This window comes from Rutidosis leptorrhynchoides, chromosome 7 (genome assembly GCF_046630445.1).
Source record: "Rutidosis leptorrhynchoides isolate AG116_Rl617_1_P2 chromosome 7, CSIRO_AGI_Rlap_v1, whole genome shotgun sequence".
Classification (NCBI taxonomy): Eukaryota; Viridiplantae; Streptophyta; class Magnoliopsida; order Asterales; family Asteraceae; genus Rutidosis; species Rutidosis leptorrhynchoides.
Genome location: NC_092339.1, coordinates 288,134,640 through 288,206,728, shown reverse-complemented (window position 1 = coordinate 288,206,728; position 72,089 = coordinate 288,134,640). Strand labels below are relative to the sequence as shown.

Here is a 72,089-nt window from a genome sequence, read left to right as displayed (position 1 = left end):
GACAGCTGAATTTGAGATTAAGGGGTCGATTTTCCAAATGATAAATAGTAAATGTCAGTTTAGCGTTAAGCCCAATGAGGATGCGAATGAGCATATCAGAATTTTCAAGGGAATATGTGGTTTGTTTAAAATAAAAGACGTTCTTGATGAGGTGGTTTATTTGAGGCTTTTCCTGTAGAAGCTAACGAGAGAGGAAAGTGCATGGTTAGATGGGTTACCCGAGGGAATGATCGACACTTGGAATACGTTACAGTAGAGATTTTTGGGTAAATATTTTCCAGCTTCAAAATCTACTAGGCTTCAACAGGATATTACTCAGTTTCGCTAGAAACCAAATGAGACGTTGTATGATTCGTGGTCTCGGTTTAGTAGAATGTTGCGTGCATGTACACAACATGGGTTGGATACTTTTCACAAAGTTTAAATCTTTTACAAGGAGTGTGATGTTCCTACTCGTGTTAAGATTGACCAAGCCTCTGGGGGTTCGCTTATGGATAAAACAAAGCAAGAAGCCTATGAGATTATTGAGAAACTAGCAAAATATTCCCACGAGTGACACCAAGAGAATGATTTTACTCGTCCTACTTCTACAGTCGTAAGCGCCGGTGCTTATGAGGATATTGGGTCGATTAGTTCAAAATTGGATGGAATCTCACAGAATATGGAGAAGATTAATAAGGAGATACATGCTATTAAGATAGGATGTGAGTGTTTTGGTGGTCCGCCCTTGGGTAAGGATTGTGATGCTGGTTTGACTATGGCTCAAAAGGAGCAAGTGGCTTATATTACTCAACAAAATAACATCCAATTTCAAGGAAGAGCTCAATTTAATAAAAACTTCAACAATCCATATAACCGCAAGGTAGAGGTCAGAATGCTAATTTCTGGGGCTCTAGTGGTGGTTTTCAATAATTCGCCCCGGAATATTCTGAAAAGCCTGATGTGGTAGAAAAAAAGTCAAGTTTGGAATCTATGATGGAAACATTAGTGGCATCTCAAACGCAGCTTGTTACAAGTGTTAGTCAGACCAATTAGAAAAATGGGCTAATGTTTTGGAACCAACACGCTGCTATACAGAATTTAGAGAGGCAAATAGGTAGTCTTGCGGGTAAGATGAATGACAAGAAACAGGGTGAGTTACCGAGTGACGCGAAGATCAACTCGAGAGGTGAAATTTTGCATGTAACTGTGTCTTCTTCGGAAGAGAAGTCGGGGGATGAGAAGAGTATATTGAGAGTAAAAGAGGGTGAAGATGTATCACCAGTTGTTAAGAATGAGAAGACGGTGGTTAACCCGTATAGACCATTGCTTCCCTTCCTGAGAAAGGGGGTAGAATACGAGGTGGTGGAGAGACCTTCTAATCTTAATAATGTTTGTTTTGCTAGTTCTTTGACAGGTAATTCCAAGATGCAAAAAGAAATGAGAAAAGAGTCTAGGAAAGAAAAGAGAAGAGAGGAACATGAAGCAAACTTCAAGGCAAAGCAAGAACTTAAGGCTGCACGGGCAGTTCCAATGAAAGTTGAACTTCTGGTATTTCCACCCAGGTTGGGTGATCCGGGTGAATTTATAATTCTTGTTTACTTATAGACTCTGTTATGTATAATGGGTTGGCAGATTCGGGGGTAAGTTTAAATGTTATGCCTTTAGCTTTGTATAAAAGATCAGGTTTGCCTGACTTAGCACCCACTAGCATTAACATCAGTTTATATGAACAAGCCAAGAAACGCCCGGTAGGTATGGCGGAAAATGTGCATGTTCGGATTGGTGACATGAATTTCTTGGCAGATTTTGTGGTTATGGATGTGGAGGAGGACACTGATGTCCCTCTCATTTTCGGGAGACATTTTCTCTTTACCGCCCGTATGTTAGTTGATGAGGAAGGGTGTAAGATTATGTTGAGAGAACGTAACAAATCGGTCACCTTTATGAGAAAGAAACGTAACAGCTTACCCACTAAGGTTATGGGGTATTTAAGAATGGTTGTGACTGTTAAAAATAATTGTGAACCTTTAGATACCCCGGTAGAAAAAGACAAGGGTAAAACACCTAAGTGTGGGGTGGTGGAACCTCAACCAATTGATAACCCACACCACATTGCCCCTTTACTTGAAAAGTTGGTAGATGAACTTGTTATTGACCATAGTATGAGAAAATTGTACAAACGAGTTCATGAGGCTAGAATTAATGGGGACTATAAATTATGTAATCGGCTTGTATCGAAATTATCTCCTATCGAAAAGGCAAAACTTGTTGAATTTATGCAGGTTACTAAAGAAACCGATGAATGGATCATGTCAAAGTCAGATGTGGATGGTATTACAGTAGGTTCCCGAAATTTTTCGGATGATGGAACCTACAAATCCAGAGCTGGCTAATTACGGGATTTTAATTTGTTATAGAGTTCGTAAATGATGTTTTGAAAATCTGGAAAATCCTAAAAATTTGACAAACTCCTGTAAAACACAAAAATATTTTCTTTTCTCTTTGTATTGGGTTGTCTCATGTGTAGGTACATTTGGATATTTGGTTTGTTGCACGGTAGTGTTGGTAAAGATTCTGCCACTTTGTTCCGTATTTTAATTTAAGAGCACTACAAAGACATTTGCACATGATCATGTAAAGTTTTGTGTATTTCATTTCATTTTATTTTCGAGAATTATAACTCGCCTTCTACTGATGCCTTCTCAAATTCACACTCATTTTTTGTTTTAACGTAATGAGGGAATTACTTAACTCAAGTGTGGGGTGGGTGTATGAATTATCGTAGTTATTTTAAAGTATTTTGACCTTTAAAAGAGTGAAACATCATGTTTTAGGCCATTTTTGGGAAATTTGAAAATTTTTATGGTTTAATTCGTGATTTAAAAGAAGCCAAAATCTTAAGCTATGAACATTGGCAAGTTGTTACCTATGAATTGACGAGTACAAAATGTCATTTCAAGTATTCTTTCCACCCTACTCCGACACTAGGTTTAGTTAGCTCGAAAATTATACTTGTTCCGTGTCATTTTCCAATACCATGGAAACTGTGGGTGACACTTACCTTAATCCCCAAGACAATTGGCCTCCCCTCGCTTTTGAACCGAAAAGTATGTTTACGGGTTGTCAATTATCCGTATGGTTGTTTCAAAATAGGGAACAATTTTGAATACAAAAGCCTAACAGAACACGTTCATTACTATTGGATGTGAAATCCTACGAATTCTTCGGAGTTCAATAGTAGGTCACTTGCACTAAGCTGGGTGTCAATCATATGAAATGTGATTGGATCACATGGTCAAAACCAGGCCATGCGCTAGATTAAAAATTATTAATAGGGAGATCCTCATTGTTTCTCCTAACAAGGACAATGTTGCCCCCGACCACTTGTTATAACCCATAGGATGTATCCATTACATCCTCAAGGAAGTCAAGTCTTCCGAACGACACACTTGCTGATTTATTTGAGAATATGTAGTCCAGGCCAGTTGTTGGGTGACAAAAAATCTTGAAAAGTCATTGCTAAAATCGACTGGAAATCTACCAGGCCTCAACATCAAATAGGGAAACTGGTAGTCAGACTTATTGATGTGTGCGAGGTGTAGTACGAAATAGATTATATTTTAATACGAAATACTATTAAATATGATACAATTTTACACAAGTTATTTATTTATTTATTGAATGGATATACCTAAACCTTGCTACAACACTTATAGGCAGTGTACCTAATCGTAGAGTAGTGTAGTTTTTAGTAAGTCCGGTTCGTTCCACAGGGAGCTGGCTAAGTTTAACGCTATATTTATTTTAAACTATATTTGTATATAAATATATAAATATATAAATATATAAATATATATATATATATATATATATATATATATATATATATATATAAGTAGTATTATTATTATTATAAAAAGGGGGTTTTACCGTTTAGTAACCGGTTTGTCGATTTTAAGTTCTAATGCAAAATATTAAAAATAAAAATAACTTAATTTAAAGCGTAAAGTAAATGACGATAAATAAAAGTGCGATAAAATAAAAGTACAATAATTTAAATTACGATAAATAAAATGATGATAAATAAAAGTGCGATGAGATATAAAATAAAGGAATTATGCTTATTTAAACTTCCGTAATCATGATGTTTGACGTGTTGATTTTAATTTATTACCATGGGTTAATTGTCCTTTGTCCTGGATTATTTGACATGTCCATCTGGTTTTGTCCATAATAGTCCATCGGTCATAATTATAAAGTGCGAGAGTCTTTACCAAATTAACCTTATACCCGAAGTCAAATATTCCAACTAATTGGGGATTCAAACTGTAACAAGGTCTTAATACTTTGTTTAATGAATACACCAGGTTATCGACTGCGTGTAATCCAAGGTTTTAATACTTTGTTAACAATTACACCAATTACCCTTGAATGTAATCCACCCCTGTTTTAATGAGTCCATTGACTATTAATTCATCCCCGTGTCCGGTCAAATGAATAATTATTAGTATTTATAAATATCCCGCCCACCGTACCCAGTTAAGCATATGTGGTTATATATAAACACGTCAAATTATAAATCTCCATATTAAATCAACGAGATATCATTTAATTAATATAAAGCCCATTAATAGCCCATAGTCCAAATTCCACAAGTGTCGGTCTTTTGTCCAAACCCCAATTATGGTCCAAAGCCCAATAACTCAGTCTTAATATTTAGTCCAACATCACGATTACTTCGGCTTAAATAAGCATAATAATAACTTAGCTACGAGGCATTAATTTAAAAAGGTTGAACATAACTTACAATGAGTATTAATCGCGTAGTGTTACACGGACAAAGTTTTGACTTACAAACCTTAAAACATTCGCTACTATAACCTTATTATTATTAACTTAATATTAAAATTATAATTATAAAATATAAATATAAATATAAAAATGAGAGAGAGTGATATTGATGATTGATGAAGGTGTGTATAAAACGTCCAAAATACGCTGCTATTTATAGATGTGGCCAGGTCTTGAGTGCCATGCGATCGCATGGGAATAAGGCACCCAGGCCATGCGATTGCATGGCCTGCTTTTCCTGCTCACATGTCGATTAAAACGTGGGCTGCTGAGTTTATTATAATATATAATATAATATATATAATTTTATATAATTATATATATATTATATTATATTCTTGTGCATAGGTGACTTGTAATTTTAGGCCCGTTGCGTCGCGCGTTGATAGTTGGCTCAGGTCCCGGTTCTGGATTTTCGAACGTCCTTTCGTACGATTTAATATCTTGTACTTTGCGTTTCACGGCTTGTACTCTTGTAATTTTTAGACGTTTCTCATCAATAATTTGAACCACTTAGATTGTACTTTGTACATTTGAGCTTTTTGGTCATTTACGTCTTCAAATCATCGATTCTGTCTTTTGCCTTCACCTTTTATTATTTAAACGAATATCATTTGTAAATAGAACAATTGCAACTAAAAGCTTGTCTTTCTGGAAGGATAATGCTATGAAATATATTTTCGTTTTTAGCATTATCAAGTATTCCCACACTTGAGCGTTGCTTGTCCTCAAGCAATATAGAACTTGAATATAACTTTACTAGAATCACTTCTTTATTTTTCACACTTTGTACATCAGTGATTTTGATACGGCGGTATGAACAATGATAGTAACATTGTGGTTTACAGTCCCACGTGACTATAAAAATTTAGATCCTTTAGAAGATTGGATCTTTATGAAGACATTTGATCTTTTGAAAATTCATTCTAGCTTTTACCCTGGATAAGTTTTCCGAAATAACCCTTCACCGGTGTTTGCAAAATATTTTTGTGGGTTTTCTGGGTTTCAGATTTGGAAATTTTAGCTCAAAACTTGCGGTTTTGTGTCACCCACTTGCTAACCTTGTATTAGGAAAGCAACACGTCCAGTTTACTTGTTCCGTATATTACCTTTCGATAAACTACCGTCCGGTTGTAAAGGAAAGCGTTGAACAAGCAACTGTTAAGGCACTGTCTAATGACATGCTTTTGATTATGGTCTACATCGTGTCGGATGCAATTACTATCCTTTGTAGGAGCAATAGCAAAGATCACCCTATAGTTTTTCGGTATGGCACAAGGTCCTGTCTTCGACCATGCTATACAACCACTGTTCTTACGGTTGACACCCGATTGAGTTCAGGTGACCTAATGAATTCCAGGTGAATTCCTAGGATTTTACGTTCAACGATAATGAACGCATTGAAAATAGGTTTTTAGAAAACAAATCGGTTTTAATTTTGATCAAAATATTTTCTCGTTCATGCTCGAGTTTAGATATCATCGAATTTCATGAGTTTGTAATTCTCAATCTTTAAGGTCAATCTCAAGGATTGAGTAATATCAGTCTTAAAAGCTGATTTTTAATTTTTAAGGAGATTATCCTTTCTGGGGGTCTGATTCATTAGTCTTATCAAGCTAATTTGCACGGTGCCCTCCCTATTTTACGAGACAGATCCTCTCATGGATAGGATAAGTCTGACCACATGACGACCCTATTTGATGCTGAGGTCCGTGGATTTTCAGCTGATTTTAGAGATGACTTTTCTAGATTTTTCGTCAACCTACAGCTGGTCTGGACGACAACTTCCTAACCTAAATCAAGAAGTGCGTGTCTTTTTTGGAAGACTTTACTTCCTTTTAATGATGGAATATTCATCGTGTAGATCCATCTTTCTTTCAAATATATTATAGTAAATCAGGTAAAACTGATTAGTTTAGTCCAAAACAAAAGTACCTGCAATAATCTTGTACAAAAATTTGTGATATATGTTTTAAAGAACTTGGTAAATTTTTCCCACACTTGGCTTTTATTTCTTTCTTTCTTTGCCTTTTTATTCTCCTCTATTCCATTTTAAATGAATTCAAGCATTTTGGGTTGTTTCTCAATTTATGTCCTTTTTGAGGCAACAATAATTTCGGTATTAATACCTAGTTTTATTGTTCATAAATATGTATAAACATGATTTTGAATTCATTTAGTTAAAAAAGATTTTAAAAATTTTACTAGAAGTGGGTAGTCAGTATATAAGACTAGGGCTGTTCTTTATTATCAGATAGCACTAGATTCTAATATAACTACTGCTTTACTAGTAAAATTTAACGGTGGCTATTAAACCAAGTGTATAAGTCAAAAATTTTAAAACCGAAAGAATTTAATCCCTTCCCACACTTAAGATCTTGCAATGCCCTCATTTGCAAGAAATCAGTAACAATTTAAATTATTGAGGGTGATTAGCGTAGAAATATGATTAAAATTTTACCAAAGTTTCCAACATATTGTTGTTTGTTTGAATGATAGATGGTGCACATCATTTGTTCATTCCTGCAGTTGTTATATCACATTTATTTTGCATTTTGTCGTCAAAATTAGTAGCTTTTGCTGAACTTAATGCCAGTCTTTGAAAGTGCGATGTTTTACCCTGTTGTGTACAATTGACAATATACATACAACACAAATATACACATGCATGGTAATTTGAAATGGGACTTAGTATCCCACTTTCAAATTATAAATATGAAATATTAGTAATACAATAATAAAAATGTTAAAATTTACATAAAAATATCAAAATATTATATGTTTAAACATAAATAGATAAAAATGATAAAAAGATAAGAAATCACCAATGGAACTGTATCAATCTGGATATGGATTCCAGTTCATGTCATCGCTCGGGTTCCATGGCTGGTGATAGGTGTCCTGATAGGCTTGGTTGGGGTTGTACATGTTAAAGGGTGGTCGTATATCAGGCTGATGTGGTGGATAGTATGCAGGTCGAGTCGGAATGTAGTTATGTGGTACCTGATATAATAGCTGGCTCATGATCTGGTGCTAATGAACGACCCATCTATCATGCTGGCGTTGCCTGGATTGTTCGTACACATCTGCGGCTCTCCACTGCTCATACTGACGATGCCTAGCCTGGTTATTCATTTCCACCTCATCTATATGCTGATAAACATCAGTATAACTATCCCTAATGACATCCCTAATGTCATCTGCTTCCTCCATCTCCTCATCCGAACCCCTCTCTACCTGTGGATGGTTTCCATGATATGGTAGTGGCCTATTGTGTCTCTGAGTTATTACCTTTGCACCTTGATAAACCGATAGACCTATAGTCTCGGCTTGTCCCTCAATCTCGACCATCGGACCCTCTCAATATTTATCTACACCTAAATACTCTTCAATGAGAGTAACAAAAATGCCTCCTATTATTCCCCCCTCCTGTATACCTTCCACCATTTTGGATAGGTAATAACCAACACAATAGGGGATGTTATCAACGCTTCTGGTGTTTCGAATGCACTTGAGGTAGAATAAATCGTTTAGGGTCATTTTCTCCTTGTTTCTACCTCTTTGTGTAATCGAGTTCGCTAAAAACCTATGAATTACGCAAAGCTCTACTTTGTTAATATCTAAATAGGAGTGTCTTCCACCCCGCCTAAACTCATTAAAGTTTGACATACGCCTCCATATGGCATTAGCATCAAAATCTATATCTACCCTATCACCTTCATGAATCAAAGTTGTACAATCAGGTGATAATAATTCAGCTGGGGTGTAAATCTGTAGAGCCCTAGCCATGTCCAGCATGGAAATCCTGCACATCCTACCTCCAAGTAAAAATCTAAGAAAACTCCTATCTTCTACGTTATCTACATCCTTATTTAATGCTATAGTACTCATTAATTCTACACACAATTCCTTATATACAGTCCTACGAATGGTAAACAAACGTTCTCAGTCAGGAAAAGAAGAGTTCCCATACCTTTGGATTAGTAACAGCGTAACTGAGTTAGCTAGATTGACTTCTTCCAAACGTCTCCAATCTATCACCCTTGGTACCTCCACATTTTTGGTGTAAAGCTTAAATTTGTTACTTTGGTACGTCGGGTAATCTATCCAGTTTCGCTCAAATCTCAGATTGGGATGTAATTCATGTTCGTGAACTCTTGAATTTATTATTAATTGATGAGGCGGAAATTGTACGTAGGTAGAAAAAAATTGTAGATTCAGTTCATAATATGGTAGGTGTTAATTATGATGTTGCTGCTCTTGTTGTGGCTCAGGCTGCAGCTCAGGTTGTGGCTCTGGATCAGCTTGTCTAGACGATGATGCACCGTCAGTATCTGTATTTCTCTGCAAAACACATTAAACACAAAATTTGTGCATCCAAATATGCATTAGTGTTAGCAAAATAACAAATTAAAACAATTACAATAACATGTTTAATTCATATTAAACTTATACACATTTTTATATTTTTATCAATTCTACAATTTTTCAAATAAGCATATATGAAAATGTATACAATGTTCATAAGCATTCATCTCAAATAACATATTAAAATAACCATTACTAGCAATTAAACAATTTCAAATGGCAATTATATCAAAATAATCAAGTTCATGAATTTTAAACTTAAAAAGTCCGCTTTGATGTTCAAAAATCATGTTTAGGATTAAAGTTTGGATCATTTAACAACCTAAACATGTTACACTACTTAATTTAGTAATAATTCATAACAAAAATCGGTCATAACCTGTTTATAACAAAAAGCCTCAAATTGCTCAAGAACACATACCCTAGATTTCTAAAAATTTTGAAGTTTAAGGCTTCAAATCATGACAAATAGCATCAATCTAGGTTATACAAGAATAATATACTAACAATTTAACTTTAATTAAGCTAGAAATTATCAAAATTAAATTAGGTAAAAATTGTTCATTATCACAATAAATTCAAAATTAAAGAGTTTTAGGGGTAAAATTTTTACCTTTTTACTCCCTAATCGGAACAAACGCATGATTATGGTGGATTGTAGTAACAAATTTCGTGAATTTTGATTGAAAATTGGTGATTTTTGGGAGAATTTGGGGTGTTTGCTCGTGTTTGTGTGTGTTAAATGTGGGAAGCAGAAGCAGCTCGTGGGGATTTTTTAATCTGTCCAGGTTTCCCAGCCCATGCGATCGCATGGTGTCTGATCTTTTTTTTTTCTTTTTTTTTATAAAACCTTTTACTTATAAAAACAAAAATTGAATAAATTTAAAATTTTGTTTCTTTTTAGATTGAGGTTGTTTCGGTACGTTTACCTAGTTCGTCCCTCGACAAAATTTTAAAATTTTTCATTTTAAAGCGTTTGTTTTAAAAGCAAAGATTTTTGAGTTTTTTTTAATGTTTTTGGCATACTTTAAATCAATAAGATTAAAAATAAGGATAACAAAAATTATCGCCCCGCCCTCGGGTAAAGCAATTTCGGTTCAACGACCTAGTCTTCAACTCACGATGAATTTTAGAAATCATATTTTTAACTTAATGAAATAAAGTAGATTTTTGTTATTAAATTCACACCAAACTTAAATTTAAAATGCATAAAATTTCATATAAATATTATTAATATATACATTACTTTTACAAAACTTATATTTAAAATAATATAGTTATATATTAATTTTAAAAACAAGGTAAAAAACATTTTGGTCTTTTATCCCACTTTAATCAATCAAATATTAACAAAAATATACATCCTTCTTTTGGATAAAGTAATTTCGGCTATATTACCTAGTTTTACTCCTGACGAATTTTTTAAATATTTTAAGTTGATTGATTAAATATATTTATACCTTATGAATAAACGGTAAATTTCACAGTGATGCATTAAATTTTTGTATGATATTAATAATTTCGGTTTATTATACCTAATTTTATTGAATATCAATTTAATACTTTATCGCGAACGATTCATCGTTTATTAACAAAAGGCTAAAAGCAATAAACATAAATAAAATAAAAACTGTACATACTTACCTGTGAGATAGAATTCTCAGAGACCTGCTTTAGTCGACTCATAGGAGAGTCGTTCGATTTAGTTTTCCATTGATACATAAGCGTAACCACGAATTTTCAATAACTTTTCTTCTAAACATATGAACAGTCCTTCTCTGCATAGAGTAACGAATTCAGAATTGGAATGTGTTTGATTGTTCGAACATTTCCCTTCGTGTGACCATTTTCCGCATTTATGACATCTTTCAAGGTGTCGTGCTCTTCTTTTTGTTGCGGATTTTTGATTTTCCTTTACCAAAATGTGTCTTATTATGATTCTTCCTGAGTTCTTTCCTTACTTCGTCCATTTTGCCTCTTATGAATGATACCAGTTCACTCGGGAAGATGTTATTATTACGTTTAGTAATCATAGTGTGTAGTAGTAGACCATGGTTCAAATCAAAGGAATTCTTCATCTCGTAAAACCTAAAAGAAATAAAAATTCAGAATGGAGGGAGAAGACTAGTTCTTTAGGGTCTGCTAAGGAAAGACCATTCGGATTCCATTTTCGAGAACTACACGAAAACAGAAAATCTAACTCTATACAACATTATATTATCCTTAAAAGATTTGATTCTCCCCACACTTAGTTAGTTGTGGTATTGAAATTGTGATTAACTTCATTATTAACTTCAATTGGACCATCAACAACTTTCATATTTCTGACTTTTGCTTCAAGCCATTTGTTGATTTCTTCTGTAACATTCACAAATTCAATTAACATCGCCTTTTCTTTAGGCGAAAAATTGGATACTAATCGGTTACATAACTTAAAGTTTCCCTTAATCCTAGCATCTTGAATCCGTTTATAAAGTTTCATCGTTGAAGTGTTAAAAATGGGTTTATCTAATTTTGTATCAACAACGGGGTTCTTTGTTATCGGGTCATCATTAGGTGTTTCATCATCTTCCCCACACTTAGGCGTTTTTATTGGTTCAACAGTTTTGGTTGGTGGAGATTTAAACTTTTGATTCACAAAGGTGATCGATTTGTCACCATCCCTAAGTGTCATTCTACCTTCTCTTACATCAAAGAACGCCTCGGTGGTTGCTAAAAATGGGCGACCTAAAATTAGAGGAATATCAAGGTCTTCCTCCATATTAATAACTATGAAATTTGCAACAAAGGTCAAACTTCCCACTTTAACAAGTAAATTATTAGCTATTCCAACCGGATGTTTAATGGTTTGGTCAAATAGTTGAACACCTATTTTGGTTGGTCTTAATTTACCCACACCTAATCTTTTGTATAAGGAAAGAGGAATAACATTCGCACTCGCTCCTAAATCCGCAAGCCCATTATACATAGCACAATCATTAAGCAAGCAAGAAATGATAAATTCACCTGGGTCTCCCACTTTAGTAAGTGGAGTTGGTTTGTTAACCTTTTTCGGGTGCTCTTTTCTTGGTTCTTTTACTTCTACTTGAACTTCTTGTTCATATTTTTCTTCGTTTCTTGGAATGAGAGGTTTATATAGAAATTCTTCTTCATCACTCCAATTTGAAATCTCTCCATCTTCTACTTTTGGTTTTTCACATGTAGTTGAAAACATATATATGTTTTCATTCTGAGGGTTTTCTTTGGTAGTGAAATTATGATTGACTTCATTGTCAACTTCCATCGGACCATGTATGTAATGTTTAAATCTATGACCATTAACTTTAAATTCAATCCCATTTGAATTTATTAACTCTATTGTTCCGTATGGGAAAACTCTTTTGACTATGAATGGTCCAGACCATCTTGATTTCAATTTTCCAGGAAATAGCGGAAAATAGCTTCAATCGTGAATTGAAAAGAAGAACTTGGTCTCCTTCCTTAAATTCTTTTGAACTTCAGATTCTTTTATCATGCCATTTCTTCATTCTTTCCTTATAGATTAATGAATTTTCATATGAATCACGTCTTAATTCTTCTAATTCGTTTAGTTGACTTAACCTTAGACGTCTGGCTTCATGTAAATCAAGATTACATGTCTTTAAAGCCCAAAATGCTTTGTGCTCAATTTCTACTGGAAGATGACATGCTTTTCCGTAAACAAGTTTAAAAGGTGTGGTGCCAATTGGAGTTTTGTAGGCTGTTCTAAAAGCCCAGAGTGCATCCTCCAATTTTATGGACCATTCCTTCGGATTTGATCCTACAGTTTTCTCTAGAATACGTTTTAAAGCTCGGTTGGTATTTTCAACTTGTACACTTGTTTGTGGATGATAAGCGGTTGAGATTTTATGAGTTACTCCATATCTTTTGAGAACTTTCTCAGGTTGATTATTACAAAAATGAGTACCCCGATCACTTATTAAAGCTTTCGGTGTTCCGAACCTTGCAAAAAGACGTTTTAAGAAGTTGACTACAACTCGTGCATCGTTAATTGGGAGAGCTTGTGCTTCCGTCCATTTAGATACATAATCAATGGCAACAAGAATGTAGAGATTATTATGAGATTTTGAAAATGGACCCATAAAGTCAATACCCCAAACGTCAAATACTTCACATACTTGAATGACATTTTGTGGCATTTCATCATGTTGACTTATTTTTCTGGCCCTTTGACAAGCATCACAGGATTTGCAAAGAAGGTGTGTGTCTTTAAAATTGAAGGCCAATAGAATCCAGCGTCATAGACTTTCCTTGCTGTGAGTTCAGGCCCATAATGCCCTCCCGTTGGTCATGTGTGACAATGGTTTAAGATTTGACTAGCTTCATCCCCGAATACACATCGGTGTATTATTCCATCGGGACAACTTTTAAACAAATGTGGATCTTCCCAAAAATAGTGTTTTATATCACTAAAGAATTTCTTTCGTTTTTGTTACGACAACCCTTTTTCAAGGAATCCACATACTAAGTAGTTTGCAAAGTCTGCAAACCATGGAATTTCATTATAATCAATTTGCAAGAGATATTCATCAGGAAAGTTATCTTGTATGGTCGATTCATTTAGAACTTCTAATTTAGTGTTTTCAAGGTGAGAAAGATGATCAGCTGAGAGATTTTCTGCTCCCTTTTTGTCTCGGATTTCAATATCGAACTCTTGTAAGAGTAAGATCCAATGGATTAATTGTGGTTTGGCATCTTGTTTCGAAAATAGGTATCTAAGAGCAGAATGATCAGTATAGACCTCCGTTTTAGCTAGAGCGAGATATGAACGAAATTTGTCAAAAGCAAAGACGATAGCAAGGAGTTCTTTTTCAATAGTTGTGTAATTCGTTTGTGCTCCTTGTAACGTCTTACTAGCATAATAGATAGGTTGAAATCGTTTTTCAATCCTTTGGCCTAAAACGGCTCCCATCGCAAAATCACTTGCATCGCACATGAGTTCAAATGGTAGATTCCAATTTGGAGTTATCATGATCGGCGCATTAGTGAGTTTTTCTTTAAGAATATTAAAAGATTTGATGCATTCATCTGAAAAGATGAATGGAGCATCCTTTTCTAGGAGTTTATTCATAGGAGTGGCAATTTTAGAAAAGTATTTTATGAAATGTCGGTAAAAATCGGCATGACCTAGAAAACTCCTAACTCCTCTAACATTGGTGGGATGTGAAAGTTTGGCAATTACATCTACTTTAGCTCTATCTACTTCAATTCCTTCCTTTGAAATTTTATGACCAAGAACGATGCCTTCTTTAACCATGAAATGGCATTTCTCCCAATTAAGTACTAGATTTGATTGCTTGCATCTAATAAGCATTCGTTCAAGATTAACTAGACATGTTTCAAAAGTATCACCGAAGACTGAAAAGTTATCCATGTAAACTTCCATGCATTCTTCTATCACGTCGTGAAAAATCGCCATCATGCACCTTTGAAAAGTTGCAGGGGCGTTGCAAAGTCCAAATGGCATGCGTTTGTAAGAAAAAGTACCATAAGGGCACGTGAATGTGGTTTTCTCTTAGTCTTCGGGTGCGATTGGAATTTGAAAGTATCATGAGACACCGTCAAGAAAACAATAGTAATTGTTCCCAGCGAACCTTTCCAACATTTGATCAATGAAATGTAAGGGAAAGTGATCTTTTCTGGTGGCGTCATTTAATTTTCTATAATCAATACAAACACGCCATCCTGTTACAGTCCTAGTAGGAATAAGCTCATCTTTTTTATTTGTGATGACAGTGATGCCACCTTTCTTAGGTACGCATTGAACTGGGCTTACCCATGGACTATCAGAGATTGGATAAATTAAACCTGCATCTAGCAGTTTATTAATTTCTTTCTTAACAACATCTTGCATATATGGATTTAGTCTTCATTGGCGTTGCACATATGTTTTATGATTTACTTCCATAAGGATTTTGTGTGTGCAATACGAAGGACTTATACATTTAATGTCATGAATCTTCCATGCAATAGCTGGTTTATGAGCATTTAGCACAGAAATGAGTTGAGATTTTTCATTTTTCATAAGGGAAGATGAGATTATTACACGTAATTCAGATTCACCATGTAAATAAGCTTATTCCAAATGGGTTGGAAGTGGCTTTAACTCTAATATAGGTGGTTCTTCTATCGATGATTTGTATGGATATCTGTCTTCCTCTTTTAGCATTTAAAGTTCTTCTGTTGTTGGTTCATATTCATTAGCCATAAGTGTGGCTAACATTTCAGCTTCATCAATTGGTTCAGTTCCTTCTCCTAAAGAACATTCTCCCGTTCCTTGTAATTCTGGAAATTCTTGTTACAATTCTGCATGTGAATCTATAGTTTGAATATAATAACATGTATCATCTGTAGATTGCGGTTGTTGCATGGCTCTATCAACAGAAAAGGTAACACTCTCGTCCTCTATACTTAGGGTCAGTTTCTTACCAAACACGTCTATTATTGCTTTAGCCGTGTTTAAGAATGGTCTTCCTAATATGAGAGGAACTCGAGAATCTTCTTCCATGTACAGAATAACAAAGTCTACTGTAAATACTAAAGTACCAACTTTAACTAGCATGTTCTCCATTATCCCTCTAGGATATTTTACTGATCGATCGGCTAGTTGTATGCTTATTCGTGTTGGTTTCAATTCTCCAAGATCTAGTTTAAGGTATAGTGAATATGGCATTAAATTTATACTAGCACCTAAGTCTGCCAATGCTTCTATTGAACTATGACTACCCAGAAAACATGGAATTGTGAAACTTTCTGGATCTGATAATTTTTCTGGTAGTTTATTCAACAGCACTGCAGAACAATTAGCATTCATTGTAACAGCCGAGAGTTCTTCCATTTTCTTTCTATTCGTGATTAGATCTTTTAGGAATTTAGCATACCTAAGCATTCCTGAGATCACATTAATGAAAGGAAGATTTACATTTATTTGTTTTTAAAATATCCAAGAATTTGGATTGCTCGGTTTCAAGCCTTTCTTTTCTCATTTTACTCGGGTAAGGAAGTGGTGGTTGGTATGGTTTAACATAAGGTTTAGCCTTAACTGTGTTATCTTCATTAACCTTTTCAACTACTGGTTCTGATTCCTTCTCTTGCTCAAGCTGTGGTGCCTGTGTAGTGGGAATAGAGTCATCAGAAATTACAGGTATTTCAGATGGTTTAAGTGTAATACCACTTCTTGTGGTAATGGCTTTAGCTGTTTCATTTCGGGGGTTAGCATTTGTATCGCTAGGTAGACTCTTCGATTTTCTTTCCCCAATTAACCTTGCTAGGTTACTTACTTCTTGTTCAAGATTTTGAATAGAAGCTTGTTGATTTCTAAATGCTTGAGCATTTTGTTCTTTAGTTTGTTTCTAAGATATGAAAAATTGCGTTTGAGATTCAACTAGCTTCGACATAATATCTTCTAAATTTGGCTTTTTATCAACGGTTTGTGGTGGTTTATTTGAAAAAATAGGTCTTTGCTGGTTGTAAGTATTATTAGATACTTGTTGATTACTAGGACCTTGTTGGTTGTTGTATGGAACATTTCGATTATAATTCTGATTTTGATTGTAGTTTGGTCTTGGCGGTTGATAATTATTTCCAGGCCTTTGGTTCATGTATGAAACATTCTCTCTTTGGTCCATTGTTTGTTCAATACTGAGACAATCTTTTGTCAAATGTGGTCCTCCACACTGCTCACAACTAATTCGTATTGCGTGAATATCTTCAGTTATCTTTTCCATTCGTCTCTCGAAAGCATCTAACTTTGCGGAAATGGAATCAAAGTCATGGCTAGAATTGACTCTAGCCGCTTTAGATGAACGAAAAATATCTTTTTCTTGATTCCACTCATGTGAGTGGGAGGCAGTGTTATCAATAATTTTGTGAGCTTCAGTTGCGGTTTTCTTCATAATGGAACCACCAGCTGCTGTGTCGATGTCTTTTCTTGTAGCAACATCGCATCCTTGGTAGAATATTTGTACTATTTGATAAGTATCTAAACCGTGTCAAGGACATCCTCTCAACAACTTTCCGAATCTTGTACACGCCTCATATAATGTTTCATTTGGCTTCTGCGTGAACGTAACAATTTCTTCTTGAAGTCTCACGGCTTTAGATGCCAGAAAGAATCTTTTAAGAAATTTCTCAACTAAAACATCCCATGTATCAATCGCTCATTCAGGTAACGATTATAACCAATATTTGACTTCTTCCTTTAAAGTCCATGGAAATAACATGAGATAGATCTGTTCATCCTCAACTTCTCTAATTTTGAATAGAGTACAAATCCTATTAAAGGTCCGAAGATGTTCGTTTGGATCTTCTTTTGGTGTACCACTAAATTGGCATTGATTAGTTACCATGTGTAGGATTTGTCCTTTGATTTCATAATCTGGCGCATTAATGTCTAGTTGAGTAATGGCATGACCTTGGCCAGTGCGTGTAGCTCTCATTCGATCTTCCATACTTAGAGGTTCCTGATTTTCCATGATTGAATTTGTTGAATCTGAATCACTAGAGGATTCTGATTTAATGGTTTCTTCCTCGACAATCTCTGGTTGTATGATTTTCGGTTCCGGAGGAATGATTAGTGGCTCAGAATCTCTAAATTTTCCTTGAATATCCTCCGGGTTCTCAATTGTGAGGTCGGTTTCAAAAAATGGATTATCGAAAATTTGAATTGGAGTACTCGGTCGATTTGATGATGATTCTAAAGAAAAATCAACGGCGACAATATTGGCTAGATGTCTTGATCGAGTTACAGGTGGTGAACGTATGAAAGGTGGTGAACGTTTTGCTCGGTGCATTCACAGAATATCCTATTAGTTATAAAGATAAAAACTATATAAGTTATCAAATTAATAGACTTTTCTAATTTTTGCCCACGTTTTGAATAGCCAATAGATGCAGCAGGTAGCCAGGACCCTTTAAATCGAAATCCCACAACTCGCCACTAACAAATCCAACTATTACTATGAACCAGAAAATTTTGGATGTCTATCAATTTAATCGCTTAAAATAATTTTTCGTCGAAATTTTGAAGAAGATAAAAATCTATGTCCTAAAAACTAGAGCGTAGAAATGAAAAAGAAAAAGCGCGTCGAAAAATAAGAGTCAAAAAACAAACGTCGTAAAATAAAAGTCGAAAAAAATAATCTAAAACTTATAAATTAAAATTTTACGTCTAAAACTTAGCGTCTAAAAACTTAAAACTTAAAAGTAGCAACTAAAGTCTTAAATCTAAAGGTACTAAAAATGTAATTCTAAAAGAAAAATCGGTAATTACTTAGAAGGGCACTAAAATCTATAAACTGCGTCGCAAAATTCTAAAGCGCCTAAATCTTAATTTAAAGAAAAAGTACTTAAGGAATTTTACGACAAAGCTTAAGAATCTAGAAGTATAAAATACTACGGCAAAAACTAAACTTAAAACTAATTACGAACGATAAATGTACAAATATTTAAAAATATACAATTTATAAAAAGAGACAAAAAATGATAGAATTACTTATTTTTATAAAAATAATCTTTATATTATTATTTTATAAAAGTATTAATTTATATATTAATAAAACTACTTAAAACTTAAAATACAAAATTAATTAAAACTAAAACTAAATATTATTTAATTAAAACCCTAATTAGGTTAATAATAATAATAATAATAATAATAATAATAATTAATTTAAACCCTAATCCGTACGTACTAGGTATCAGACCTGTCAGAAGACCTCATGCGGTAGCATGAGTTTTATGCATCTGGGCCATGTGATCGCATGGATATGGATACCAGGCCTGTATGTTGGGCTGCTACAGTGATCGGCCCATTTACTCTTTTAATTATTTTTTTCCTGATTTTAATAATTTGTATAAAATAAAATTTAAATAAAACTTATATATTTCTAAAAACAGCTTAAAAATATTTTTTTTATAGCGTTTCACTTTCGCTTCCCCGGTAGCGGCGCCAAAAATACTTGATGTGTGCGAGGTGTAGTACGAAATACTATTAAATATGATACAATTTTACACAAGTTATTTATTTATTTATTGAATGAATATACCTAAACCTTGCTACAACACTTATAGGCAGTGTACCTAATCGTAGAGTATTGTAGTTTTTAGTAAGTCCGGTTCGTTTCACAGGGAGCTGGCTAAGTTTAACGCTATATTTATTTTAAACTATATATATATATATATATATATATATATATATATATATATATATATATATATATATATATATATATATATATAAGTAGTATTATTATTATTATAAAAAGGGGGGTTTTACCGTTTAGTGACCGGTTTGTCGATTTTAAGTTCTAATGCAAAATATTAAAAATAACTTAATTTAAAGCGTAAAGTAAATGACGATAAATAAAGTGCGATAAAATAAAAGTACAATAATTTAAATTACTATAAATAAAATGACGATAAATAAAAGTGCGATGAGATATTAAATAAAGGAATTATGCTTATTTAAACTTCCGTAATCATGATGTTTGACGTGTTGATTTTAATTTATTACCATGGGTTAATTTTCCTTTGTCCTGGATTATTTGATATGTCCATCTAGTTTTGTCCATAATAGTCCATCGGTCATAATTATAAAGTGCGAGAGTCTTCACCAAATTAACCTTATACCCGAAGTCAAATATTCCAACTAATTGGGGATTCAAACTGTAACAAGGTCTTCATACTTTGTTTAATGAATACACCAGGTTATCGACTGTGTAATCCAAGGTTTTAATACTTTGTTAACAATTACACCAATTACCCTTGAATGTAATCCACCCCTGTTTTAATGAGTCCATTGACTATTGATTCATCCCCGTATCCGGTCAAATGAATAATTATTAGTATTTATAAATATCCCGCCCACCGTACCCAGTCAAGCGTATGTGGTTATATATAAACACGTCAAATTATAAATCTCTATATTAAATTAACAAGATATCATTTAATTAATATAAAGCCCATTAACAGCCCATAGTCCAATTTCCACAAGTGTCGGTCTTTTGTCCAAACCCCAATTATGGTCCAAAGCCCAATAATCCAGTCTTAATATTTAGTCCAACATCACAATTACTTCGGCTTAAATAAGCATAATAATAACTTCGCTACGAGACATTAATTTAAAAAGGTTGAACATAACTTACAATGAGTATTAATCGCGTAGTGTTACACGGACAAAGTTTCGAGTTACAAACCTTAAAACATTCGCTACTATAACCTTATTATTATTAACTTAATATTAAAATTATAATTATAAAATATAAATATAAATATATATTTGAGAGAGAGTGATATTGATGATTGATGAAGGTGTGTATAAAACGTCCGAAATACGCTACTATTTATAGATGTGGACAGGTCCTGGGTGCCATGCGATCGCATGGGAATAAGGCACCCAGGCCATGCGATCGCATGACCTGCTTTTCCTACTCACATGTCGATTAAAACGTTGGCTGCTGAGTTTTATTTTTATATATAATATATATAATTTTATATAATTATATAGATATTATATTATATTCTTGTGCATAGTTAACTTGTAATTTTAGGCCCGTTGCGTCACGCGTTGATAGTTGGCTCTGGTCCCGGTTCCAGATTTTCGAACGTCCTTTCGTACGATTTAATATCTTGTACTTTGCGTTTCGCTGCTTGTACTCTTGTAATTTTTAGACGTTTCGCATCAATAATTTGAACCACTTGGATTGTACTTTGTACATTTGAGCTTTTTGATCATTTGCGTCTTCAAATCGTCGATTCTGTCTTTTGTCTTCACCTTTTATTATTTAAACGGATATCATTTGTAAATAGAACAATTGCAACTAAAAGCTTGTCTTTCTGGAAGGATAATGCTATGAAATATATGTTCGTTTTTAGCATTATCACTTATCTCGATGAGGGAGATTTGTCTCGTCAAATGGGGAGCGCACCATAATATATAAAATATCAATGATTGATCAGATCCCAAGTTGGATAACCTCCAAAAAGGTAAAATATCAGCTTTTAAGACTGATGAATCTCAATCTTCATGATTGATTTAACAGATTAGATGGTTACCTCATGATTATCGATGATATCTGGACATAATGTGTATCCTTCTAAGCATATTATTTTTTTACCGACATCTCGCGATGTTAGGTACTTGTTGGAGGCATTGGCTTGCCCAATCGCGGGGTAGCCCGTATGGTTCATTGGTTCCACCTACTAGGTTCATGGCTTCCACTTGTATTCTCGGTTCATAGTGATGAAGACATTATAAGGTTTGAGACTCTTTTACACTTATTTGGATTATACATTTGGTGCATTTTGTTCGAGATATTGTTTTGTACCGAATACGTGTTTGGGAAGTTAGAGTTTTTAGGATTACAAGTGGAAGTCATATGGTTGTTATTTACTCCAAATCCATACCCGCGCTAGTTGCTTGATTGATTTATGTTCATTTGTTTCTACGTATTCTTTCGAATATGTTATTATATGGTATAAGATATTTTCGAGTCGGTATTGCTTGAAGACAAGCATGACTCTAGTGTGGGGTGATTTGATATTGCATAATTCAACTACGTTTATCTTAGTAATATCCGTCATATTTTGGTCCATTTGATATGGTTTGGAGGCGAATTGTTGTGGTTATTAGTTAAGTTGATGAATTGGAGCTCATTAGTTATTTATCGCGAAAATCATGATAATTTGAGGTATTTTGGAACTCGTATGTTATCATAAGTTAAAAGTTGGTTACCGGGTTTTTTCGTGGTTAAAAGTGTTACACAACATCAAGGAAACGAAGTTCTAAAGTTGCATGGCGGGCATAAATAGTCATACGGCACGCAAACGTGAAGAAAAATGCAACAGTCGATAATTGCGCTGTCCGCGCGGCGCGCACCTCTTTAATTTCGGCGCACAGGTTTTACGATGGTCACGCGGAGCGTGTATTATGTGTGTGCGGCACGATGGTTTTTAACAACGCGGCGCGCGTGAACGAGACCAAGGCGCGGGTGGGGGATAAACCAAACATTAGTCGCAGTTTTATTTTAATTGTTTACCCTAATGACTCATAACTTGTTTCAGCCGAATTTGGGAGCTTTAAGGGAGGTTTTTAGGTGGTTTAAGGAGAACTCCACACCATCTAATCATCTTAATCATTAAAAGATCAAGCTTTAATCTATCTATCTTTCAAGATCATCTCTAGGTTTAATCTTTGTTCAAACAACAATGGTTTCTTCTATGTTTTTTATTATTGTTTTTAGTATGATTGTTGGCTAAATCTTTTATGTCTACTTAGGCTAAATACTACGTCGGATGCTATTTACATTAATTAATTGATATAAGCATGATGTTTTGATGTTTTGAGTAAATTAATATCTTTTTGATGCTTTTGAGTGAATTGATTGATATGTACAATTTTCCGGATATACTGAACACTTGAAGGAGTTTGTTGTGCATATTTTCAATAGCTTAATCTATTACTAGTGAAATTGGTTATGATTGTCTAATTTGGTGACGCAAATTTGGAGTCTATTGTAACTGATTAATGTGGTAATTTGGGTTGGGTAATTTGAGCAATCACTTGACCAAGGGATTGAATTGATTTAGGCATTGGTTGAAATAAGAGTTGATTGATTGTTGATTATAGAGAACTCTGGGTCACAACTTTTAGCATTAATTCAATCAATTTACTTAGCCACAAGTGAAAGAGGTCTTATGTGAAAGGGAACTCAAAGCCAATAAATCCCAGTTTGAAGTGTTTGCTAATAGAGAACTCTGGGTAAACCGGTGGGGTAAAGTGCATGTGTAGTGATATATACTCAGGACTTAATCTTAATGCATCCAACATAGTGAATAGAGCCTAGGTGGACATACTTCCCATTATCTGATTCAAATCTATCTTATTTCATTTTATTAATATAAAACACCAAATATTGTTTTTATTTTATCACTCCTCTTGATTTGGCTAACTGTTAAATAGCCACCAACAATTATTCGTACTTTCCTTTATTTCATTTTCTGTTTAGTTATTTACATTTAGTAATTTAATCTTGAATTGCGCTAAATACTGTCCTTGGAACGATACTTGGATTTACCAAAATATATACTACCACACGATCGGGTACACTGCTCGTTAGTGTGTAATCTTCAATAAACGGTATTTTCTTTATATAAATAATAGACGCGATTTTACACATCGTACCTCTAACATCAAGATTTCGCCTAGTAGCAGAATAGCAAGGATGAGCTCTTGATTTGGGTTGCGGACCTTCTTCTTCTTCTTCTTCAATGGAGATCTCTCTCTCTAAGACTCCTTTCTCACTCTAAAAGCTTGGAGAAATCTGGAAGCAAAATGAAGGTTCCAACCCCTTTCTAGGGTTAAACCCTGTCCTCAAGAAAAAGACCAAAATACCCTTCTTATATATATTATTATTATTATTACAGAGGAGTATGATATATATATATATATATATATATATATATATATATATATATATATATATATATATATATATATATATATATATATATTTTACTCGTCGAATTAGTTGGTTATTTATAGATGTGGCCAGGATTTTGACCCCATGCGATCGCATGGCTTTTTGCCTTCTAGGCCATGCGATCGCATGGCCAGCTGGATCCAGCCACATTTGCTTGTTTTCTTCTTTGTCGACATAATATATAAATATATATAATATATATAATTTATATAATTATATATATATTATATTATATTCTTGTGCATAGTAGACTCATAATTTTTGGTCCGTTGCGTCGCGCGTTGATAGTTGGCTCGGGTACCGGTTCCGGATTTTCGAACGTCCTTTCGTATAATTTAATATCTTGTACTTTGCATTTCGTGATTTGTAACTTTGCACAAAAATTATTTTCCTTAACTTCCAAAATCCGTGCGAGTCTTTTACTCACTTTTTAGTGGCACTTTTGAGTTCACTATGGCTTTAGTGGCACTTTTCCAGCTTTAGTGGCACTTTTTCTCCAATTCTTTAATCTTCATGCTTTTCGTTTCGTAACTTATACTCTTGTCAATTTTAGACGTTTCTCATCATTAAATTGAACCACTTGGATTGTATCTTGTACATTCGAGCTTTTTGGACATTTGCGTCTTCAATTCTTCGTTTTCGCCTTTTGTCTTAGCACTTATTTAATATAAACGATTACAACTTAAAATAGGACAATTACAACTAAATAATTTACATATTGGGAGGATATTGCTACAAAATATATATTCATTTGGAGCACTATCAAATATCCCCACACTTGAACGTTGCTTGTCCTCAAGCAATACAGAACTTGAAATAATACATCACACGAATCACTTCTTTATTCTTCACACTTTGTACATCAGTGATTTTGATACGGCGGTATAAACAATGGTAGTAACGATGTGGTTTACAGTCCCACATGACTATAAAAATTTAGATCCTTAAGGAAATTGGATCTTTATGAAAACATTTGATCTTTTGAAAATTCAATCTAGCTTTTACCCTAGATAAGTTTTCCGGAATAACCCTTCACCGGTGTTTGCAAATTGTTTTTGTGGGTTTGGTGGGTTTCAGATTTGAAAATTTTAGCTCAAAACTTGTGGTTTTGTGTCACCCACTTGCTAACCTTGTATTGGGAAAGCAACACGTCCAGTATACTTGCTCCGTATATTACCTTTCGGTAAACTACCGTCCGGTTGTAAAGGAAAGCGTTGAACAAGCAACTGTTAAGGCAATGTCTAATGACATGCATTTGTTCATGGTCTAAAACGTGTCGGATGCAATTACTATCCTTTGTAGGAGCAATAGTAAAGATCACCCTATAATTTTTTTTCGGTCTGGCACAATGTCCTGTCTTCGACCATGCTATGCAACCACTGTTCTTACGGTTGACACCCGATTTGGTTCAGGTGACCTAATGAATTCCAGGTGAATTCCTAGGATTTTACGTTTAATGGTAATGAACGCATTGAAAATGGGTTTTCAGAAAACAAATCCGTTTGTAATTTTGATCAAAATATTTTCTCGTTCAAGCTCGAGTTTAGATATCATTGAATTCCATGAGTTTGTAATTCTCAATCTTTAAGGTCAATCTCAAGGATTGAGTAATATCAGGCTTAAAAGCTGATTTTTAATCTTTAAGGAGATTATCCTTTCTGGGGGTCTGATTCATTAGTCTTATCAAGCTAATTTGCACGGCGCCCTCTCCATTTTACGAGACAGATCCTCTCATGGTTAGGATAATTCTGACCACTTGGCGACCCTGTTTGATGCTGAGGTTCGTGGATTTCCTGCTGATTTTAGAGATGACTTTTCTAGATTTTTCGTCAACCTACAGCTGATCTGGACGACAACTTCTTGACCTAAATCAAGAAGCGCGTGTCTTTTTCCGGAAGACTTTACTTACTTTTAATGATGGAATTGATTCATCATGTAGATCCATCTTTTCTTTCAAAAGTATTATAATAAATTGGGTAAAACAGTTAATTTAGTCCAAAACAAAAGCACCTGCAATAAACTTTACAGAAACATGTGATAGATAGTTTTTAATTGAATAACTTGGTACATTCTCCCCACACTTGGCTTTTTTCATGCGTCTTTTTATATCTTAATAAATAAATTCAAGCGTTTTAGTTGTTTCTCAATTTATGTCATTTCCGAGGTAACAATAATTTCGGCATTAACACCTAGTTTTATCGTTCATAAATATGTATAAACATGATTTTTAATTCATTTAGTTGAAAATTTTTCAAATTTTTATAAAATTTAGAAAATAAGCCAAGTATAAACCTGAGAGAATTTATAACCCTTCCCCACACTTGAGATCATGCAATGCCCTCATTTGCATGAAATCAGACTCTAATTATAAATTTATGAGGGTGATTAGTGTAGAAAAGTGATTAATAATACCAGTTTGTAATTACAAATCTCGTCGAATGATAGATGGTGCACCTCATCGTTCATTCCTTCTTGTTTTATCACACATATTTTTCTTCAAAAACGGTTGCGTTTCTGAACTGTTTGCTAATTTTTTGAAAATGCGTCTTTTACCCTAATCGTGCATTTTTATTAACGAGTTATGCACTAACCCGAACCCCTAATTTAACGTTAAGTGGGGTTAGACTTCCCCACACTTAGCTGACACATGTGAAGTCGGTAGAATAAGTTCCACGAATTAGAATAGTGAGCCAGTTATTTACATCTCGGGTGGTATAAAATATATCAATGGGTTTAAAGTTTAAACCCACCCGATCGTCACTACTTAATTCTTTTTTAAGTGTAGCTTTTAGTAAATGGATATGTCTCTTTTCTGGTTCTTGGTCAAATGGATCGATATACACCGACATACATACTATAGGGTGGAAAATTCCTAACATTTCCTTCCGTTTATTCTTGGGATCAAAGTTTTCACCTCTATTACCCAATTGGGTGAAATTCGAGGTGTCATTATCTATTACAGCTCGTAGTTCATTTCCGGTGGATGACTCGTCTATTGAGAATATTGGGTTGGAAGGTTGTGGAATGATGAAGTTCGGTTTGGCCTCGGGGGTAAAACTTTCAACGTTATCGTATTCCCAAGTGTACCAATTTGTCACCCTTACTTCTTCTTCATCATCCATTGATGGATTGATGATTTCGTCGGTAGAGGCTAATGTGTCATTATGTTGTGAAATTGGTAAGACTGAATAAAAAGTATCATCGGGATAGTTGGTGATTTCGGAGCTCTCGAATTCATCAAAATTCGATGATATGAGATTTTCTTGCACAATACTCCTCAGATCAACAGGGGTGTAGTCTGATAGAGTTTCAGCTTGCCGGTTTACAAACTCTCTCATTTGTTTATTTTGAGCATTGAGTTCTTCGAGTTTGATTTTCATATTGTCTAATAAATTTTTAGACACGTAATTTTCCTCGTCTACTGGTTGTTGAGTTTGGAAATATTCTTGGGAATAATCCCAATTTGAATTGTATTCTTCATAATCATTCCATTCAGGTTCCATGGGTGCATAATTTTCCATATGAACGTAATAATAACATTCCCATGCTGAGTGATAATCTCCACAGATTTCACAACCAGTTATTGTTTCGTCATTCGTGATCCAAGATTGACCGAACGAATTGTCATCAACACTCGGTTGAGAGTATTGATTTCGTATGTCGTAAAGAGTTTCCAAAATATCTTCGACACTTTTCATAATGCGCTTATTACCAAACTTTAATTATCCTATTAGTTATATATATATATATATATATATATATATATATATATATATATATATATATATATATATATATATATATATATATATATATTTATCAAATTAATAGATTTTTCTGCTTTTGCCCACGTTTCGAATAGCCAATAGATGCAGCAGGGAGCCAGAACCCTTTAAATCGGAAGCTCATAACTCAGCCACTAACAAATCCAACTATTACTACGAAGCAGAAAATTTAGATGTCTATCAATTTAACCGCTTAAAATAATTTTTCGTTTTGAATTATTAGAGAATAAATAGAGAAAATTCTAAGTCCTAAAAACTAGAATGGCGAGAAATAAGAAAGAAAAAGAGCGCGTCGAAAAATGTTGATAAATAAAAATAAGAAAATAGCGCGTCGTAACTTAAAAGTCTAAAAATTAAATCTAAAAAGTTACGCCTAAAGGTATTAAAGCTTAAAGGAATTCTATATCTAAAACGGCAATAACTTAATTAGGCACTAAGATCTAAAAACGGCGTCGCAAAATTCTAAAGCATCTAAATCTTAGTCTAAAGAAAAAGCACTTAAGGGATTTTACGGCAAAAACTAAGTTTAAAACTAAGTACGAGCGATGCCTAAAAATCTAGAAGTAAAAATAACTACGGTAAAAACTAAGTTTAAAACTAAGTACGAGCGATAAAATACAAATATTACGCTAAAACAAACAAAAAGATACAAAATATAAAAATAATCTTAAAGTTGTAAAAAGTACAATTTTTATAAAAATATTATTTTTATATTATTATTTTTATAAAAGTATTAATTTTATAATTTATAAAACTGATTAAACTTAAAAATACAAATTAATTAAATAAAACTAAAACTAATAATTAAATAAACTAACCTAATTAGGGTTATAATAATAATTATTATAAATTAATTAAAACCCTAAACTGTCGGCTGAGGTTACCAGGCCTGTCAACTCAAGCCATGCGATCGCATGGTTTGGAAGTTAAAATCTCATGCGATCGCATGAGGTAGGGTTTCGGGCCAAGAGCTGGGCTGCTACAGTGTTCTGACCCGAGAGTTTTTATTTAATTTTTTTTTTATTGTTTTTCTAAAAATGATATACAAATATATTTATAAAATATAGTGTTTCGCTGAATCCCCGGTAGTGGCGCCAAAAACTTGATGTTTAAAGCTAAAGGGTATAAAATACTATTAAATTTTAGCAGAAAATACTATTAAATACGATACAATTTTATACAAGATATTTATTATTTATTTACAGATGAGATATACCTAAACCTTGCTACAACACTATAGGCAGTGTACCTAATCGTAGAGTAGTATAGTTTTTAGTAAGCCCGGTTCGTTCCACAGGGAGACGACTTATTTTACACTATATTTTTAAACAATTATATTTGTACAAAATATATATAATTATATATAATAATATATAAAAGGGGGGTTTACCTTTTAATGACCGGTTTGTCGATTTTACATTTTAAGCGAAGCGTAAAGTAAATTTAATTAACAAAATAAAATAAATACCAAAAAAAATATAAATGACGAATAATTAAAGGTGCGATGAAATATAAAATAAAATAATTATGCTTATTTAAACTTCCGTAATCATGATGTTTGACGCGTTGATTTTAGTTTTATGCCCATGGGTTAATTGTCCTTTGTCCTGGATTATTTAATATGTCCATCTGGTTTTTGTCCATAACAGTCCATCAGTCATAAATATAAAGTGCGAGTGCCCTCGTCAAATTATTCTTATACCCGAAGTCAAATATTCCAACTAATTGGGGACTTAAACTGTAACAAGGTTTTATTACTTTGTTTAATAATTACACCAGGATATTGACTGCGTGTAATCCAAGGTTTTAATACTTTATTAACAATTATGCCAAGTGTCCTTGTACATAATTTCACCCCTGTTTTAATAATTCCATAGACTATTAATCCATTCCCGTATCCGGTTAAATGAACGATTATTCGTACATATAAATATCCCACCCATCGTGTCCGATCGAGTGTATATGGTTATTTATAGGTACGTTCAATTGTAAATCTTTATATTAAAATTAACAAACTATCATTTAGTTAAAAAAATATAAAGCCCATTAATAGCCCATAGTCTAATTTCCACAAGTGTCGTTCTTTTGTCCAAACCCCAATTATGGTACAAAGCCCAATTACCCAATTTTAATATTTTTAGCCCAACATCATGATTACTTCGTCTTAAATAAGCATAATAATAACTTAAGTACGAGACATTAATTTAAAAAGGAGAACATAGCTTACATTGATTATTTATCGCGTAGTGTTACACGGACAGAGCTCCAACTTTAAAACCCGTAAAATAACCTTTACATTAACCCAAACTAATCTAATATAAAACTAACCTATACTATATATATATATATATATATATATATATATATATATATATATATATATATATATATATATATATATATATATATATATATCATACTCCTCTGTAATAATAATAATAATATATATAATATATATATATATATATATATATATATATATATATATATATATATATATATATATATATATATATATATATATATATTACTCGTCGAATTCGTTGGTTATTTATAGATGTGGCCAGGATTTTGACCCCATGCGATCGCATGGCTTTTTGCCTTCCAGGCCATGCGATCGCATGGCCAGCTGGATCCAGCCACATTTGCTTGTTTTCTTCTTTGTCGACATAATATATAAATATATATAATATATATATAATTTATATAATTATATATATATTATATTATATTCTTGTGCATAGTAGACTCATAATTTTTGGTCCGTTGCGTCGCGCGTTGATAGTTGGCTCGGGTACCGGTTCCGGATTTTCGAACGTCATTTCGTATAATTTATTATCTTGTACTTTGCATTTCGTGATTTGTAACTTTGCACAAAAATTATTTTCCTTAACTTCCAAAATCCGTGCGAGTCTTTTACTCACTTTTTAGTGGCACTTTTGAGTGCACTATGGCTTTAGTGGTACTTTTCCAGCTTTAGTGGCACTTTTTCTCCAATTCTTTAATCTTCATGCTTTTCGTTTCGTAACTTGTACTCTTGTCAATTTTAGACGTTTCTCATCATTAAATTGAACCACTTGGATTGTATCTTGTACATTTGAGCTTTTTGGACATTTGCGTCTTCAATTCTTCGTTTTTGCCTTTTGTCTTCGCACTTATTTAATATAAATGATTACAACTTAAAATAGGACAATTACAACTAAATAATTTACATATTGGGAGGATATTGCTACAATATATATATTCATTTGGAGCACTATCAGTTAATTCATTATATAATTTCAAGAAATATATATGTGTAATTATAAATGTATTTATAATAGTAAATGTGTTTGCATATATTTATATTTATGTATTTATAAATGTATTTCAGATGTATATGGATATATCCATGGATGAAAGTTTTGCATCCATATCCATATCCGTATCCATTTAGATTCATCCATATCCGTATCCATACCCATTTATATCATCCATATCCATTATGTATCGGGTGGATCGGATGGATATCCATTAGATCGGGTGGCCATTGCCATCCCTAGGTGTGGCGCACAATTAAGGTGGTGCAGCGCACCTGGCTGCTTAAAAATCTGGGTTATTACATTATTACCATACTTTAATGTGATGTTATTACCATATTTAGAAAATGGTTGACATGCTAGTTGAAATGTCCAGTTCATAATAATTATAAATGTTTCATATTAATTGATTTCGTTGCGAGGTTTTGACCTCTATATGAGACGTTTTTCAAAGACTGCATTCGATTTTTAAAACAAACCATAACCTTTAAAATATTACAACGATTATCAAATAATGATAATCTAAAATATAGCGTTTTCACACGACCATTACATAATGGTTTACAATCATATTACACAACAATATATGTCTTCGAATGCAGTTTTTAAACAATATTATACAAGCATGCTGACTCCAACTCTTATCCATAAATTAGCATGCAACAGCGGAAGCTCTTAATAATCACCTGAGAATTAAAATGCTTTAAACGTCAACAAAAATGTTGGTGTGTTATAGGTTTAACATATATATCAAATTGTAATAATCGACCACAAGATTTCATCTTTCAATAACATGCAATCTGCATAAAAATGCATCTAGAATATCCCCATATATATATATATATATATATATATATATATATATTTATTGAAGTACTAAAGCAGTTCAAATTCTCTGACTGGGGCGTATCAAAGCCCATAGATCTATCTTTAGAATTCGCGTCAATTGGTAGCAATTATAATAAACACCAATTCTTAGGTTACCAAGTTCAACAAGGGCAATATCCAGTATAACGATTCATCATAGAATGTAGTTTCAATTACTTGTGTCTATTTTGTAAATCATTTTCAAAACTGCATGTATTCTCATCCCAAAAAAATATTAGATAGTAAAAATGGGACTATAACTCACTTTCACAGATTTTCACTTCGTCGAAAAAATAAGACTTGGCCACGGGTGGATTCACGAACCTATAACAAATATGTACATATATATCAAACTATGATCGAAATATATTCACAAAATTTTTTATTACATTTTAACGATTTAAGTTTGTTAAGTTAGCAGTCCAACGTTAGTAATCTACAACTAGTTGTCCACAGTTATATGTACAGAAATAAATCAATATATATTATCTCGAATCAATCCACGACCCAGTGTATACAAGTCTCAAGCTAGATCACAACTCAAAGTATATATGTTATTTTGGAATCAACCTCAACCCTGTATAGCTAACTCAAGCATTACTGCATATAGAGTGTCTATGGTTGTTCCCAAATAATATATATAGATGGGTCGATATGATATGTCAAAACATTGTATATGTGTCTATGGTATCCCAAGATTACATAATATATGTTAGAATACATGTAATACAATATAAGTTAGTTAAGTTATGATTTGTATAGATTTGTTATAAATTTCATGTAGCTACAACAAGCAAAATTATCCAATCTTGTTTTACCCATAACTTCTTCGTTTTAAATCCGTTTTGAGTGATTCAAGTTGCTATGGTTTCATAATGAACTGAAATTTATGAAACTAAACAGAAAAAGTATAAGTTTATTGTCAAAAATACAGGTTACAAGTCAATATTGTAAGAGGTAGTCATTTCAGTCGAACGAACGACGTCTTGATGACCATTTTGAAAAACATAATTCCACTTTGAGTTTAACCATGATTTTTGGATATAGTTCATGTTCATAAGAAAAATCATTTTCCCAGAAGAACAGCTTTTAAATCAAAGTTTATCATAGTTTTTAATTAACTAACCCAAAACAGCCCCCGGTTTTACTACGACAGCGTATGTCCGGTTTTACGGTGTACTTCGTGTTTCCAGGTTTTAAATGTAGTGACGCGAACTTTTCCATGTTTATATATATTAAATGAAATTGATATTTATATGATTAAGTGTTTCTAACATGTTAAGCAATCAAACTTGTTAAGACTTGATTAATTGAAATAGGTTTCATATAGACAATTGACCACCCAAGTTGACCGGTGATTCACGAACGTTAAAACTTGTAAAAACTATATGATGACATATATATGGAAATATATATAGTTAACATGATATTATGATAAGTGATTATCTCATTAGGTATGTTAACAATGAGTGATATACATAAAAATGAGTTTATTGAATTAAGAAACTCGAAACGATATATATAACAATTATCGTTATAACAACGTCTTACTAAATACATATGAATCATATTAAGATATTGTTACACTATGTTTAAATATGATAAATGATAAGTAAACATATCATTAAGTGTATTAACAATGAACTACATATGTAAAAACAAGACTACTAACTTAAGGATTTCGAAACGAGTCATATATGTATCGATTATCGAGGTAACGACATTTAAATGCATATATATCATATTAAGATATATTAATACATCATAATATCATGATAATGTAATAATTTAACATCTCATTAGATATTATAAATAATGGGTTAACAACATTTAACAAGATCGTTAACTTAAAGGTTTCAAAACAACACTTACATGTAACGACTAACGATGACTTAACTACTCAGTTAAATGTATATACATTTAGTGTATTATGTTGTAATAATACACTTTTGGAAGACTTCAAGACACATATCAAAGTACTTCTATTTAACAAAAATGCTTACAATTACATTCTCGTTCAATTTCATCAATAATTCTACTCGTATGCAACCGTATTCGTACTCGTACAATACTCAGCTCCTAGATGTATATACTATTGGTGTATATATATAATAATTTAGCTCTTAGAAGCCCTAGATAGTCAACAAACATGTGGAACCAACAATTAGACAACTAGCATAACTTATGAGCAAGGAAACAAAAACAAGAACTCCTTTTAACCCCACTCACTTTCACCACTCACCACCTACTCCATTTCACTTCCAATTTTCTTCCCAATTCTCTCTCAAAACATACACACTCTTCCATGAACGTCTAAGTTACTATTTTTCTAGCAAAAATCATCAAATACAAGCTTTGGTTATTACCTATAATCATCATAAAAATAATTACTCAAGAACACATCAAGAACACTTCCAAGTTTACAAGTTTACTTCCAAGTTTCCTAATCTATTCCAAGCAATCATCTAAGGTCAAGAAACCTTTGTTATTTACAGTAGGTTATCTTTCTAAATCAAGGTAATATTCATATTCAAGCTTTGATTCAATTTCTATAACTATAACTAAGATATATTTTTCTCATTTCCAGTAGGTTTATCTACAAAACCTGAGGTAGTAATGATGTTCATAACATCATTCGATTCATATATATAAAACTACCTTATTCGAAGGTTTAAACTTGTAATCACTAGAACATAGTTTAGTTAATTATAAATTTGTTCGCAAACAAAAGTTAATCCTTCTAATTTGACTTGTAAAATCAACTAAACACATGTTCTATATCTATATGATATGCTAACTTAATGATTTAAAACCTGAAAACACGAAAAACACCGTAAAACTGGATATACACCGTCGTAGTAACACCGCGGGCTGTTTTGGGTTAGTTAATTAAAAACTATGATAAACTTTGATTTAAAAATTGTTCTTCTGGGAAAATGATTTTTCTTATAAACATGAAACTATATCCAAAAATCATGGTTAAACTCAAAGTGGAAGTATGTTTTCCAAAATGGTCATCTAGACGTCGTTCTTTCGACTAAAATGACTACCTTTACAAAAACAACTTGTAATCTATATTTCCGACTATAAACTTATACTTTTTCTGTTTAGATACATAAACTTAAGTTCAATATGAAACCATAGCAACTTGAATCACTCAAAACGGATTTAAAACGAAGAAGTTATGGGTAAAACAAGATTGGATAATTTTTCTTGTTGTAGCTACGTGAAAATTGGTAACAAATCTATATTAATCATATCCTAGCTAACTCATATTGTATTATACATGTATTCTAATATATTATGTAATCTTGAGATACCATAGACACGAATACAATGTTTTGACATATCATATCGACCCATATATATATATATATTTCTGAACAACCATAGACACTCTATATGCAGTAATGCTGGAGTTAGCTATACAAGGTAGAGGTTGATTCCAAAATATTATATATACTTTGAGTTGTGATCTAGCCTGAGGCTTGTATACACGAGGTCATGGATTGATTCGAGATAATATATATTGCTTTATTTTTCTGTACATCTAACTGTGGAAAACTAGTTGTAGGTTACTAACGAGGACAGCTGACTTAATAAACTTAAAACATTAAAACGTATTAAAAATGTTGTAAATATATTTTGAACTTACTTTGATATATATGTACATATTTGTTATAGGTTCGTGAATCGACCAGTGGCCAAGTCTTACTTCCCGACGAAGTAAAAATCTGTGAAAGTGAGTTATAGTCCCTCTTTTAAAATCTAATATTTTGGGATGAGAATACATGCAGTTTTATAAATATTTTACAAAATAGACACAAGTAAATGAAAGTACATTCTATGGCTAGATTATAAAACTGAATATGCCCCTTTTTAATCTGGTAATCTAAGAATTAGGGAACAGACACCCTAATTAACGCGAATCCTAAAGATAGATCTATTGGGACCAACGAGCCCCATCCAAAGTACCAGATGCTTTAGTACTTCGAATTCATCATGTCTGAAGGGAGTCCTGGAATGATAGGGGATATTCTATACGCATCCTGTTAAGGTCGGTTAACAGGTGTTCACCATATGAATGATTTTTATCTCTATGTATGGGATGTATATTGAAAGATGAAATCTTGTGGTCTATTATTACGATTTGATAAATATATAGGTTAAACCTATAACTCACCAACATTTTTGTTGACGTTTAAAGCATGTTTATTCTCAGGTTATTATTAAGAGCTTTCGCTGTTGCATGCTAAAATATGGACAAGATTTGGTGTCAGCATGCTTGTATAATATTGTTTAAAACTGCATTCGAGATTTACTTTGTTGTAACATATTTATATTGTAAACCAATATGTATTGGTAGTGTGTAAGTGTGATATTTGAGATTATCATTTCTGGATAATCTAGGTGGTGACTTTTTAACCTTGTCGATAAAATAAAGGTTATGGTTTGTTTTAAAAAGGAATGCAGTCTTTGAAAAATGTCTCATATAGAGGTCAAAACCTCACAACGAAATTAATTAATATGGAACGTTTATAATCAATATGAACGGGACATTTCAGTTGGTATCTGAGCGTTGGTCTTAGAGAACTAAAATTTTTGCATTAGTGTGTCTTACCGAATTTGTTAGGATGCATTAGTGAGTCTGGACTTCGACCGTGTTTTTCTTCAAAAACGATTGCTTAACATTTTTTGTTGGAAACTATATATTATTAACATGTAAATATTATGTGATATATTAATCTCTTAACGTGTTTGATATTGTGTGATAGATGTCTACCTCTAGTACAAATTCCATCGACTCACCTAATAATAATGAAGAGTCGAATATACTTTGGGAAGATTCACAAATTCCCGAAGAGGAACCGGAAGAGGAGGAATCGGAAGAGGAGGAACCGGAAGAGGAGGAACCGGAAGAGGAAGAACCGGAAGAAGAAGAGGTTCCGGAGGAAGAAATATTGATACCTACAGTAAATCGATTAAATAAAAGAAAATCCTCAACCAACGGACCAAAGTCAAAAATGGTCAATGGTGTTTCCGCCAAGGAAGCAAAATATTGGGAAGATTACCAATTTTCCGATGAATCGGATCCTGATGAGGATTCCGATGATGTTATAGAAATTACCTCGACCCAATTTAATAAAGCAAAAGAAAATAATAAAGGAAAAGGTATAAAAACAGAGAAACCTGATTCCAACCCCGATGAACTTTATATGTATCGGCAACATCCGTATTTTCTAAAATGTAACAATAACCCGAGAACCTCTAAACCACCAGGTTTTTCTAAACCATTGTGGAAAACGACGGCTCGTATTAGAAGAACACCATATATCCCTAGAAAATTTGGAAAATGAACCAATTCCGAAGAAGATGAAACCAGTGATTCGGATTAGAGGGTTGTAATCATGTTGTGTATTATATGTATTGTAGTGTGCTTGTACTTTTATGTTCTATGTAAAAATTGCTTGTATTGTTTGTTAATTATCTTTTTCGAATCTAATCCTTGTCTATTTTGCAGTATAAAAACAAAATGGACATTAAGGGTAGACAACCGAATATTTTAGAAGACCTACCAGAGGATATGATTGAGGAAATATTGTCTAGAGTCGGTCAGAATTCATCTGCACATTTAGTTATGGAGAAATTAACTTGTCAAACATTTGAAAGACTTTTCAGAAATGCCTTAGTTTATAAAAGGCTTTCCTTTGATAGGTGGGGTATATCACATTGGGGAGACCGTAAGTTACGCCGGGTTTTCTTTAAAGCGTTAAATGCAATTTTACGCTACGGGCTAACAACCTATTTTGACTCAACATATCCCAACATAGGATTTCGTGAGTTAGAAAGAGCTTCTAACATGCAACATAAAGAAGCATGTTAAATGCAGGGAACCCAAATGCAATTTTACGCTACGGGCTAACAACCTATTTTGACTCAACATATCCCAACATAGGATTTCGTGAGTTAGAAAGAGCTTCTAACATGCAACATAAAGAAGCATGTTATACTTACGGGTTAGTGATGTTCGCTTCTTACCAAAGTGAGAAAAACAATATCGAATTACAACTTTTAAATAAAACCTTCCCACAAGTGACGGATTCAGTAGTTGGGGTGAGAAACAAGGTTTTAAATTATTACGGGGCTGTTGGACATTACGAAACCCTCGTCCTTTTGACGACATTACAACATACTCCCTAGCCAATGGTCATAACGGTTACTTTCCATAAGACCAAGGATGGGAAGTCGTCTTAGTAAAACCAGAATGCATGACTTGTTTCTGGACTTATGAATTACGTGTCTTTATTTCTTTTGCTGAACAACTTGTGTATTAACTAGAATTGCCTTTATAGCTGCCGAGTAGCAAAGTTATTATGTGCTATATTTTATCCTATATGTATAATAGCGGTATTGTAAGTTTGTAAAATATTGTATAAAAATTTGAACGCGAAATTTTATTATAATCAGTTTTTTCATATAGAATTGTAGTAGTTGAGTTGTATATTAGCTACTAAGTATGAACTTAACAGGTAGGTACTACCCGAATTAAAACTATAAAACGCTAATATGAAGAAAAAGCTTTTATAAATGAGTTCATACTATGCTACGAAATACTATTGAATACTCTTAAAATTATATATGATTAACTTAATTCTTTTGGGCTATTTTTGAAGGAAATGGCACCGACGACTCGTCAGAATTTGAACATGAGCGAGGAAGATTTCCGTGTTTTCCTTGCAGCAAACATAGCCGCAGTACAGGCTGCGATGCAAAATAACAATAACTCTGGATCTAGCAGTGGAACTAATTCCACAAGAAATCGTGTATGATGCTCCTACAAAGAATTCACTGCCTGCAAACCTTTGGAATTTGATGGAACCGAAGGACCAATTGGATTTAAACGGTGGATCGAGAAGGTCGAATCGGTGTTTGCCATAAGTAAGTGTACTGAAGAGGACAAAGTTAAGTACGCTACGCATACCTTCACACGTACTGCGTTAACGTGGTGGAACACCTATCTTGAACAGGTAGGACAAAATGCTGCTTACGCACTCCCGTGGTCGGCATATCAGCAATTGATGAACGATCAGTACCATCCTAGAAACGAAGTCAATAAGCTCAAGGTAGAACTTAGAGAGTTACGAACACAAGGATTCGACATTACCACATATGAACGACGATTCACAGAGTTGTGCCTATTGTGTCCGGGAGAGTTCGAAGATAAAGAAGAGAAGATCGACGCGTTTGTAAAAGGGTGACCAGTAAGGATTCAAGAAGATGTGAGTTCACACGAGCCCGCTTCGATACAGAAGGCAAGTCGAATGGCTCATAAACTCATAAATCAGATTTAGGGGAGAATTAAAGAATAGGCGCCGAAGAAGCCAACACGAAACAACTCAAGAGGAAGTGAGAGGAAAACGGTGATAAGAGTCACCAGTACAACAACAATATCAATTACAACCACAACTGATAATGCAAAAAACGAACATATATTTCATAGCATTATCCCTCAAGAAAGACAAGCTTTTAGTTGCAATTGTTCTATTTACAAGTAATATTCGTTTAACTAATAAAAGGTGAAGACAAAAGACAGATTCGACGAATTGAAGACGCAAATGACTAAAAAGCTCAAAAGTACAAAGTACAATCAAAGTGGTTCAAATTATTGATGAGAAACGTCTATAAATTACAAGAGTACGAGCCGCAAAATGCAAAGTACAAGATATTAAATAGTACGAAACGATGTTCGAAAATCCGGAACCCGGACCAGAGTCAACTCTCAACGCTCGACGCAACGGACTAAAAATTACAAGTCAACTATGCACATGAATATAATATAATATATATTTAATTCTTAAAATTATATATATTTATTATATTATATATAAAACCGTCGGCAAACTAGCAAACAAACATTTGTGAGCTGGATTCCTAGGCCATGTGATCGCATGGCCAGAAGGCACAAATGCCATGCGATCGCATGGCAGCAGATACCTGGCCACATCTATAAATTTCAGCATTTTCGGACGAATGTTTAACATCTTTCTCTACTCTCTATCTCTCAGATATATATATATATATATATATATATATATATATATATATATATATATTATAATTATAATTTTAATTTAAATTTAATAATAAGGGTATGTTAGCTAATTTTGTAAGTGTGTAAGTCGAAATTCTGTCCGTGTAACGCTACGCTATTATTAATCATTGTAAGTTATGTTCAACCTTTTTAAATTAATTTCTCGTAGCTAAGTTATTATTATGTTTATTTAAGCCGAAGTAATCGTGATGTTGGGCTAAATATTAAAATTGGGTAATTGGGCTTTGTACCATAATTGGGGTTTGGACAAAAGAACGACACTTGTGAAAATTAGACTATGGACTATTAATGGGCTTTATATTTTTTTAATTGAATGATAGTTCGTTAATTTAATATAAAGATTTATAATTGGACGTAATTATAAATAACCACATACACTCGATCGGACACGATGGGCGGGATATTTATAAGTACTAATAATCGTTCATTTAACCGGACACGGGAATGGATTAATAGTCAATGGACTTATTAAAACAGGGGTGAATTATATACAAGGAAAATTGGTGTAATTATAGTTTAAGTCCCCAATTAGTTGGAATATTTGACTTCGGATATAAGGATAATTTGACGAGGACACTCGCACTTTATATTTATGACTGATGGACTGTTATGGACAAAAACCAGATGGACATATTGAATAATCCAGGACAAACGACAATTAACCCATGGTAATAAACTAAAATCAATACGTTGAACATCATGATTACGGAAGTTTAAATAAGCATAATTCCTTTATTTCATATTTCATCGCATTTTTATTTACTGTCTTTTTATTTAATTGCACTTTTAATTATCGTACTTTTTAATTATCGCAATTTTAATTTATCGCACTTTAATTATTGTCATTTACTTTACGCTTTAAATTAAGTTATTTTTATTTTTAATATTTTACATTAGGTTTTAACTGCGACTAAAGTTTTAAAATCGAAAAACCGGTCATTAAACGGTAAAAACTCCCTTTTATAATAATAATACTACTTATATATATTTATATATATACAAATATAGTTTTAAAAATATAGCGTTAAACTTGGCTAGCTCCCTGTGGAATGAACCGGACTTACTAAAAACTACACTACTGTACGATTAGGTACACTGCTTATAAGTGTTGTAGCAAGGTTTAGGTATATCCACTTTATAAATAAATAAATAACTTGTGTAAAATTGTATCGTTTTTAATAGTATTTCCTTGTAAAATATAAGCTATTTCGTACTACACCTCGCACACATCAAGTATTTTTGGCGCCGCTGCCGGGGACTGCTTAAACGCCGGAAGCGAAACGCTATATAAAAAAAAAGTTTTTTATTAAGTTTTAATTTCTTTTTGTAAAAATATGTTTAAATATTAAAAATACAAAAAAAAAAAAACAATATATATATATTTTTAAGAGTTTGTTAAATATATATATAAAATTATAAAGTTTCTTTATTTTTATTTTAGTTTTTAAAATATAATTTTTTATTTGTTTATATAAATATTTTATAAAACAGAAAAATTAAAAAATTAAAGATTTTCGGGCCTGGTACTGTAGCAGCCTATATTCTGGCCTGGAACCCTAACCCATGCGACCGCATGAAAATATAACGCGATATCCATGCGATCGCATGGCCTTGTCTGACACGCCATATTTTACATAGTTCTGCATTAATTACGGAGTATTAATTATTATTATTATTATAAACCCTAATTAGGGTTAATTATTCAATTAATTAGTTTAGTTTTTAGTTTTAATTTGTAATTTAAGTTTTAATTAGTTTTATTAACTATATAAATTAATACTTTTATAAAATAAATACTATAAAAATAATATTTTTATAAAAATTAGTAATTTTATCATTTTTTCTCTTTTTATAAATTGTATATTTTTATTATTTAGTACGTAATTTGTATTTTTATCGCTCGTAACTAGTTTTAAGATATAGTATTTGCCATAGTTATTTTTTTTCTAGATTTTTAGGCTTTGCCGTAAAATCCCTTAAATGTTTTTTCTTTAGACTAAGATTTAGATCCTTTAGAATTTTGCGACGCCGTTTTAAGATTTTAATACCTTTTTAAGTTATTGCCGTTTTGAATATAGTATTCCTTTTAAGCTTTAATACCTTTGGACGTAAGTTTTAATTTTTAGTTTTTAGACTTTAAGTTTCGACGCGCTACGTTCTTTTTTATTATTTTTCGACCTTTTATTTTTCGACGTTTTTTGACGCGCTCTTTTTCTTTCTTATTTTTCACCACTCTAGTTTTTAGGACATAGAATTTTATATTTCTTCTCTAAAATTTCTTTAAACCTCGACGAAAAATTATTTTAAGTGGTTAAATTGATAGACATCCAAAATTTTCTGGTTCGTAGTAATAGTTGGATTTGTTAGTGGCGAGTTGTGGGCTTCTGATTTAAAGGGTCCTGGCTACCTGCTGCATCTATTGGCTATTCGAAACGTGGGCAAAATCAGAAAAGTCTATTAATTTGATAACTTATATAAATTTTATTTTTATAACTAATAGGATATTCAGTGAATGCACCGAGCAAAACGTTCACCACCTTTTATACGTTCAACACCTGTAACCAGATCAAGACATCTAGCCAATATTGTCACCATTGATTTTTCTTTAGAATCGTCATCCATTCAACCAAGTACTCCAATTCAAATTTTCGATAATCCATTTTTTGAACCCGACCTCAAAATTGAGAATCCGGAGGATATTCAGGGACAATTCAGAGATCCTGAACCATTAATCTTTCCTCCGGAACCACCAATCATTCAAACAGAGATTGTCGAGGAACAAACCATTAAATCAGAATCCTCTAGTGATTCAGATTCAACAAATTCAATAATGGAAAATCTGGAACCTCTAAGTATGGAAGACCGAAAGAGAGCTAAACGCACTGGCCAAGGTCATGCAATTACTCAACCAGACATTAATGCGCCAGATTATGAAATCAAAGGACAAATTCTACACATGGTAACTAATCAATGCCAATTTAGTGGTGCGCCGAAAGAAGATCCAAACGAACATCTTCATAATTTTAATAGGATCTGTACTCTATTTAAAATCCGAGAAGTGGAGGATGAACAGATCTATCTCATGTTATTTCCCTGGACTTTAAAGGGAGAAGCAAAAGATTGGTTAGAATCGTTACCTGAAGGGGCGATTGATACATGGGACGTTTTAGTTGAAAATTTTCTTAAACAATTCTTTCCGGCATCTAAAGCCGTGAGACTTCAAAGTGAAATTGTTACGTTCACACAAAAGCCAAATGAAACTCTATATGAAGCGTGGATAAGATTTGAAAAATTGTTAAGAGGATGTCCGCAACATGGTTTAGACACTTATCAAATAATACAAATATTCTATCAAGGATGCGACATCACTACACGAAAAGAAATCGATATAGCAGCTGGTGGTTCCATTATAAAGAAAACCACAACTGAAGCTTACAAAATTATTGATAACACTCCTTCCCACTCACATGAGTGGCATCAAGAAAAAGATATCGTTAGATCATCTAAAGCGGCTAGAGCCGATTCTAGCCATGACTTTGATTCCATTTCCGCAAAGATAGATGATGTCGAGAGATGAATGGAAAAGATGACTAAAGATATTCACTCAATAAGAATTATTTGTGAGCAGTGTGGAGGACCACATTTGACAAAAGATTGTCTCAGTATTGAACAAACAATGGAACAGAGAGAGAATATTTCATACATAAACCAAAGGCCTGGAAATAATTATCAGAATATGTAAGACCCTATTATTTCATCGTACATATGTGTAAATATGGTACGTGTTGAGTGGGTGTTCGTTTCATATTTTAAATAAAAGGCAGAATCTGGACTGGGCGACTGGGGCGCCGCGCAGCCATTTGGCGTGCCGCGCCGATATGCTGTGACAGCTCACTTCCTTTTAAAATTAGATATTTTGGGGGTAAATTGGTAAAATCACATGGGGTCTGACTTTAAGGCCCTAAACCAGTTGTTGGGGCCTTATTAACTTCATTTCCACCTACATCAACCTCATCTATTCAATTTTAGAGAGAGAGGGTTTTTCTAGAGTGAGAGAGCTCAAAATAAGGAAGAAGAAGGATGAATCGGGTCTAAGTGCAAGCTTTAAAGTTGTTCATCTTTTCCCTAGCTTCGTTTTGGTAGTAGTGGTATGCTCTAATCTTAACTTCCTTGTTTAATTATATTAAGGGTTAGGGTTTGGGTAGTGTTGCACATAAAACCCATTTGTTAGTGAATTAGGGTTTTTGGGTGGAATTGGGTCATGTAGACCCAAAGGTGACTAACTAGGGTTTTCAAAATGTTAAATTGTTGTTTATGAACTTAATTAGTTAGTAAATTGCTAGCACACCAATATGTATGTAAATGAGTGTTGTGGGGGTTAGTGAATGACCCAAAATGGGTGTGTTGACTTTAAATTGGTCAAATGGGTCAAAGTGGACCTAAGATAGTTAATGTTTGTAATTAATGCATAAACCTTGTTTTGAAATGTGTTTTAAACCTATCTTGGCTAATGTTAGGGTTTTGGTATGAGTTGACCCAAAATTAGGGTTAAGGGTGCAAATGGGTTGAAATTGCACTTTGGGTCAAACTGGCATTAGAATGGTGAAAGAATTGGTTGACCAACTTGAGTTTGTGATTAATAATATGTATATTGTGATAGGTACGTTACATTGAGGTTTTGCAAGCTCGGGTATCTTTTCACAAGAGATTTTGAGGTGAGTGAAATAATTATATGTGTAGGTATATAATGTATCTATTTGTTGTAGCATGAAATGTGTAGTGTCGAGGTGCTAAGACACCACGTTTCACGTGATGAGTGAAGCATCAAGGTGTAAAGATGCCACTCGGGGTGAAGCATCGAGGTGTTAAGATGCCACCTAGGGGTGTAGTGTCGAGGTGTTAAGACACCACTCCGTAAAATAATAAAGGGTGAAGTGTCGAGGTGTTAAGACGCCACCCGAGGGTGAAGTATCGAGGTGTTAAGATGTCACCCGGGGGTTAGTGATACGAGGTGCTAAGTACACTAATGGATGTTGGGAACTCCGATGGCCTTTCACGGGCACCATTCCCTTGTACGATTGGTTAACCATGGTTATTGTGTTGTAAGTGTAAGCATATTATATTATTAGAGTTATATTTATATGCGTTGCTATGCTAGCTTGTGGTATTGGAGATTTCTAGCTCGTATTCAAGATTATAAGCTAATTGTGTTGCTAGCATGTATGCGGTGTTTGTGTAAGTGATTGCAAGTAGGTATATTATATATGTATGTGTATAATTATTGCATTCACTAAGCGTTAGCTTACCCTCTCGTTGTTTACCTTTTTATAGGTTCGGTTGTGGACAAGGGTAAGGGCATCATCTTGGATTAAAGATCCCGCTGTTATTAGGGAACGCTTTTGGAGATATTAGCTTTTGGAGTTTGACCGAGATTTGGGTAGTTTAATCCCAAACACCATGCTCGTAGTGTAGTTTGGTACTTAAACTTTTGATGGTCGAAACTCATATTTTGTATTAAACTCGTAAAACGGCTGATGTGGGCCCCGCTTCGTAAAACTCATTTTTATTAATGAAATGTGTTAGTTTTACATATTTGAATATGTTGTTAAAAGCGTTTTGTCTAATTATATCGGGAAGTGTCCAATCTTTTTCGCATTTCAAGACTTTTGGGACAGACCAGTTTGGCAAGCCGCACGGGGGTCTGGCGAGCCACGCCAGATGCTGAACAAACAAATTTTTTTTTATTTTGATATTTTCTGCGGGTTCGTTTATGTTTTAGTTTGGGGTTGTTACAAGTGGTATCAGAGCATGGTCTAAGGGATTTAGGCGACTTGAGATAGGTGCCTAGACTTAGACTTTACTGTGTGTACGCTTTATGCGGGACTTGTAGGACTTTGGGTCGGAAAGGGAATTGTTAGTGCTAGTGTTAATGTGAATTAACCATGCACTAATTGCTTTGTGTTGTTTTAGCAATCATCAAGCGAGATAGTCATGGTACTAGCGACTTAATGCGACGTGCTCGCGTAGCAACGACTAGCTACCGTTGTTACGGGTGCAAATCGTATCAAACAAGCAATGTACGACGATTGTTGAGTAAGATGGGGTGGCGTGGTGTACATGTATACTTACGTGTTATGTCCTTTCGTTCTTCTTTTAACCTTTTTCGTTTTATAGAATGAAGACGAGAAACGGACACGATAACGATATCGGAGGTACAAGCGAGGACTCCGAATTCACGGCCAAGGTTGAGGCCATCTTGAAGAACTACAAGGAGGATTTTCTTGTTAGCGTGAGGAAAGTTTTCAAAGAATCGGTTGACGAGCAAATAACCGATTTAATTAATGAACGAATGAAGGCCACTGTGGAAGAGGCACTTGACGCTAGAAATGTTTATCCTCGTGGTGAAGGAGGCGAAGGGAGGCGGGACTTTCACTACAATAACTTCAATGACGCTCAACCCCCGACGTTTAATGGGGCGCGAGATCCGTTGAAAAACACGTGTTGGATTTCCGATATCGAGGGGGCTTTCCGTACCGCGGAGTGTCCTCCCGAAAATAAGGCGAGGTATGGTTCTAGTATGTTGAGGGAAGAAGCCAAGTTGTGGTGGGACGATAAAATCAATTTATATGGTGAAGAGCAATGCATGAGCTTGACATGGGAGGAGTTTAAGAAGGAATTCTTTAGAGAATACCGAACTTCTTCCGACCTTGATAGAATTCGTTACGAGTTGCACCATTTGCAACAAGGTTCAATGGACTTGGTCACACTCAAGTCTACCTTTTTGGCAAAAACTTGTTTTTGTCCGGAATATGTAGGTGACGATCACAAGCTAATGAAAGATTTCTACCGTACTTTGAATGATGAGTTCAAGGGCAAGATTAGTCGGGGTATGGCTAAGTCTTTTGATGAGTTATTTGAATTGGCTCAGGGTTTTGAGCCGGATGTTCCAAGAAAAAGTAATTTCACGTTTTCCAAAAGAAAGTTTGAAGGTTCTAGTCATTCTAACTTTTCAAACAAGAAGAACAAGAACAAGAAGGGTTCCGAGAGTGTAAATAGCGTGAAGAAGGGCGCTTCCGGGGGTTTTTCTTATGCGTGCTACAATTGTGGGCAACCGGGTCATATGGCTCGTGAATGTCCTAAACCATCTTTCGGAAACAAGGTCACTTGTTTTAATTGCGGAAAAGAAGGGCATAAGAAGCCGGAGTGTCCCGATTTGCGAAACGATAATGTGAAGCGATTAGAGAAGGCAGCGGGTACGGCTAGGGGTCGCAACTATTTGATGACCAATGATGAAGCCAAACAATCGAACGAAGTTGTCTCAGGTACTTTCATGGTTAATTCTAATCCGGCATGGATTCTTTTCGATAGCGGTGCAAATTTGTCGTTTGTTTCTCCTAAATTTGTGCCTAAACTTAATAGACCGTTAGCTAAGTTAAGTCGTCCGGTAGAAGTCGAAATAGCGGACGGCAAGACGGTGCTAGTGGTCGACGTGTGTAAAAATTGTGATGTTGTGTTTGGTGCCGAAAACTTTAAGATATATCTCATTCCGATGACCTTGGGCGATTTTGATATTGTTGTGGGTATGGATTGGCTCGATCATAATAGAGCCGATATTGCATGTCGTGAAAAATTTATTCGTGTGAAGACCCCAAGTGGGGGAGAGTTAATTATTCACGGTGATAAGCGTAGAAGACTTGTGCCGATATGCACTTTTGCACAGGCACGTCGTCTCCTCGATAGTGGTGGCATGGCCTTTCTTGCCCATGTTATTGATACTCGTGATGAGTCACCACCCATTCGTGAAATTCCGGTGGTTAGTGAATTCGAAGACGTTTTTTCGGAAGAGTTACCGGGTGTTCCGGCGGAAAGACAAGTTGAATTTAACATTGAGTTGGTTCCGGGAGCTACTCCCATTGCTAAAACTCCATATCATTTAGCGCCGACGGAAATGCAAGAGTTGTTAAATCAAACCCAAGAGTTGCTTGAGAAGGGTTTCATTCGACCGAGTGCTTCGCCATGGGGCGCTCTGGTTTTATTTGTAAAGAAGACAGATCGTAGTATGCGGATGTGCATCGATTATCGGGAGTTAAATAAAGTGACGATCAAGAATCATTATCCATTACCTCGGATTGACGATTTGTTTGACCAACTCCAAGGTGCAACGTATTTCTCTAAAATCGACCTACGATCCGGCTATCACCAAATGCGGGTCCGTGAGGAAGACATCGATAAAACGGCTTTTCGAACGCGTTATGGGCATTTTGAATTCGTAGTTATGCCTTTTGGTCTTACGAATGCACCGGCGGCATTCATGGACCTTATGAACTGAGTGTGCCAACCTATATTGGACAAGTCGGTAATTGTGTTCATCGACGATATACTTGTTTATTCGAAGAGTATGAACAAACATGAACGTTATTTGCGTGAAGTATTGAAGACGTTACGAAAGGAGAAGTTGTATGCTAAGTTCTCCAAATGTGAATTTTGGCTAAGGGAGGTTCAATTCCTTGGCCATATTGTGAACGAAGATGGTATTCAAGTAGATCCAGGGAAGACAGAGACGGTGAAGAGTTGGAAACAACCAACTACGCCTACGGAAGTCCGAAGTTTTCTCGGATTGGTCGGTTATTATCTTCGGTTTATCCAAGACTTTTCTAAGATCGCTTCTTCGTTGACGAAATTGACGAGGAAGAACGCGAGATATACTTGGGAGAACGAGCAAGAAATTACTTTTCAATTGTTAAAAGAGAATTTGTGCCAAGCTCCGGTGTTAGTGTTGCCGGAAGGTGTGGAAGACATGACGGTTTATTGTGATGATTCGTTAAATGGACTCAGGTGTGTTCTTATGCAAAGGGGTAAAGTCATCGCTTATGCCTCTCGACAATTAAAGGAACACGAGACGACATATCTGACTCATGATCTTGAGTTGGCGGCGATTGTGCATACGTTGAAAATTTGGTGCCATTACTTGTATGGTGTTAAGAGTACGATTTATTCGGATCATAAGAGCTTGAAACATCTCTTTAATCAACGAGATTTGAATTATCGTCAACATAGGTGGATGGATGTGGTAAAAGATTATGATTTTGAAATACTTTATCACCCGGGTAAGGCGAATGTGGTCGCGGATGCGTTAAGTCGAAAGAGTCATCACCCGGCATTACGATTGGGATTGTTACGTATGATTATTACTAACGATTTTCTTGAAAAACTTGGTGTGATTCAAATAGAGGCTTACGTTCAAAACAAGCATGCGGAGCGAATTGTGGGGCAATTGGAATTCATTACTATGGGTTCGCGTGGTTTGTTGTCCTTTCAAGGAAGAGTGTGGGTGCCTAAGATAGGTGAGTATCGACAAGTGCTACTTGATGAAGCACATAAGTCAAAGTATTCCATTCATCCGGGCGCAACGAAGATGTATCTTGAATTGAGGAAGGATTATTGGTGGCCGGGCATGAAACGTGATGTTGTAAAGTATGTTGAGCAATGCATAACGTGTTTGCAAGTTAAGGCCGAGCACCAAAAGCCGTATGGTAAGTTACAACCGTTAGAAATCCCAAAATGGAAATGGGAGCACATTACCATGGATTTCATTACAAAGTTACCTAAAACGGCGAGAACCTAATTTGATTCGATTTGGGTGATAGTTGATCGATTGACGAAAAGTGCTTTGTTTTTTCCCATTAAGGAAGCGATATCCTCGGAGGCCTTGGCTAAGTTGTTTATCAAGGAAGTCATCTCTCGACACGGAGTTCCTATATCGATTATTTCGGATCGAGATACTCGTTTTACATCTCGGTTTTGGGAAAAGTTTCATGAAGATATGGGTACACAATTGAAATTGAGCACGGCGTATCATCCTCAAACGGACGGTCAAACCGAACGTACGAATCAAACTTTGGAGGATATGTTACGGGAGTGCATTATTTATTTTGGTGGTAGTTGGGACGAGCACTTACCTTTGGTGGAATTCTCGTACAATAATAGTTATCATACTAGTATCTGGATGCCGCCATATGAGATGCTTTATGGGCGTAGGTGTCGAACCCCGATTTGTTGGGGTGAAGTGGCACAGAAAGAAATCGGGAGTACCGATTTGGTCTTAGAGACGAATAGAAAAATTAATATGATTCGAGAGCATTTGAAAAAGGCTCAAGATAGGCAAAAGTCGTATGCCGACAAATGTAGATGAACGATCGAATTTCAAGAAGGTGACATGGTGATGCTTAAGGTTTCGCCATGGAAGGGTATTATTCAATTTCGAAAACGGGGAAAGTTAGCTCCTCTTTATTGGACCATTTAAGGTTTTAGCTCGGGTTGGTGAAGTCGCGTATCGTTTGGAATTACTCGAAGAGCTTGCGGGGATCCATAATACATTTCATATTTCCCATCTCCGTAAGTGTCTCGCGGATGATTCATCTTGGGTACCATTAGACGAGATTGAGCTAAATAATAAGTTACAGTATATTGAGGAACCGATTGCCATACTCGATGAGAAGGTCTAAAGGTTGAGACATAAAGAGGTTAGGACCTTTAAAGTTCAAAGGCGTCATAGTAAAGGTTCCAAGTTTACTTGGGAGCCCGAAGAGTTCGTGTTGGTTTATCTTCCCTCTTGTCATGCGGCTTGGATTGTGAGGACGCAATCCGAATAAGTGGGGGAGAGTTGTAAGACCCTTTTATTTCATCGTACATATGTGTAAATACGGTATGGGTTGAGTGGGTGTTCATTTCATATTTTAAATAAAAGGCAGAATCTGGACTGGGCGACTGGCGCGCCGCACAGCCATTTGGCGCGCCACGCCAATATGTTGTGACAGCTCACTTCCTTTTAAAATTAGATATTTTGGGGGTAAATTGGTAAAATCACATGGGGTCCAACTTTAAGGCCCTAAACCAGTTGTTGGGGCCTCATTAACTCCATTTCCACCTACATCAACCTCATCCATTCAATTTTAGAGAGAGAGGGTTTTTCTAGAGTGAGAGAGCTCAAAATAAGGAAGAAGAAGGTTGAATCGGGTCTAAGTTCAAGCTTTAAAGTTGTTCATCTTTCCCCTAGCTTCGTTTTGGTAGTAGTGGTATGCCCTAATCTTAACTTCCTTGTTTAATTGTATTAAGGGTTAAGGTTTGGGTAGTGTTGCAAATAAAACCCATTTGTTAGTGAATTAGGGGTTTTTGGGTGGAATTGGGTCATGTATGTAGCGACCGACAAAATCGTCATTGACGGCGCCGTCTACTTGGGTCCCGTTACGTGGTCATAAGTCTTTAAAACAACGTTTGACCAAAAGATATGTCGCATTCATTTCAAATGTAAAGATTGTTCAAAGTTTACGAGAATAGTTCCACCACAAGTTACGTTACAAAGTTATAAGTACAAATGAAACTTATGCGACACAATTTAAAAGTAGCCAAAAGACGCTCCGTGTATGCATATATACTCGGAATCCAATGCAAGTATCAAATAATGAGCGGAAGCATGTATCATGTATCGTTCAAGGACCTGAGAAAAACATAGAAATCTGTCAACGAAAACGTTGGTGAAATCATAGGTTTAAGTAAGTAAGTACAAGTGAACCACAAGATTTGCATCAATGAAATAATAGTAATACATTCCAAAAGTTTGTTTCACGAGCACCCAATTATCAATGCTTAACATTCCTTCCATAGAACCCCATCACTTAGTGCTAGAACATACACTGTTTCTCGAAAATATATTTCATTCGTAAACGGTAGCGAACCGTTTGAATGAGGGTTTGTCAAACCCATATGGATCCATACAACATAAGTTCTCGCTTACACCCGGCAAGTGTAACTAATGATAATCGAATTGAGGATTTTGTTCTAAACTCGTATGTAGAATGTTTGTTTTCCTGTACTTGTGTTCACTTAGTAAAGAAATGTTTATGTTTTCTCATCCCAAATGTAAGTTCAAAAAGAGTAAAAGTGGGACTATGATCTCACCTTGAGTGCACGAGTAGTAAAGTACTTCAACAAGTAAACGTGTGCAAAGAACAATGCTAGTCTTGACCTAAACAATAGGTTGTATCAATAACGGTAAACACGATAGGTCAAAGATGTTCAATTAGTCCTATGGCTCGTTAAGACTCGATCATAATAGCATGTGAATCAAATTGTCATGTTTCATGCAAGGTACAAGTATAAAAACATGTTAGAACGATTGCACAAATATTTGGTTAAGTTTGATTAAAAGTCAACTTGGTCGGGCCAAAGTCAACGAAAAAGTCAACATGTTCGGGTCGGGTCCCGAACTATTTTTCTGAGGTTTTTAATCATATATGAGCATGTTAGAACAAGTTTCATGTGAATCGGAGGTCCGTAGTATGCCAAACATTTTTCGTATTTTGGACATGGAGGTCAGAACCTGACCATGGCTTGTGTCGCGCCGCGACATAAGCTGGCCTTGCCGCGGCATTGGTCGTGCGCTGGTACCTGGTCAGTCTCAATTGTTCAAGTCCCAAATCAAAACTCTTTCAAGCATAAATTACAAACCGCTAACTCTTAGAACTCGCTCCTTATATCGTTGGAAAGGTAATTTGACAAAGAACACAACTAAATATATTTCACCAACCAAAAACATTATTTGTAATAATTGGCTTTCCAAAATAAATGATCGATTAATGCACACATTTAATACTCGAATTTGATAAGTGCACATTTATGATTCGGGCATTTAATGCATACATACAACACGCCGTTTTGTAGGTAATCGAGCATACAATACAACTAACTACTTACTAACAATAATTCATGGCATTCAATGTATCATCTATTCATTTCAAGCTTATCAAACCCTAACCCAAATTCACCAAAAATCACTAATCAAGTTTATTGAGTTTTCTCAAGCAACCTACACATCAAATTAAAGCTAGTGATACTAGGAACACAATTAGAACATGAACTTTTAACATCTAACAACATATGATCATCCAAAATTCAAGAACAACACACCAAAATTCAAGTTCATGCTAGTTATACTAAAACAACGAGATCGAGCATACAAATTACATACACGACATCACAATGAGCCATAGACACTAACTAACACCATTTCAAGTCAAAAACACGAATTTAGAGAAATCTAGAGTTTTAGAAATGTTACCCAAACGAGATGAAGTTGGTACCAAAATGAAGAGGATGAAGAGAGGATCACGAATATGTAATTTATTTTGTTGTAAGCCTCCTAGGTCGAATTTAGATGATGATTGAATGAATTTGGTAAATGTGTGTGTGTTCTTGCTAGAGAGAAAGAGAGAGAGAGGGAGATGGTTGAATGGTGGTGATTGGGGTGGACTAGTTGACCTAGTCAACTAGTTTGCCCCGTGTCAATTTTAGTCCCTCGAGTTTGTAGTCGGGTGCGGAAAATACCTAAAAGGAATATTTTAAAACGCGTATTAACGGGAGATGTTATAAACATATAACGGAGTTTAAATTACTATAACGGAAAAGTAAATGGAAAAAGGCGGGATGTTACATTACCTACTCCTTAAAAGAAATTTCGTCCTGAAATTTAAGTAGGCGTAGTAGTCGTTGTTTCTTCCTCGAGATCTTGCGTTTCTGAATTCACGAATAGATGAGGATACTTCCTTTGCATTTGATCTTGTCTTTCCCAAGTAAACTCGGGTCCCCTTTTGGCGTTCCAACGGACTTTAACAATCGGGATTCGGCTTTATTTCAATGTCTTGACGGAGGTGTCCACAATTTCAACCGGTTCCTCCACAAAATGAAGTTTGTCATCAATAGTAAGTTCCTCGAGAGGGATGACGATATCGGGTTCGGCAAGACACTTTTTCAAGTTAGATACATGGAAGGTAGGATGAACGGAACTCAGTTGAGGCGGAAGATCTAAACGATAAGCAACGGTTCCAATATGCTCCAAGATTTCGAAAGGACCAATATACCGCGGATTTAGCTTCCCGCGTTTCCCAAAACGGATTACACCCTTCCAAGGTGCGACTTTTAACATTACTCGGTCACCGACTTGAAATTCAAGATCGTTGCGTCGTTTGTCGGTATAGCTCTTTTGACGACTTCGGGCCGTCCTAATCCTATCTCGGATTTGAACGATTTTCTCGGTGGTTTCGTGAATGAGTTCGGGTCCGGTGATTTGCACGTCGCCTACCTCGGCCCAACAAAGAGGTGAACAACATTTACGGCCATATAGCGCTTCAAAAGGTGCGGCTTTAATACTCGCGTGATAACTATTGTTATAAGAGAACTCGGCGAGAGGTAAGTGCTTTTCCCAAGCTTTTCTGAAATCAACCACGCAAGCTCGTAACATGTCTTCCAAGGTTTGAATTGTACGTTCGCTTTGTCCATCGGTTTGAGGATGATATGCGGTGCTCATGTCTAAACGCGTTCCCAACGCTTCTTGCAATGTACGCCAAAACCTAGAAACGAAACGGCCATCTCGGTCGGAGATAATCGATAAAGGTACACCGTGTCGGGCTACGATCTCCTTAATGTAAAGTTGTGCAAGTTTCTCCATTTTGTCCGTTTCTTTCATGGCAAGGAAGTGTGCGGATTTGGTGAGACGGTCAACAATAACCCAAATGGTATCATAACCGCCCGTCATTTTTGGTAGTTTGGTGATAAAATCCATCGTTATTCTTTCCCACTTCCATTGCGGGATCTCGGGTTGTTGAAGTAGTCCGGACGGTCTTTGGTGTTCGGCTTTGACTTTGGAACATGTCAAACACTTGGAAACATAAGTAGCTACGTCCCTTTTGATGTTCGGCCACCAATATAGTTGTTTAAGGTCGTGGTACATCTTATTGGCACCGGGGTGAATCGAGTATCGTGACTTATGGGTTTCATCTAAAATAAGGCTTCGTAGGTCCCCATAACTAGGCACCCAAATCCTTCCAGCGTAACATCGGAGTCCGGTCTCCCTAATTTCGAATCGAGAGACGAGAATGTTCAAGAGCTCGTGTGAAAGGTTTTCATCCTTGAGGGCCTCATCTTGGGCTACACGAATTTGACTATTGAGGTTGCTGTGAATGGTGATGTTTAAAGCTCGGACACGAAGAGGCACCGCTCTTTCTTTTCGACTTAAGGCATCGGCTACTACGTTTGCCTTCCCGGGATGGTAACGAAGCTCGCAATCGTAATCGTTCAAAGTTTCAATCCACCGTCGTTGTCTCATGTTTAGTTGCTTTTGATCGAAAATGTGTTGGAGACTTTTGTGGTCAGTAAAGATAGTACTCTTGGTTCCATAAAGATAGTGTCTCCACATTTTAAGTGCAAAGACAACGGCTCCGAGTTCGAGATCATGCGTCGTGTAGTTTCGTTCATGAATTTTGAGTTGTCGGGAGGCATAAGCAATGCCTTTCTTTCGTTGCATCAATACACACCCAAAACCATGTTTCGAGGCATCGCAATATACAACAAAATCATCATTGTCTTCAGGAAGTGACAAGATAGGAGCAGTGGTTAGCTTTGTCTTCAAGATTTGGAACGCGGATTCTTGCTCGGTCGCCCAAATGAATTTCTTTCCCTTGTGAGTTAATGCGGTTAGAGGACGTGCAACCAAAGAGAAGTTTTCGATGAATCTACGATAGTACCCAGCGAGACCCAAGAATTGACGAATGTGAGTAAGAGTAGTAGGAGTCTCCCATTTACTAATGGCTTCGATCTTCGTGGGATCGACTTTAATACCTTGATCACTTACAACATGACCAAGAAATTGAACTTCCTTCAACCAAAATTCACACTTGGAGAATTTGGCATAAAGTCGTTCTTGTCTCAAGAGTTCAAGCACAAGTCGGAGATGTTGTTCGTGCTCTTCTTCATTTTTAGAATAGATCAATATATCATCGATGAACACAATAACGAATTTATCGAGATACGGTTTGCACACGCGGTTCATAAGATCCATGAACACCGCCGGTGCGTTAGTGAGACCAAATGGCATGACGAGGAATTCATAACTACCATAACGAGTCCGGAAAGCGGTTTTGGAGACATCTTCCCCCTTAACCCTTAATTGATGATAACCCGAGCAGAGATCGATTTTCGAATATAAACAAGACCCTTGTAGTTGATCAAAGAGGTCATCGATGCGAGGAAGAGGATATCGGTTCTTAACCGTCAATTTATTTAGTTCACGATAATCAATGCACATTCGTAGGGATCCGTCTTTCTTTTTAACAAACAAAATCGGAGCGCCCCAAGGTGAATGGCTAGGTTGGATAAAACCACGGTCAAGTAGTTCTTGGATTTGACTTTGCAATTCTTGTATTTCGGATTGAGCAAGTCTATACGGTGCACGTGCTACGGGTGCGGCTCCCGGAATAAGATCGATTTGGAACTCAACCAGTCGATGAGGTGGAAGACCCGGCAATTCGTCGGGAAATACATCGGAAAAGTCACTAACAATTGGCACATCATCGATATGCTTCTCATCGGACTCGACTTTCTTAACGTGGGCAAGGATCGCAAAACAACCCTTACGGAGTAGTTTTCTAACTTTAAGGCACGAAATGAGGTTGAGTCTAGTGCAACTCTTATCGCCATAAACAATCAAAGGTTCACCATTCTCGATAGGAATTCGGATTGCGTTAAGATCACAAAGGATGTGAGATTTCGTTTTGACTAACCAATTCATACCGATTATTACATCAAAGCTTCCTAGTTCCATGGGTATCAAGTCAATTTCAAATTCCTTACCCAAAATGTTTAACGTACACCCCCGGTAATATGCGTCGGCACTTAATAGTTTCTCGTTAGCCACTTCAATGGTATAAGTGGTATCTAATGGAAGAGGTGGAGTGCTAAAAGAATGAGTCAAAGTCTTGGATACAAAGCATTTATCGGCACCCGAATCGAATAAGCAAGAGACATAAGAATTGTTGAGAAGAAACGTACCCGTGACTAGTTCAGTGTCATCCCGGGCTTCCTCGGTGTTGATGTTGAAAGCTCGGCCGCGCGTATTGGGGTTATCTTTCCTCTTCGAGCATGCATTTCTATAATGGCCCGTTTGGCCACATTCGTAACAAGTGCCCGTCTTTGGTGCATTGGGCCACTTTCGAGCGACGGGAGTGGCACTTTTACAATCGTTGGCCTTATGACCAATTCCTTGGCACCGATGGCAAATTAGCTTACTACATTTGCCAAAGTGATGTTTGTTGCATTTGTTGCAAAGAGGTAGAATTCCGGCATAACCCTTCTTGCCGTCGGAGGTGAAAGATTTCTTGGCAAAGTTGTTGTTGCTTGATTGGGGAGCTTCCCATTTTCTTTTGTTGTTACCCGACTTGTCCTCGACTTTAGGTGCCGGTACTACGATTTCGTCCACTGTCTCTATCAATTTGCGGGCCATGTTCAAAGCTTCTTGATGATTAGGGGGTTTGGATGACATTACTCCGTGTTTGATGCTCTTTGGAAGACCATCCATGTAAAGTTCAACCCTTAAAGCTTCGGGGTTCACAAGATTTGGGCACATCAAGGCTAGTTCGGAAAATCGTTGATTATAAGCCTTGAGATCATTTCCGATCGCCTTTAAAGTTCTTAGCTCTTGTTCGAGCCTTCGGGTTTCTTCACGAGGGAAATATTCGACAATCATCTTTTCCCTCAAGTCGGCCCAAGAGAGGGCGTGAGCTTCATCGGTACCCACCGATTGTACATAAGTATTCCACCATGTAAGAGCGACACCGGCGAAGGTGTGAGTGGATTATTTGACCTTGTCTTGGTCCCGACAACCGCTTATGCTAAAGACGGCTTCCGTTTGCTCAAACCATTGGGTGAGCACGACCGGTCCCCCGGTTCCATCAAAAGTGTGAGGTTTGCACCCCATGAAAGATTTATAGGAGCATCCTTCGTTTGAGTTACCCGCTCCATTGTTGTTGTTGTTGTTGTTGTTGTTGTTGTTGTTGTGGTTGTTATTATTATTGTTGTTGGATGAGTGACCGGCCATGGCCGCATCTACGGCGGTAGCTATCATCCGTTCGAGAGCTTGTTCGGGAGTTTCATTGCGGCGTACACGACGAGGAGCCATTGTTCCTTCAAGACACAAAAATATCATTGATTAGTATTCTCAATAATACTAACCGTGATATAGAATAAAGATAAAGAGAAGTTTTTCCTCGACTCACCTTAAATTCTTTATGTCATAATGTCGGAACGTTCATATGAGTCACCGTAATATAATCCCGGAAATTATATTACCCTGATTCATATGTGCATTCGACATCATTTCATATAGTCAAGGTGGCGTGTCAATCAAATTAAACAACGTGAGATTAAGATGAACTAAGAGTAGATATGAGTAGAAGCGTTCGAGTATAAATGCACAAGTAGTCAAGTAATTCCTACTTCAAGTCTATATGCCGGTTGTAGTCTAGACTCACCAATGTACCCTATGACTCGGGGTCGACACCAATGAACTCTAAATCCCTACAACCAACGCTCTGATACCATCTGTAGCGACCGACAAAATCGTCATTGACGGCGCCGTCTACTTAGGTCCCGTTACGTGGTCATAAGTCTTTAAAACAACGTTTGACCAAAAGATATGTCGCATTCATTTCAAATGTAAAGATTGTTCAAAGTTTACGAGAATAGTTCCACCACAAGTTACGTTACAAAGTTATAAGTACAAATGAAACTTATGCGACACAATTTAAAAGTAGCCAAAAGACGCTCCGTGTATGCATATATACTCGACATCCAATGCAAGTATCAAATAATGAGCGGAAGCATGTATCATGTATCGTTCAAGGACCTGAGAAAAACATAGAAATCTGTCAACGAAAACGTTGGTGAAATCATAGGTTTAAGTAAGTAAGTACAAGTGAACCACAAGATTTGCATCAATGAAATAATAGTAATACATTCCAAAAGTTTGTTTCACGAGCACCCAATTATCAATGCTTAACATTCCTTCCATAGAACCCCATCACTTAGTGCTAGAACATACACTGTTTCTCGAAAATATATTTCATTCGTAAACGGTAGCGAACCGTTTGAATGAGGGTTTGTCAAACCCATATGGCTCCATACAACATAATTTCTCGCTTACACCCGGCAAGTGTAACTAATGATAATCGAATTGAGGATTTTGTTCTAAACTCGTATGTAGAATGTTTGTTTTCCTGTACTTGTGTTCACTTAGTAAAGAAATGTTTATGTTTTCTCATCCCAAATGTAAGTTCAAAAAGAGTAAAAGTGGGACTATGATCTCACCTTGAGTGCACGAGTAGTAAAGTACTTCAACAAGTAAACGTGTGCAAAGAACAATGCTAGTCTTGACCTAAACAATAGGTTGTATCAATAACGGTAAACACGATAGGTCAAAGATGTTCAATTAGTCCTATGGCTCGTTAAGACTCGATCATAATAGCATGTGAATCAAATTGTCATGTTTCATGCAAGGTACAAGTATAAAAACATGTTAGAACGATTGCACAAATATTTGGTTAAGTTTGATTAAATGTCAACTTGGTCGGGTCAAAGTCAACAAAAAAGTCAACATGTTCGGGTCGGGTCCCGAACTATTTTTCTGAGGTTTTTAATCATATATGAGCATGTTAGAACAAGTTTCATGTTAATCGGAGGTCCGTAGTATGCCAAACATTTTTCGTATTTTGGACATGGAGGTCAGAACCTGACCACGGCTTATGTCGCGCCGCGACATAAGCTGGCCGCGCCGCGGCATTGGCCGTGCGCTGGTACCTGGTCAGTCTCAATTGTTCAAGTCCCAAATCAAAACTCTTTCAAGCATAAATTACAAACCGCTAACTCTTAGAACTCGCACCTTATATCGTTGGAAAGGTAATTTGACAAAGAACACAACTAAATATATTTCACCAACCAAAAACATTATTTGTAACAATCGGCTTTCCAAAATAAATGATCGATTAATGCACACATTTAATACTCGAATTTGATAAGTGCACATTTATGATTCGGGCATTTAATGCATACATACAACACGCCGTTTTGTAGGTAATCGAGCATATAATACAACTAACTACTTACTAACAATAATTCATGGCATTCAATGTATCATCTATTCATTTCAAGCTTATCAAACCCTAACCCAAATTCAACAAAAATCACTAATCAAGTTTATGGAGTTTTCTCAAGCAACCTACACATCAAATTAAAGCTAGTGATACTAGGAACACAATTAGAACATGAACTTTTAACATCTAACAACATATGATCATCCAAAATTCAAGAACAACACACCAAAATTCAAGTTCATGCTAGTTATACTAAAACAACGAGATCGAGCATACAAATTACATACACGACATCACAATGAGCCATAGACACTAACTAACACCATTTCAAGTCAAAAACACGAATTTAGAGAAATCTAGAGTTTTAGAAATGTTACCCAAACAAGATGAAGTTGGTACCAAAATGAAGAGGATGAAGAGAGGATCATGAATATGTAATTTATTTTGTTGTAAGCCTCCTAGGTCGAATTTAGATGATGATTGAATGAATTTGGTAAATGTGTGTGTGTTCTTGCTAGAGAGAAAGAGAGAGAGAGGGAGATGGTTGAATGGTGGTGATTGGGGTGGACTAGTTGACCTAGTCAACTAGTTTGCCCCGTGTCAATTTTAGTCCCTCGAGTTTTTAGTCGGGTGCGGAAAATACCTAAACGGAATATTTTAAAACGCGTATTAACGGGAGATGTTATAAACATATAACGGAGTTTAAATTAGTATAACGGAAAAGTAAATGGAAAAAGGCGGGATGTTACAATGTAGACCCAAAGGTGACTAACTAGGGTTTTCAAAGTGTTAAATTGATGTTTATGAACTTAATTAGTTAGTAAATTGCTAGCACACCAATATGTATGTAAATGAGTGTTGTGTGGGTTAGTGAATGACCCAAAATGGGTGTGTTGACTTTAAATTGGTCAAATGGGTCAAAGTGGACCTAAGATAGCTAATGTTTGTAATTAATGCATAAACCTTGTTTTGAAATGTGTTTTAAACCTATCTTGGCTAATGTTAGGGTTTTGGTATGAGTTGACCCAAAATTAGGGTTAAGGGTGCAAATGGGTGGAAATTGCACTTTGGGTCAAAATGGCATTAGAATGGTGAAAGAATTGGTTGACCAACTTGAGTTTGTGATTGATAATATGTATAATGTGATAGGTACGTTACATTGAGGTTTTGCAAGATCGAGTATCTTTTCACAAGAGATTTTAAGGTGAGTGGAATATTTATATGTGTAGGTATATAACGTATCTATTTGTTGTAGCGTGGAATGTGTAGTGTCGAGGTGCTAAGACACCACGTTTCACGTGATGAGTGAAGCATCGAGGTGTTAAGATGCCACTCGGGGTGAAGCATCGAGGTGTTAAGATGCCACCTAGGGGTGTAGTGTCGAGGTGTTAAGACACCACTCCGTAAAATAATAAAGGGTGAAGTGTCGAGGTGTTAGACGCCACCCGAGGGTGAAGTATCGAGGTGTTAAGATGCCACCCGGGGGTTAGTGATACGAGGTGCTAAGTACATTAATGGATGTTGTGAACTCCGATGGCCTTTCGCAGGCGCCATTCCCTTGTACGATTGGTTAACCATGGTTATTGTGTTGTAAGTGTAAGCATATTAAATTATTCGAGTTATATTTATATGCGTTGCTATGCTAGCTTGTGGTATTGGAGATTTCTAGCTCGTATTCGAGATTATAAGCTAATTGTGTTGCTAGCATGTATGCGGTGTTTGTGTAAGTGATTACAAGTAGGTATATTATATATGTATGTTTATAATTATTGCATTCACTAAGTGTTAGCTTACCCTCTCGTTGTTTACCTTTTTATAGGTTCGGTTGTGGACAATGGTAATGGCATCATCTTGGATTAAAAATCCCGTTGTTATTAGGGAACGCTTTTGGAGATATTAGCTTTTGGATTTTGACCGAGACTTGGGTAGTTTAATCCCAAACACCATGCTCGTAGTGTTGTTTGTACTTAAACTTTTGATGGTCGAAACTCATATTTTGTATTAAACTCGTAAAACGGCCGATGTGGGGCCCGCTTCGTAAAACTCATTTTTATTAATGGAATGTGTTAGTTTTACATATTTGAATATGTTGTTAAAAGCGTTTTGTCTAATTATGTCGGGAAGTGGCCAATCTTTTTCGCATTTCAAGACTTTTGGGACAGACCAGTTTGGCACGCCGCGCGGGAGTCTGGCGTGCCGCGCCAGATGCTGAACAAACAATTTTTTTTTTATTTTGATATTTTCCGCGGGTTCGTTTGTGTTTTGGTTTGGGGTTGTTACAGAATAATTATCAACCGCCAAGACCAATCTATAATCAAAATCAGAATTATAACCGAAATGTTCCATACAACAATCAACAAGGTCCTAGCAATCAACAAGTATCTAACAATAATTACAATCAGCAAAGACCTATTTTTCAAAACAAACCACCATAAACCAATGATAAAAAGCCAAATTTAGAAGATATGATGTCAAAGCTAGTTGAATCTCAAACTTAATTTTTCATATCTCAGAAACAAACCAATGAACAAAATGCTCAAGCATTTAGAAATCAACAAGCTTCTATTCAAAATCTGGAACAAGAAGTAAGCAACCTAGCAAGGTTGATAGGTGAAAGAAAATCGGGAAGTCTATCCAGCGATACAAATGCTAACCCCCGGAATGAAACAGCTAAAGCCATTACCACGAGAAGTGGTATTACACTTAAACCACCTGAAATACCTGTAATTTCTGATGATGCTATTCCTACTCCACAAGAACAACAACCTGAGCAAGATAAGGAAACAGAACCGGTAGTTGAAAAGGTTAATGAAGATAACACAGTTAAGGCTAAACCTTATGTTAAACCATACCAACCACCACTTCCTTACCCGAGTAAAATGAGAAAAGAAAGACTTGAAGCCGAGCAATCCAAATTCTTGGATATGTTTAAACAAATAAATGTCAACCTTCCTTTCATTGATGTGATTTCAGGAATGCCAAGGTATGCCAAATTCCTAAAAGATCTAATCACAAATAGAAAGAAAATGGAAGAACTCTCGGCTGTTACTATGAATGCTAATTGTTCTGTAGTGCTGTTAAATAAGATACCAGAAAAACTCTCAGATCCAGGAAGTTTCACAATTCCATGTTTTCTGGGTAGTCTTAGTTCAATAGAAGCATTGGCAGACTTAGGTGCTAGTATAAATTTAATGTCGTATTCACTATATGCTAAACTAGACCTTGGAGAATTGAAACCAACACGAATAAGCATACAACTAGCCGATCGATCAGTAAAATATCCTAGAGGGATAATGGAAAACATGCTAGTTAAAGTTGGTACTTTAGTATTTCCAGTAGATTTTGTTATTTTGGACATGGAAGAAGATTCTCGAGTTCCTCTCATATTAGGAAGACCATTCTTAAACACGGCTAAAGCAATAATAGACGTGTTCGGTAAGAAACTGATCCTAATTATAGAGGACGAGAGTGTTACTTTTTCTGTGGATAGAGCCATGCAACAACCGCAATCTATAGATGATACATGTTATTATATTCAAACTATAGATTCACATGCAGAATTGTTAGAAGAATTTCTAGAATTACAAGGAACAGGAGAATGTTCTTTAGGAGAAGGAACTGAACCAATTGATGAAGCTGAAATGTTAGCTACACTTATGGCTAATGGATATGAACCAACAACAGAAGAAATTCAAATGCTAAAAGAAGAAGACAGATATCGATACAAATCATTGATAGAAGAACCACCGACATTAGAGTTAAAGCCACTTCCAAACCATTTGGAATATGCTTATTTACATGGTGAATCTGAATTACCTGTAATAATATCGTCTTCTCTTACTGAAAATGAAAAATCTCAACACATTTCTGTGCTAAAAGCTCATAAACCAGCTATTTCATGGAAGATTCATGATGTTAAAGGTATAAGTCCTTCGTATTGCACACATAAAATCCTTATGGAAGAAGGTCATAAAATGTATGTGCAACGCCAACGAAGACTAAATCCTAATATGCAAGATGTTGTTAAGAAAGAAATTATTAAATTGCTAGATGCAGGTTTAATTTATCCAATCTCTGATAGTCCATGGGTAAGCCCAGTTCAATGCGTACCTAAGAAGGGTAGCATGACTGTCATCACAAATGAAAAAAAAATGAGCTTATTCCTACTAGGACTGTAACAGGATGGCGTGTTTGTATTGATTATAGAAAATTAAATGACGCCACTAGAATAGATCACTTTCCCTTACCTTTCAAAGGAAGGAATTGAAGTGGATAGAGCTAAAGTAGATGTAATTGCTAAACTTCCACATCCCACCAATGTTAGAGGAGTTAGGAGTTTTCTAGGGCATGCCAGTTTTTACCGACGTTTCATAAAAGATTTTTCTAAAATTGCCACTCCTATGAATAAACTCCTCGAAAAGGATGCTCCATTCATCTTTTCGGATGAATGCATCAAATCTTTTAATATTCTTAAAGAAAAACTCACAAATGCGCCGATCATGATAACTCCAAATTAGAATTTACCATTTGAACTTATGTGCGATGCAAGTGATTTTGCAATGGGAGCCGTTTTAGGACAAAGGATTGAAAAACGATTTCAACCTATTTATTACGCTAGTAAGACATTACAAGGAGCACAAACAGATTACACAACTACTGAAAAAAGAACTCCTTGCTATTGTCTTTGCTTTTGACAAATTTCGTTCATATCTCGTTCTAGCTAAAACGGTGGTCTATACCGACCATTCTGCTCTTAGATATCTATTTTCGAAACAAGATACCAAACCAAGATTAATCCGTTGGATCTTACTCCTACAAGAGTTTGATATTGAAATCCGAGACAAAAAGGGAGCAGAAAATCTCGCCGCTGATCATCTTTCTCGTCTTGAAAATCCTGAATTAGAAGTTCTAAATGAATCGCCCATACAAGATAACTTTCCTGATGAAAATCTATTGAAGATAGATTATAGTGAAATTCCATGGTTTGCAGACTATGCAAACTACTTAGTATGTGGATTCCTTGAAAAAGGGTTGTCGTACCAAAAATGAAAGAAATTCTTTAGTGATATAAAACACTATTTCTGGGAAGATCCACATTTGTTTAAAAGTTATCCCGATGTAATAATCCGTCGATGCGTATTTGGGGATGAAGCCAGTCAAATCTTAAACCATTGTCACACAGGACCAACAGGAGGGCATTATGGGCCTCAACTCACAGCAAGAAAAGTTTACGATGCTGGATTCTATTGGCCTACAATTTTCAAAGACGCACACCTTCTTTGCAAATCCTGTGATGCTTGTCAAAGGTCCGAAAAAATAAGTCAATGTGATGACATGCCACAAAATGTCATTCAAGTATGTGAAGTATTTGACATTTGGGGTATTGACTTTATGGGTCTATTTCCAAAATCTCATAATAATCTCTACATTCTCGTTGCCATTGATTATGTATCTAAATGGGCGGAAGCACAAGCTCTCCCAACTAACGATGCACGAGTTGTAGTCAACTTCATAAAACGTCTTTTTGCTAGGTTCGGAACACCGAAAGCTTTAATAAGTGATCGAGGTACTCATTTTTGTAATAATAAACTTGAGAAAGTTCTCAAAAGATATGGAGTAACTCATAAAATCTCAACCGCTTATCATCCACAAACAAGTGGACAAGTTGAAAATACCAACCGAGCTTTAAAACGTATTCTAGAGAAAACCGTAGGATCAAATCCAAAGGAATGGTCCATAAAATTGGAGGATGCACTCTGGGCTTTTAGAACAGCCTACAAAACTCCAATTGGAACCACACCTTTTAAACTCATTTACGGAAAAGCATGTCACGGGACATTGCCTTAACAGTAGCTTGTTCAACGCTTTCCTTTGCAACCGGACGGTAGTTTACCGAAAGGTAATATATGGAGCAAGTATACTGAACGTGTTGCTTTCCTAATACAAGGTTAGCAAGTGGGTGACACAAAACCTCAAGTTTTGAGCTAAAATTTTCAAATCTGAAACCCACCAAACCCACAAAAAAAATTTGCAAACACCGGTGAAGGGTTATTCCGGAAAACTTATCTAGGGTAAAAGCTAGATTGAATTTTCAAAAAGATCAAATGTTTTCATAAAGATCCAATATCCTTAAAGATCTAAATTTTCATAGTCATGTGGGACTGTAAACCACATCGTTACTACCATTGTTCATACCGCCATATAGAAATCACTGATGTACAAAGTGTGAAGAATAAAGAAGTGATTCTAGTATTTTTATTTCAAGACTATATTTCTTGAGGACAAGCAACGCTCAAGTGTGGGAATATTTGATAATGCTAAAAACGAACATATATTTCATAGTATTATCCCTCAAGAAAGAAAAGCTTTTAGTTGCAATTGTTCTATTTACAAGTGATATTCGTTTAAATAATAAAAGGTGAAGACAAAAGACAGATTCGACGAATTGAACACGCAAATGACCAAAAAGCTCAAAAGTACAAAGTACAATCAAAGTGGTTCAAATTATTGATGAGAAACGTCTATAAATTACAAGAGTACGTGCCGCAAAACGCAAAGTACAAGATATTAAATAGTACGAAAGGACGTTCGAAAATCCAGAACCGGGACCAGAGTCAACTCTCAACGCTCGATGCAACAGACTAAAAATTACAAGTCAACTATGCACTTGAATATAATATAATATATATTTAATTCTTAAAATTATATATATATATATATATATATATATATATATATATATATATATAAAACCGTCGGCAAACTAGCAAACAAACATTTGTGAGCTGGATTCCCAGGCCATACGATCGCATGACCAGAAGGCACAAATGCCATGCGATCGCATGGCAGCAGATACCTGGCCACATCTATAAATTTCAGCATTTTCGGACGAATGTTTAACATCTTTCTCTACTCTCTATCTCTCACAGATATATATATATATATATATATATATATATATATATATATATATATATATATATATATATATAATTTTAATTTTAATTTTAATTTTAATTTAATAATAAGGGTATGTTAGCGAATGTTGTAAGTGTGTAAGTCGGAATTCTGTCCGTGTAACGCTACGCTATTATAAATCATTGTAAGTTATGTTCAACCTTTTTAAATTAATGTCTCGTAACTAAGTTATTATTATGCTTATTTAAGCCGAAGTAATCGTGATGTTGGGCTAAATATTAAAATTGGGTAATTGGGCTTTGTACCATAATTGGGGTTTGGACAAAAGAACGACACTTGTGAAAATTAGATTATGGGCTATTAATGGGCTTTATATTTGTTTAATTGAATGATAGTTCGTTAATTTAATATAAAGATTTACAATTAGACGTAATTATAAATAACCACATACACTCGATCGGACACGATGGGCGGGATATTTATAAGTACTAATAATCGTTCATTTAACTGGACACGGGAATGGATTAATAGTCAATGGACTTATTAAAACAGGGGTGAATTATATACAAGGAAAATTGGAGTAATTAAAGTTTAAGTCCCCAATTAGCTGGAATATTTGACTTCGGATATAAGGATAATTTGACGACGACACTCGTACTTTATATTTATAACTGATGGACTGTTATGGACAAAAACCAGATGGACATATCGAATAATCCAGGACAAAGGACAATTAACCCATGGTAATAAACTAAAATCAATACGTCGAACATCATGATTACGGAAGTTTAAATAAGCATAATTCCTTTATTTCATATTTCATCGCATTTTTATTTACTGTCTTTTTATTTAATTGCACTTTTAATTATCGTACTTTTTAATTATCGCAATTTTATTTATTGTCATTTTATTTATCGCATTTTAATTTATCGCACTTTAATTATTGTCATTTACTTTACGCTTTAAATTAAGTTATTTTTATTTTTAATATTTTACATTAGGTTTTAACTGCGACTAAAGTTTTAAAATCGACAAACCGGTCATTAAACGGTAAAAACCCCCTTTTATAATAATAATACTACTTATATATATATTTATATATATACAAATATAGTTTTAAAAATATAGCGTTAAACTTGGCTAGCTCCCCGTGGAACGAACCGGACTTACTAAAAACTATACTACTATACGATTAGGTACACTGCCTATAAGTGTTGTGGCAAGGTTTAGGTATATCCACTTTATAAATAAATAAATAACTTGTGTAAAATTGTATCATTTTTAATAGTATTTCCTAGTAAAATATAAGCTATTTCGTACTACACCTCGCACACATCAACAACCGCAACAATAATCGCAACAATAACCGCAATCCTAACAATAACTACAATAAACGTCCTAACAACAACTACAACAACCGTTTCAACAACAATAACAATCCCAACAACAACCTCAATAACAACAAACAACATAAACAACCATGCTTCAGGTGTGCAGAGTACCATCCGAATACGTTTTGCACAACAGTTTGCACCAAGTGTAAGAGAAGTGGTCATGGCGCGGCAAAATGTGAGGTTTACGGACCAAAGAACAACAAAAATAAATAAACAAATAAGGTCGGAACAAATAATGCCGACGTAGTTTGTTATAAATGTGAAAAACTGGGCCTCATTATTAGAAATTGCCCAAACCAAGGGAATACTAATGGGCAAGGCCGCGGAAGAGTTTTCAATATTAATGCGGCAGAAGCGCAGGAAGACCCGGAGCTTGTTACGGGTATGTTTCTTATTGACAATACATCTGCTTATGTTTTATTTGATTCGGGTGCGGATAGAAGCTATATGAGTAGAGATTTTTGTGCTAAATTAAGTTGTCCACTGACGCCTTTGGATAATAAATTTTTACTCGAATTAGCAAACGGTAAATTAATTACAGCAGATAATATATGTCGGAATCGAGAAATTAAGCTGGTTAGTGAAACATTTAAGATTGATTTGATACCAGTAGAGTTAGGAAGTTTCGATGTGATAATTGGCATGGACTGGTTGAAAAAGGTGAGAGCAGAGATCGTATGTTACAAAAATACAATTCGCATTGTACGGGAAAAAGGAAAACCCTTAATGGTGTACGGAGAAAAGAATAACGCGAAATTAAATCTTATTAGTAGTATGAAGGCGCAAAAACTAATAAGAAAATGTTGTTACGTCATTCTAGTACACATCAAGGAAGTTAAACCTGAAGAAAAGAACATCGGTGATGTTTTCGTCGCAAAAGAATTTCCCGATGTATTTTCGAAAGAATTACCGGGATTACCCCCACATCGATCCGTTGAATTTCAAATAGACCTTGTACCAGGAGCTGCACCAATAGCTCGTGCTCCATACAGACTCGCACCCAGCGAAATGAAAGAATTACAAAGTCAGTTACAAGAACTTTTAGAGTGTGGTTCCATTCGACCAAGCACATCACCATGGGGAGCTCCTGTTTTGTTTGTCAAGAAGAAGGATGGTACATTTAGGTTGTGTATCGACTACCGAGAGTTGAACAAACTTACCATCAAGAACTGCTACCCACTACCGAGAATCGACGACTTATTTGATCAACTACAAGGCTCATCGGTTTATTCGAAGATTGATTTACGTTCTGGGTATCATCAAATGCGGGTGAAGGAGGATGATATTCCAAAGACTGCTTTTAGGAAGCGTTACGATCATTATAAGTTTATGGTTATGCCGTTTGGGTTGACTAACGCACCAGCTGTGTTCATGGACCTCATGAACCGAGTGTGTGGACCATACCTTGACAAGTTTGTCATTGTTTTCATCGATGACATACTTATTTACTCAAAGAATGACCAGGAGCACGAAGAACATTTGAGAAAAGTGCTAGAGTTGTTAAGGAGAGAAAAACTGTACACTAAGTTTTCAAAGTGTGCATTTTAGTTGGAAAAAGTTCAATTCCTCGGTCATATAGTGAACAAAGAAGGTATTCAGGTGGATCCAGCAAAGATTAAAACCGTTGAAAAGTGGGAAACCCCGAAAACTCCGAAGCATATACGCCAATTTTAAGATTAGCTGGTTACTATAGAAGGTTCATCCAAGATATTTCCAGAATAGCAAAACCCTTGACTGCATTAACGCATAAAGGGATGATATTTGAATGGAAGGATGAACAAGAGAAAGCGTTTCAATTGTTAAAGAAAAAGTTAACTACGACACCTATATTGTCATTACCTAAAGGGAATGATGATTTTGTGATATATTGTGACGCCTCAAAGCAAGGTCTTGGTTGTGTATTAATGCAACGAACGAAGGTAATTGCTTATGCGTCTAGACAATTGAAGATTTACGAGCAGAATTATACTACGCATGATTTGGAATTAGGCGTAGTTGTTTTTGCATTAAAGACTTGGAGGCACTACTTATATGGGGTCAAAAGTATTATATATACCGACCACAAAAGTCTTCAACACATATTTAATCAGAAACAACTGAACATGAGGCAGCGCAGGTGGATTGAATTGTTGAATGATTACGACTTTGAGATTTGTTACCACCCGGGGAAGGCAAATGTGGTGGCCGACGCCTTGAGCAGAAAGGATAGAGAACCCATTCGAGTAAAAGCTATGAATATAATGATTCACAATAACCTTACTACTCAAATAAAGGAGGCGCAACAAGGAGTTTTAAAAGAAGAAAATTTAAAGGATGAAATACCCAAAGGATCGGAGAAGCATCTTAATATTTGGGAAGACGGAACCCGGTATAGGGCTGAAAGAATTTGGGTACCAAAATTTGGAGATATGAGAGAAATGGTACTTAGAGAAGCTCATAAAACCAGATACTCAATACATCCTGGAACGGGGAAGATGTACAAGGATCTCAAGAAACATTTTTGGTGGCCGGGTATGAAATCCGATCTTGCTAAATATGTAGGAGAATGTTTGACATTTTCTAAGGTCAATGCTGAGCATCAGAAATCATCAGGTCTACTTCAACAACCCGAAATCCCAGAATAGAAATAGGAAAACATTACCATGGATTTCATCACTAAATTGCCAAGGACTGCAAGTGGTTTTGATACTATTTGGGTAATAGTTGATCGTCTCACCAAATTAGCACACTTCCTGCCAATAAGAGAAGATGACAAGATGGAGAAGTTAGCACGACTGTATTTGAAGGAAGTCGTTGTGACGACCCGGAAATTTCTGACCAAATTTAAACTTAATCTTAACTTGGTTTCGACACGATAAGCAAAGTCTATTTAATTGAATCTTAAAAGTTGTGAATATATTCAGGAAATCATTTGACCTCTGACTATGCCCGATGATTCACGAACAATTGTGTGTAAATAAATATGTAAATATAAATATAAATATAAATATAAATATAAATATAAATATAAATATAAATATAAATATAAATATAAATATAAATATAAATATAAATATAAATATAACATTTGAGTAATCAAATGCACATTAATCAATTGGGATTAAAAAGGTAAAATAATAGATAAAATAGTTAAGTTACCATTAAAATAAATATATAAAAATATATACATGAATTATATTAATAATTATTTGTATATGTACATATATATATAATATATAAATATGAAATAAATATGATTATGTAATATAATACTACATAAAAAAAATTGTAATATATTACTAGTTAAATTATAGTTGTTATATTATTATTACCATTAGTAATTAGTAATAGTAGCATTAAAAGTTATAATATGAAATCTGTTATATGTAATTGTTATATTATTATTACTACTTTTATTATTAGTATTAATATTAATATTAATATTAATATCATTATATGGTTATATAATATATAAAATTGATATATATTTAAATTGTTATATCGATATTATTATAAATTGTAATTTTAGATGTTATTGTGATTATTATCATTATTATTAATATTAATATTATTATCGTTTTTATAATCATTACTATTATTATTATTATTATTATTATTATTATTATTATTATTATTATTATTTTTATTATTATTATTTATACTATTATTATTTATATTATTACTAATAGTATTATTATTAATATATTATATTTATTAATTATTAGTATATTAAATATGAAATATAAATACATAAAACTCCATTAAACTTTTACCCATCGTTGTCTGTTTCAAATTTTTATATTTGTATTGAATATTTCTGTCAATCCCTACCTGCCATAAAACAAATCAATCTTTCACATATTGGAAACAAACTCGTTCAATTACCCACTGCTATTTTAAAAAAATAAATAATAAATAAATAAAGAAATCGTAACACCTCTGTTTCATATTTTTTTTTTAAACTTCGAATCCGAATGAAATTCAAAAATGTGTAATTACAGTCTTGTTAGGAATAATCCACTCAAACTATCTTCAGAG

General features: G+C 35.0%; 1 non-coding gene across 1 annotated transcript; it reads right to left on the bottom strand.

Moving 5' to 3' along the window:
- Positions 1 to 42,998: 42,998 nt before the first annotated feature.
- Positions 42,999 to 43,105, bottom strand: LOC139860861 (small nucleolar RNA R71). The gene has a single exon (XR_011763481.1). It is a non-coding gene; the product is annotated as a small nucleolar RNA R71 (small nucleolar RNA).
- Between the last annotated feature and the right edge of the window lie 28,984 nt (positions 43,106 to 72,089).